The sequence below is a fragment of the Musca autumnalis genome, unplaced genomic scaffold, assembly GCF_047663935.1.
Source record: "Musca autumnalis isolate F117 unplaced genomic scaffold, ASM4766393v1 scaffold_2, whole genome shotgun sequence".
Taxonomy (NCBI): Eukaryota; Metazoa; Arthropoda; class Insecta; order Diptera; family Muscidae; genus Musca; species Musca autumnalis.
Genome location: NW_027411755.1, coordinates 165,547,942 through 165,620,030, shown reverse-complemented (window position 1 = coordinate 165,620,030; position 72,089 = coordinate 165,547,942). Strand labels below are relative to the sequence as shown.

The window sequence follows — 72,089 nt, the reverse complement described above, 5'->3', positions numbered from 1 at the left end:
CAATCCAGAGCACTGCATCAAAACAAGTGCTTTGGATGCAAATTGGAGTGCATCCTATTCTACCCTTAAGGGTTAGTTAAAATGCGATTCCAAAGGGATAGTTAAAATACAGTGCCGAAGGGCTAGTTAAATAATTTGATGTACTTCCAGATCACTTGTACATATGATTAACCTGCATCTTTGGAGGCAAACATTTTGCTGGGTATGTTTGGACAAAATATGACGAATGCCAAATTTTGGAAAGTGTATATACCCTCGTTAGCATAAATGCTGAGGGTATAAAAATCTAGCACATATCCGACTTGAAACAAGCCTTTCATTCTGTTTTAAACTCCGACCAGTTACAAATCAGCAGCTCACCTCAGTGATTATGTTATGACAGCTATATTCCAGTGCGTCACCTTTGGGTGTTGTTGTGACGCCTTTCCCAATAATATCGGCCTTGTACTTTTCAAGTACATCTACCAATTCGTAAACTGCCCCTTCTCTTTAAAGAGTGCGAACATTCCAGGTGCAGATTCGCAGATCATGGCCCTTAAAAGGTTACGGAGGCCGTCAACTTTAGAGGATTTTATTTTTCTTTTTTATATTACGATGTTTTTTGGAGGGAGGGGTTGGCATGCACACCCGCCTTGCACGCTGAAGTTCGTGGATTCGATTTCCTGGCCAGGCAACATCAAACTTTCACCGATGGCAAAATACCCCTCGGACCCGGCGACAAATTGTAGGTCCCATATCATTAAGCCAATATGAATCGGGGTGCACTCAATGATATGAGAGAACTCTCCCTTGTCCCTTCTTGGGATGTTTGTGGAACAATTATTATGGATGAAAGCGCAGCACATGTTAGGTCACTACCTTTTAGGGTAGCCGGTGACACCACCGGAGCTCAGTGTCCACTTGAGGTGAAAAAGGGACCAAAATAAGTTCTGGGCTTTGCCATGTTAAAGCCGGTCCAGGCCGTTGCTTGGTATCTTTCATTCCCTACGTCACATCCTCTTTTCGTTTACTCATACTTAATATGATGGACTACAATACGTATAAGTGCTGCCGTTATGTATACGCTACTAAAAGTGAGACCTCGTCAAGACATAGAATGACTAAAAAAGTGTTTAGAGTAAAGGACATGAATATTCTCAACTTCATCGCAATTCAATTCTGAATATTTTACATAAACTAAATATATCGACAAACAAATCGCGTGGACATTCCATTCATTCATTAATGAAAATATTTGTGAGTTAATTCTCTTTGTTATTGATTAATAATTTGCATTGTCATATTTTTGAAGGGATATCTCGAACAACAGTATGATGAAATCACTGTTGGTCTAGTCATCAGTCTACATCTGCAGGTCTTACGTTTTGAGAATGTTCAGAAATCTAATTACAATAAAAATCATTTTGAATGAAATACAATCGGTAGAGATAGATGCAGAAATCAAAAACATACACCATTCAAAACTGGAAAATAAGATATTTTTCAACACTTTTCAGCACGTCAGGAGTGCCTTGCACACTCACACACCCAAATACACTCACAAACAGAAAACGCCTATACTCACCAACCTGTTAATACGATGTAATATTGTGATGGAATTACATCAGATATTTGCAGCGAAACAAAAATATCTCAATAAAATAATGCAAGAGAGAGAGAGAGAGAGAGAGAAAAAAAAGAAAACGTAGTTTTTTATTGCTAACAAAAGCAAAATTTTAATAATTTTGCATAAATTAAATAAATAAATATTAAATATGCATACGTATAAAAATTGACACAACAATGGATTGCCAGTACGTACATACATGCACGCTGCTGCTGCTGTCCTCAGAGTTCCAGTTGTTGAGACAATTCAAATATTGATTGTCAATATGGTCCGAATGCAAACAGGTGTTAAGATTAACTTCCATTTTTAGATATACTTGCGCTTTTTGTAGCGTGTTTGTTTTCTTTTTGCACAATTGGAGCGATTAACAAATGGTAGACCAAATAAAGTGACAAGGCAAGTACTACCAGCCAGGGACGTAGCCAGGATTTCATTTCGGGGGGGGCCCACCCGACCAAAATTTTAAAAGTTCATGTTAGCCGAAAACTATTTATTTACCTACTATGTAAACCTTGTTTTAGACTTATATTACTGATAACATAATTTTCATTGAAATGTCATAAGACTTCTTGATCAACTTTCCCGTTATTCAACAATAAATAGAAGTTAATATACATATGTTCAAAACAATTGGTCTATTAATAATTGCATTTATTTTTGGTGTCATGTTTCAAATTGGAGATCCTCGTCAATATACTTCACATCTAGAGTAAATGGTAAATTTCAAATATCCTTTTTCAATACCATTGAAAAAAATTAATTTTTTTTGGGAGCACATCCGCCGTTTTTGGTACTTAGGTTAAGAAAAAAATTGTGGTTTCAAATATTTTCGCGTTCACAAAATTGGAAAAAAAAAATTTAAAAAGTTATGGGGGGTTATGTTCACTTATGAAGAAAAAATATTTAAAAATTCCCTTTGGGTATTAATAAGAAAATATATGTACAAATCATTAACAGAATGTTATATCAATCCGCTGATGTGAAAATATTTCTAAATTTGTTTTTATTTTCGCGGAAAATCAACAAATAATGAAAAAATCTTAGAGTAAATTTAATTCATTCTAACTCAGAGTCCATATAAATCTCAAAAAAATAAATTTAAAATCTCTACAGAATCTTGACAATGCCCAGAAAAATGTGAGACCAACATTTTAAAAATTGGTTTTTTAACTTGCATATTGCAGCAACAACAAAAGACAAAAACTTATTGTTGGAATATTATTTCAAAAATATATTTTTTGGTTTAATACGAAAAATTGGAGAAACAGTTTTAGGAGTTATTCTACTATTTCGCTAAATTTCCATACAAAGCCTGACGTATTTTTCTAAATCTTCTTCAAGGAAAATAGTTTGTCATCGTGAAAGTATATTTGCTTAGTGTGATTAGCAATAGAATTAAGTAGTAGAGAGTAATATTGAAATTACAATCAAAGAAAAAACATAGAAGTTAAAACCCGTAAAATTCGCGAATCCGTTTAAATCAGTTGAGGTGCATGTGCTTTTCGGATACAGGGAGTCCATGTCTATCAATATGCATGGATTTTCCACATGTTTCATTCAGTGGCCAAAGTGTGCCATCAGTTGCATCTTACTATTCAAGTGGGCATATGATTATAAGGAGCATCCGATTTCAATGGCCCCCTATTAAAAATACGTCAATATAAATTGTTTTAGACAGATTCGGCAAGAACTGCGGATGTGTCACCACATTCTATTTTGGGATAAATAGGGATAATACTCACGAATCTTTGTAATTTGTGACACACATTTTTGGCAAATATTATAATCACGTATAAAGGATTACATTTATGTAAAAATAATCAAAGAAAATCGCGGTTCAATTCGCGGAATTGTCAAAATATATTTTTGCAGATTTTCCTACTTTCAAGGTATCTATATCCTTAGATCTGGCACATAAAAAAAAAAAAACTAAAATCACGCCTGTATCTGTACGAACGACAGTTGTAAATTTTAAAGCCAAAAAACAGGTTTTTTTTTCAGAAAATTTACGCACCAAATTTTACTCGGAAGCTGTACGGAGCACACTCATGAGATATACATCGAACGACGTGGAATCTACAATCCTATAACTAGTTTGGATTATTATCTAGTTGCACCCTCTAATTATAAGAAAAATTCCAAAAACACTGAAATCAAAACTTCAAAATGTCAGCATCGATTTTAGGGGGATGCAGTGTATATATCGAAAAATCATGCACTAGAACCATGTTACCCAAGGGGTATTCTTTAGTTCTTTCTTTGAGCACAGATTTGAATTTTGCGTGGTTTGGCCAGAAATCAAGAAAGAACACAAATAAACTTGTTTACTTCAACACATTTTCCCATTTTTTATATTACCACCAACGCAGCTTCCACGAAAATTTTTTGTTATGGTTCATATTATGAGATCGTGGCTAAAACACTTCAATTAATATAAATATATTCATATTTTATAAAGTATATTAGCAGTTCGCGACTTATTAAATGGTGAACCTCAACTTCAACGATTGTAAAACTTTTTTGAATATTACCATATACATACATACGATAAGTATCATTCAATTCATTGACATCACTTCGGTAAGACCAACGTAGTTAAATGACAAAAGAAAGCGAATACAATCGGAAAACCTTAGAAAATATAAGAAAATATCTTAAAAATATTGTTTTCTTTGTTTACAAATACATATTTAATTCAGAACAGAGAATATAGCCAAAGCGGTTGTAGCGCTGCGGATAAAACAACTAAAAAATTTCTTAGGAAATCCAATCTTCTCGAAATAATGTTTAAGCCCTAGTCGCCTGACTTCCTTGCCTTGCTTTATTTCTGACATAATAAAAATAAAAGAGGTCTTTAGATCCTTTCCTTTGAACAAAAATTCAAAATTACAGATTCATTTCTTCACTCTAATTTTTTGAGTAATTTATTAGAAGATGTGATTAGATGAGAATTGATCCATGCAGAGGGAACGTTGGGACATCATGGCGTCATCCACTTGTATTTTTTTTTTGTATGGACAGATGGAATTCAGGAGTTGTGAAAGTGATGGGAAAAACGCCGAGACGCATGTCCTCGTTGTTGGTCTTTAATCACGCTGCGGTGTCAATATGATCAATTTTCCATGACCCAAAAATTACGCACAGTGTTCTGTTTGTATTAATATTCCAATAGTTGTTGTTTTAAACCAAGATATTTCTAGAACGGAGCAACAGATTTGGTCCAAGGTTTGGATTTAGTAATATTTTGTGAAAGATCATTTTTAGCTCGCCATATCGGGGCGCTCCTTAGGGTAACTCCCCCACTAAAGTTCATCATCTTTGTTTAAGTGCAGTCTGTTCGAGGATCCTTTGGAAATGTTTACAGAAGGTACTCCCTGTTTAGAGCGATACAGCCTTACCCGGCTCGGTCGGGATACTTTTTTACTTGTTAAGATTTTGGGGAACAAGAATCGGCATCCGATCACTTTTTTCTTTGGTCTTCCCAAAGTCGAAGAAGAAACAGGAAAATTCTTAGAAATATTATGCTTCCATTGAAAGTACTTATTTATTCCATAGCGTCCTATTTTACCCAAAATACAATTATTTTGGTTTTCTATGCTAGATGCAGTCGGTTTAAATCAACTCTTCTGCCTTTATTAACAAATTAAATAGACATTTAAGAAGAGTGCAAAATAGGGCTTATTTTCTAACGTATGCTGTATCTCTGAAACTTATTCGAAGTAAAACAAATAGACCAGTTTAACATAGTCTTAACGGACTTCACTGCGGTGGAACATAAATTGTATCATGATAAATGGTTGATATATATATTTTTCGCATATTTTAAGCACAATAAAGAGTTTGTAATTCTTATAATAACCAGAATAGCTCATTACAAAAACCAGTTCATTTATTGTTGAATTAATGTTGTCAAAAATTTGTTCATAAGCTAAAGTATTGGACGTTTTATGCCACAAGCGTTCAATAAATATTACATTGTTCTGAAGTCAGTAACACTATAGCCGGTCCAAATTACGATTAGACCCTTCAAAACGAGTATAAACTGGACATCAACTGCGCAGAAAATTAATCATATATTTTGGACAATAAGTATACAGATGTAGTTAAATAATACTCTGTAATACTTCCACCAATACTTTTCATATTTCTCGACAAATTTAAAACAGTATAAAATTTTAGGAAGAAATGAAAAAAGTGTGTAGCATAAGCTTATATCATATGCGAACCAAAATCATTTCGGGGGGGGCCCGGGCCCCCCGGGCCCCCCCCCTGGCTACGTCGGTGCTACCAGCTAGCCAGCCAACTATCCAGACAGACAGGTATCAATGGGTGCGTTCTAATCGTTTGCGATCGAATATGGCTAAACCTCTGTTACGAAAATATGTTGTCTTTGAGTAAACAAACAACTGGGTGATTCGGTGGTACACCATTAATGCGGTACAGACAGATGTAATTAAATATACTTTACGTATCGGAATGAAGTGTCATAATCTTGTGATTTTAATAGATATTGTTGAAGGACTATCAGAGGTACAACTGTAGACTTTTCACAAAAAAAAATGTTTTTTGTTTCGAAATGAATGAATGACTCCTGACTTGCTGAAAAGTGTTGGTGTATGTTTTTGATTTCTGCATCTATCTCTACCGATTGCATTTCATTCAAAATAATTTTTATTATAATTATATCTCTGAACATTCTCAAAACGTAAGACCTGCAGATGTAGACTGATGACTAGACCAACAGTGATTTCATCATACTATTGTTCGAGATATCCCTTCGAAAATATGACAATGCAAATTATTAATCGATAACAAAGAGATTTAATTCACAAATGTTTTCATTTAATGAATGAGTGGAATGTCCACGCGATTTGTTTACCAATAGATTTAGTTTATATACAATATTCAGAATTGAATTGCGATGAAGTTGAGAATATGCATGTCCTTTACTTTATACACATTATAGTTTCTCGTCATTCTATGTCTTGACGTCCATCATTTAGTTTGATTAAACGAAAAGAGGTTGTGATTAGGGGATGAAAGATACCAAGCAACGGCCCGAACCGTCTTTAACATGGGGAAGCCCAAGACTTATGTTGGTCACTTTTTCATCTCAAGTGTACACTGACCTCCCGTGGCGTCACCGGGTACCGTTAAAGGTCGTGATCTGCATTGTACTGCGCTATCACGCATAATAATTTTTCCACAAACATCCCAAGAAGGGACAAGGGAGGCTTCTCTCATATCATTGAGTGCACCCCGATTCATATTAGCTTAATGATATGGGACCTACAGTTTGTCGCCGAGTCCGAACGGCGTGTCCTAAGACATCACTTGTATAGATGTTTTACATGGCTTTTCTATAGGAAAACTTTCATTCAACCTGGCTTTCCTATAGAAAACATTCACTCAGTCTGGCTGAATAAACTTTTCTATTAGAAACCTTTCATTCAGAATGGCTGAATAAAGTTTTCTATTGGAAAACTTTCATTCAGCCTGGCTGAATAAAGTTTTCTATTGGAAAACTTTCATTCAGCCTTGCTGAATAATGTTTTCTATTGGAAAACTTTCATTCAGCCTGGCTGAGTAAAGTTTTCTATTGGAAAACTTTCATTCAGCCTTGCTGAATAATGTTTTATTTAGGGAAAATTTCATTCAGCCTGGCTAAATAATGTTTTTCTGGCTGAATAATATTTTTTGTAGGAAAACCTATATTCAGCCTGGCTGAATAATGTTTTCTTTTGGAAAACTTTCATTCAGCCAGGCTGAATTAAGTTTTCTGTATGAAAACTTTTATTCAGCCTGGTTGAATAACGTTTTCTTTAGGAAAACTTTCATTCAGCGTAATTTTCTTTAGGAATGCACACACGCCTTGCACGCAGAAGGTCGTGGTCTCGATTTCCCGGCTGAGCAACATTTAATTTTCAACGGTAAAATACTCCTCAGTAATGTTGGCGACATTTCCTGAGTATTTCAGCCATGTAAAACTTCTCTACAAGAGGTGTCTAAGAACACGCCGTTCGGACTCGGCGATAAACTGAAGGTCCCATATCATTGGGCTAATGTGAATCGGGGTGTATGAAAAAAAACACAAATTTTTACCCATGTAATTTCAAAAAATTTAAAAAAGTGTTAAACGGACTGCCTTGCTAAACAAAGTTTCGTTTAGGAAAACCCTTATTCAGCCTGGCTGAAGTTTTCTTTAGGAAAACTTTTATTTAGCCTTTCAACCTTGCTGAGAAAAGTTTTCCGCAGAAAAACTTTCATTCGGCCTGGCTGAATAAAGTTTTCTTTAGGAGAACTTTCATTCAGCCTGTCTGAACAAAGTTTTCTTAGGAGAACTTTCATTCAGCCTGGCTGAATTTAGTTGAAACTTTCAACTTTAGGAAAACTTTCATTCAGCCCGTCCGAATAATGTTTTTTATAGGAAAACGCGATTATAATAAATGTAATATAATAAATAATATCCTATTAAGACATTTTTTAATATTTTAAGAAAAATGAACCACACCATTTAAGATATGACCATGTATGGTCACACCTTTTCTATCTAGACCAGATGCATAGGCAAAGCGATAAGAACAATATTTAAATAGTGATCACGCAAAACAATTTGAATGCTTACAATAAAGAACATTTAATTTTTATTTATTTATTTTATTTATTTACAATTATACTTATAGTAAACATAAGGATAATTACAGGAAGTGGTAAAAGCATTAGCTACAAAGGCCATCAGCTATATTTAATTTTAACTTTTTAAATAAAAACACAATATTTAATTTCCTAACAAGTTATAGCTTCTGCTGTATTGTTGTTGTTGTTTGACTACAAAAAATTGAAGAGAATTTGAACGTGTGTACTAATCGCAATTGAAATGTAGTGAATGAAAGTATTGGGTGGTCAGAGGGAGGTTTAGTTTTCGCTGTGGCTTTCCAACAGGTGTCTGTTGTTGGTAGTAAACCGAGAATGTCGATAATTGACCAAATGATATCTGATTGCACACTTTTTCGTTTCGGTAGGTGGACAAGTGCTAATGCACTCCAATTGTTTATCAGCAATTGAAAAGTCTGATAAGCGAATATTCCATCACTGTTGGTATTTTGAATGTTACGATAACAATATTTTAGTTTCTGTTTGTTTGACATTGGCTAAATTTATATTTTATGATTCAAACTTAAACAACAACAAAAGCGCAGTTATATGAACAGATCTTGATAAAAACAATAAATGGTGTAAATAGTTGAAATAATTAAAGGGCGTGGGAATTACAATAAGTTTGAACATATGTATGGAGTTTTTGTAGGTTAAATGTAATTAAGAACAATTGATAATGGACTTAAGCATATGTCTGAGTCACTTGGTCCGTGAAAACAATTTTAATAGCCCTTAAAAAAGAAATCATCGATGTAAAGTCTATGTGTTTTATCAAATATTTATATATCCCGAAATTTTATAACACTGAACGAATAGATTTATTAAAAATTACTTTACTTGTTTTACAGAAGATATCTAAAACTTGCTGTAGAATTTAGGGCCAAGAACTAACTTATGTTTATTTTTCAATTTTGCATTATAGTTGATTGTTGTTTTAATTTTTAATATAAACAGTTAGTAATTATTGAAGAATTTTTATTTAAATATGAATTATTATTTGTAACGTAATAATGGGGAATCTATTTTAAAACTAGTAAAAAATCCCCACGATATGAATTACTGGAACTTTACAATGACCGGAATGGTGTACATACATACATTTCAAAAATAAATAGCATTTTCGTAGGTGACAAAAGAAGTCTTGGAATTTCCGGGGTAAAGTTTTAGACGTAGAAAAAATCCTTCTTATATTGCAATAATACTTTAAGAGAATAAATACATACTCTGGAAAAATTTCAAACTTCTACTTTAAAAAATAGCCATCTTATTCAAGAAATGGCATTTCGAAAATGGGATAACATTGCAGATTTTGCTGTAATGACGGATCCCAAAACCAAGCGTTTTAACGGTTTTAGTTTCATTACATACTCGCATTCGTGCATTACTGATAATACTCCAAATACTCGCCTTCATAAAATTGATATTCGATAAAACAGTTTTAATTTTATAGCGTTTTTTGCTTCTCCTGTAAAGTTTTGGGTTTGTGGTTTACGTCTTAGGGCATTTATGGTGACGATATATACCTTATAGGGTTGTTAATGATTGTTACAATGTTTTACAACAGGAAAAACAATCTTAATATATCCTCCATACAATGGTGGAAGGTATAAAAAAGGTGAATGAGGAAGGTACCACCTGCATTTTTTAGAGAATGGGCCCAGTAGTGCAGACTTGTCCCTCCGTCTGATAAATTGCTTTGCTTGATAATTCGTGATTTGTCTTGAACTAGATCATCTCCCTATAATCATCTTGATCAGCAGAACGCCCAAAGTGATTAGTGTTCTCAGTTCGTGGGCGTCATCATTGTTGGTGGATAAAGTCCCATATAAGGCGTATCAAGAAGGATATTTAGGTCAAAAGCGAGAAAGAGAAGTTCAAATCTGTACTCGGATACCTTACTCCCCCATACATCATAGCAGATATATGCCATAAATGCTTTTTATCCACGGAATCTTATTAAACAAGTAAGAAAAGCGTTAAGTTCGGCCGGGCCGAACTCGTTATACCCTCCACCATGTGTTGTATTAAAGGAAAATGGAACCATTAGCTTCCTTTTGTTTACGAAGAAGACTAAATACCAAATTTAAGCAATTTCAAAATACCCAAATTCGGGAGGTACCGTTCTATGGGGGCTATATCAACACTTCGATCTTTACCGACAAATTTCTGACGGAAAGTTTTTAGACTCAAAAAGACTAAATATCAAAGTTCCGATATTTCGGTAAGATAATGTGTCTAAAACCTAAAAAGTACCGCTTCTATCGGGAAGTGTGGGAAGACGTGGACCTATACTGATAATTCTCTTCTGGAATATTTTATAACCCCATGGGAGACTAAGTAGCAAATTTCAGTCATTTCGGTAGGATATTGACGTCACAGCCATCAGAATTACGAAAATCGGAAGGTACCGTTCTATGGGGGCTATATCGAAACGTGGACCTATACCGACGAATTTTAGTCAGAAATGGGGCAATATGAATGCGTGGACCTGTACAGACATATTTCTGGCGAACAGTTTTATATCACATTGAAGACTAAATACCAAATTTCAACCATTTTGGTGGAATATTTAAGACACAACCTTCAAAATACGAACAATCGGGAGGTACTTTTCCATGGGGGCTATATGAAGGCGTGGACCTATACCGACTCATTTAAAGGGGAAGTTTGAGTACCCGAGCCATTTCGGTGGAATATTGATGCCACAACGTTCAAAATACCGAAAATCGGGAGGTACCATTCTATGGGGGCTATATGAAGTCATGGACCGATACCGACAAAGTTTTGGGGGAAAGTTTTATACCACCAACGTAGACTAAGTACCAAATTTCAGCCATTTCGGTGTGATAATGAAGCTAAAACCTTAAAAATACCGAAAATCGGGAGGTACCGTTCTATGGGGGCTATATCAAAACGTGGACCCATTTTCAATACCAACCATCCTGCAAGTAATAAAAACTTCTGTACCAAATTTTGACTCTCTATCTTTAAAATTGCTAGCTGTATCTTGATTTCAACAGACAAACAGACAGACGGACGGACGGACAGACGGATATGGTCAAGTCGACATAGAATTTTATTCTGATCAATAATATATATACTTTATAGGGTCTCCGACGAATATTTCGATGTGTTACAAACGGAATGACAAATTTAATTATACCCTCCATATGGTGGAGGGTATAAAAAGTGGGAGGTACCGTTCTATGGGGGCTATATCGAAACGTGGACCTATACCGACGTATTTTAGTCGGAAAAGGTTTTACATCCAACGAAGACTAAATAACAAATTTCAGTTATTTCGGTGGGATATTGACGTCACACCCTTCAGAATTACGAAAATTGGGAGGTACCGTTCTATATGGGCTACACCGAATTGTGGACCTATGCCGACGAAATTCAGTCGGAAAGTTTTTACCTCCAACGTAGACTAAACACCAAATTTCAGCCATTTTGGCGGGTTGTTGTGGCCACAACCGTCAAAATACCGAAAATCGGAAAGTACCGTTCTATGGGGGCTATATTAAGGCGTGGACCTGTACCGACAAATTTCTGGGGGAAAGTTTTGTACCCCCAACGAAGACTAAATAACAAATTTCAGCCATTTTGGTGGAATAATGAGGCCACAACCTTCAAAATATCGAAAATTGGGATGTGCCGTTCTATAGGGCTATATGAAGTCGTGGATCTGTACCGACAAATTTAGAGGGGAATGTTAAATACCCCAACGAATACCAAATTTCAGCCATTTCGATGAATAATTGTGGTCACAACCTTCAATATATCGAAAATCGGTAGGTACCGTTCTATGGGGGCTATATTAAGGCGGGGACCTATATCGACAAAATTCTGGAAGAAAGTTTTATGTCCCCAATGAAGACTGAATACCAAAATTACAGCCATTTCAGTGGATTATTGTGACCACAACCTTCCAAATACCGAAAATAGGGTACCGTTCTATTGGGGCTATATGAATGCGGTGACCTATACCGACAAAATTCTGGAAGAAAGTTTTATATCCCCAATGAAGACTGAATACCAAATTACAGCCGTTTCAATGGATTATTGTGACCACAACCTTCAAAATACCGAAAATAAGGAGGTACCGTTCAATGTGGGCTATATGAATGCGTGGACATATCGTCGGTATCATGCTTAAGTGTTCCATACGCCATTTTTGACATTTTGAGATAAAGGTACGTTACAAGGTTTTGCACCATGCTCTTTCAAATTTTTTGGTCGGTTTTCCTCTATCTCTTATAGTTTCTGAGATATTCAGATGCCAATATGTTCGATATCCGCCTTGGGGCACCGAAAAATTTGTCGTTTTGTTCCATATCCATATAACCTGGCGTATGGAACAAAACAACATTGAACTTTTTAGTTCCATATCCATGTCGTTTGGCATATGGAACAAAAAGAGACAAAAACGAATTGTTCCGCACCAAAAATGATGGCGTTTGGAACAAAAAATTGACCAATTTTGTCACGTTACGAAAAATGTTTTAAAGGACTTGGTTAAAAAAAACTGAAAAATAATAGTTTTTAAATCTAAATATTTTGGAATATTGTACTGCTATATGAAACTAAATTTATTTTCGCTTAATTTTAACGCCTTCTTCTAACACATAACATATAACATAAATTAAACAAAAAAAATCTCGATTCTTCAAAGTGACAAGTGCCAACCCCTTTAATAAATGTAAAGGAAAAATTAAAAAATTGTATCTAATGTATTTCTTTCTCATACAAATGTTACATTTAACCCTTCGAATTTCTGGTTCACAGTAGCACTTCACGTAAAGGAGGTGGAACATAATTGACAAAAAGTTGGCTTGGTAAAATGTGACATAACGTGACATAAAAAGAACCCATGGAACAACCATTTCGGTGTGATAATGAAGGTAAAACCTTCAAAATACCGAAAATGGGGTGGTAACGTTCTATTCGGACTATATCGTGGATCCGTTATAGCCCATTTGCCCGTTATAGCCCATTTGCAATACCAAACATCCTAGGAGTAATAGAATCTTCTATACCAAATTACAAAGCTCTGTCTTAAAAATTGCGAGCTGTATCTTAATTGAATATTTCGATGTATTACAAACAGAATGACAAATTTAATTATACCCCCCAAATTATGGTGGAGGGTATAAAAATTTAAGTCATAAATGTTGTACAACATTCACTTTCAGTGGTTTACTGACATTTTTTCTCCCCGTGTAAACAACATCTGATGAGTTCATTCACGTTTAACAACATCTTGTGGCTAATTATTTGTCATACTCTTTCTTGCTGCCTGACTTGCTTACTTGCTTTCTTACTCAATAAGCAGATGAGTCTGCTTCTGTATTTTGCGAACGCGGTTTCCATTTTGTTCTCCGCATCAGTATATGGGTTGTGATAAAGTCTCGTTTTTTTGGCAATTCGACTTATTCGTTCGTTGTTATCAACAGGGGTAGTCAGTCATTTGACTGTTTGCATATATGTATTAACATACATATGAATATATTTACTTATGCGTATTTCCCTGCCGTCTCAGTGTATGGAAGACACCATTGCCACACTTAACACAACGTCGTAGTCCCACCACAATCAGCAAAACAGCTGTACAAATTCCAACCCAGTCGGTTATTCAGCCATTCAGACAGTCAGTCCGCCAGTCATTCATTCATTCGTTAGTTCGTTCAAACACAGAATGCAAAAAGGCATTAATTTGTGTCAAGACACCAACCGTGCCATATGACTGACTGATTCTGCCTGCAATTGCTGCTACAGTGGCTGGCTGTGACTGAGGTGGCGTTCAAAAAATGCCATCGAAACAGGTGTTAATTAAGGTCTTAAACTGATAAATATGTGCATAGCAGAGCAAAACATCAGTATTAGAATTAGAAACAAGAAAATATTGTAGCTCAATAAATAAAACGGAAATTTGAATGACGAATTATGAAATAATATCAAAGAAAACAAGTAAAAAAGTGAACAAAGGCTATAGTCGGAACGGGGCCGAATATGTGATACCCTAACCCACTACCCCTGTGCATGAGCTTTTCACTCATAAACAATTATTTTAGGGAGATACTAAAGTCATATAGGTAAAGACTTTTAACCAAATTACTTAAGGCGAACTGAACTAAACCTTTAACTAACTGCTAACTGCATTTCGTTTTCGTAATTTGTGTGAATATGCCCCTAGAATTTACAATACAGACCAAAAATTAAATTTGTATATTTTTCCCACAAACGTTATGGCCAATTTCGCACGCTAAATACTATCCAATCATTATCAAAAATTATTGGCAATGTTCTTGAGCAAAAGTGTTATCTCCTGCAATTTTTTTTTTCAGTATTGAACTATAACTGCGACCTCTAGCGTGATTATGGTTACACTACACACTGGGCTGTAACTCTGTTGTCTGACCACGTACATCAACATAATTGGCAACAAGAGAGAGTTCCTCTTCTAAACAAAATTTACCTTGTTTTAACATATTTTCCAGATATAGTCGTTACACTAAAAATTTTACCAATTTTCATACAAAAGTTCCCAGCAAAATTTGAAGGAAGGGGTTCCATGCGATGACGTTGCGTTGGTTCAAACGAAGTCCTGAAAGATCCGATCTTTTCATTAGCATTTGAACCAATGCAAAGGAAGTCGTGAAAGATCCGATCTTTTCATCAGCCTTTGAACCCATGCTAAGGAAGTCGTGAAAGATCCGATCTTTTCATTAGCATTTGAACCGATTCCATCGATCCAATTGAGATGAATTTTGTGTTTTTATTTATACACATTTTTCTAAATATATGAGATTAATTATTTACAATAGGCTTGATGCTGTCGCAGACTCGAAATCACAAGCAACGTTGTTAAAACTCTTGCCGTAATGATAATGTCATTGCAAGGGGTTGGTGAAAATTACATGCCAAAGCATTGGTGTAAATGACATGCTTTAGATCCAAAAATGAATATAATTTTTTGGGGTCCACGCTCATATAAAATTCATCGATGAAGATGCTAAAAGGGTGACATGCTAGATCACTTTCACCCATGATTGAATGGCGTCTTTGGCATCGAACATTTTGCTGGGTTTTGGTCCATTTTACCGTTGGATATACCGTTGTACGGGGGCTATATCAAAACGTCAATCTATACAGACTAATTTCCGGCGGAAAGTTTTTAGACTCAAAGAAGACTAAATACCAAATTTCCGATATTCCGGTAAGTAATGTTGCTAAAATCTAAAAAATACCGAAAATCAAGAGGTACGCTTCTATGGGGATATAGGGGACCTATACTGATATCTGACATATTTTATAACCCCATGAAAGACTACACAACAAAATTCAGTCATTTCGGTGGGATATTGACGTCACACCATTCAGAATTACGAAAATCGAATCGTGGACCTATACCGACGAATTTTAGTCGGACACTAAATACATAATTTCAGCCAGTTCGGTGGCTGAAAAAATACCGAAAATGGGGACGTACCTTTCTATGGTGGCTATATGAAGGTGTGGACCTGTACGGACAAAGTTGTGGGGGAAAATTTCTTGCGGAAAGTTTTTAGACTCAAAGAAGACTAAATACCGAATTTCGATATTTCGGTAAGATAATGTGGCCAAATACCTATATATATATATATATATATATATATATATATATATATATATATATATATACTAGCTGACCCGGTCCGCGTTGCTGGCCCGTTTTTTGGGTTCTCCGTGTAAACTTTAGTTATCTATCCAGTATTGATAGACCCATAATTAGGCATCCCTCTAGAAACTTCATAATATAAATCAATGTTTTGATATAAATTCCAAATTTAAGATATAAAATCTCTTTTATTATACCCTTCACCATAAATCGACAGTTTAAAGCACTTTGTGACCCACATATAATGGTCGGTGCACGTCAATGCTATATATTGGATTGTTGGTCTCGGTTGGGGTCGTAATTATTACTGCAAAGAATTGTTGGTATAGGTCCACGTTTTGATATAGCTCCCATAGAACGGTACCGGCTGATTTTCGCTATTTTTGAGGATTTAACATCATTATCACACCGAAATGGCTGAAATCTGGTTTTAATATATTTTAAAGAGGAGAGCATAAATATTCGTATCGACCGAAAGACACGCCTTTTTATTTGTGCTCGGAATGTAACAGTAATAGGTTCACGTTTTGATATAGCTCCCATAAAACAGTACCTTCCGATTTTCGATAGTTCAGAGATATAGCCACTGTTCAGTATACGTCCTCGTTTTGATATAGCTCCCATAGAACGGTGGAGCCTGATTTTCGCTATTTTTGGTGGATTTAACCGATCGAACATAACGCTTTATTTCTTCGCGCTCTATATGCAATAGTGGTAAAATACCCCTCAGCGAAATGTATGTTCCTTCGGGATATGTATGGCAACATTTATATAATTCATAAAAAAAATTACTTCTATAAATTGTAGTTGTTATTATCGAGATTTTGCTGTATTTAAAAAATGTATCTTTACCTAGCTATTCCAAGGACTGAAATCAATGCTCATGAAGTTTCACTTCCCACATTTTGAGATTTTATCCGTAATTATAATATTTTCAAAAATCGAACACGATCGCGGTATTCTGATTCCAATGATGATATTGTATTGTATATCAATAACTTTGTCTGATTTCCAATGGATCTTTCTAGAATTTCGATCTTGTGACATCTCAAGTTATCCGGATTTTACTGTATTCCAAAATGTGGAGTTGATCGCGCTGTCCCACTTATTGTTTAGTGTTCAGCGTTTATAGCGTTTTTTATGCACGCTTACAAAATTATGTATATTATCTGAAATAATAAATGTTTGCAAATTTTGTGATGACCGCGATATTTCACTTTTCGCGATATTTCACTTCCGCGAAGACCTATCAGGGTCAAGACAGTAATTACAGTAGTATTGCAAACAATCTGTAAACAATACGTTCAAAAATATCATGGACTTCAGATTAAAAAAAAAAAAATTTTGAAGGAGAACCTCCGGTCACTACACTTAGCCGTATTAAAATAGCTCACGACCGCGCTATCCCACTTGTTCAAGCTAGTGTTTATAACATTTTTGTGTCACGCTTACTAAAATTATGCATATTAATAGAAATAATACATTTTTGAAAAATTTGTGATGACCGCAATCATTCAGGGAAAACAATATGTAAACAATACGTTCAAAAATATCACAGTTCTAATTAATTGAAATAATACATTTTTGAAATTTTTGGGATGACCGCGATTTTCACTTCCGCGACGACCATTCAGGGTCAAGACTATAATTACCATAGCATTGCAAACAATTTGTAAACAATATATTAAAACGTATCTTGAATTTCGGGGTTTTCTTAAAAAAATTGTGGGAGGACCACCGGTCACTACACTTAGCGGGATAAAAAATAGATTACGACCTATTCTCAGACCTAAAAACTCCACATACAAAATTTCATAAGATTTCCCAATCGATTTTTCGGAATTTCTATATAGTGACATCTCAAGTCATCGGGATTTTACTGTATTCCAAAATATGGCGTTGACCGCGTTATCCCACATATTGAAGCCAGTGTTTTAGCGGTTTTGTAGTCACGCTTACTAAAATTAGGTATATTATCTGAAATAATACATTTTTGAATAATTTGGGATGACCGCGATATTTCACTTCCGCGACGACCATTCAAAAAAATATATAGCCTATTTTCACCACCGGTGTTTCCAGTACATTATCTGAAATTTTCAAGAAAATCTATTCAGCCGTTTTTGAGTCTATTCGGAACATACAAACATACAAACAAACAAACATACAAACAAACAAACATACTAACATACACACATTGCCTTTTATATATTAGATTTGTTCCACAAACATCCCAGAAGGGACAACGGAGACTTCTCTCATATCAATGAGTGCACCCCGATTCATATTAGCTCAATGATATGGGACCAGGGACGTAGCCAGGATTTCATTTCGGGGGGGGGGCCCACCTGACCAAAATTTTGAAATTTCATGTTAGCGAAAATTTCTTATTAAGCAAAGACGTAAACCTTATTTTAGATTTATATTACTATGAAATAATGTTCATTTCTATATGTTAATTAAAATGACGTAAGACTTCTAGGCCAATGTCCCTCGTTTTTTTTTTGTTTGACAATATATTAGAGTTAATATATGTTCAAAACAATGGATATATTAATACTCGCATATATTTTAGGGTGTATCATTTATCAACATTTCATTTATTACATGGAATGTTGAGGACCTTTCCTTTGTTTCCTACTTCACAAAAGTTCAAAATCACGGCTTAATTTTCCACTCCAATTATATTGAGCAATTTATGGATTATTATGAAAATGGGATTAGTAGAGAATTGATTTATGCAGAGGGAACGTTCGGATATCATGGCGTTATCCAGCAGTATTTGTTATATATACAGGTATATTTAGGAGTTATATAAATAAAGGAAAAAACGCCGAGACACGTGTCTTCTTTTTTGTCTTTTATTGCGCTGCCGTGTCAGAATATGGTCAATTTCGGAAATCCAATCGTTGTTATTGTCATAAAGAAACCAATTGTAGTTATTTCCCTAAGTATATTTTGTTGTCTAATCGTAGATCTTATCGCAAAGAATTTCTGAAAGCTGATAGTGGTTTTCTTGATACAGAACTAATGCTGAGCAATATTGAGTCTATCCATGATGAAATTCTAGCACCCAATCGCGGAACAATCGTCGGACTTCTCTTATAGACATTCTGGTTTCCTATCTTGGATCTCCTTATAAGTTGATCAGAAACAAGGAAAACTCTGGCAACCAGTCTTGAATTCTTTCAAAATGAAATTCTAGCGCCAATCCAAGGTCTATACATGTATACATTCTTTTAGAAAAATCCATAAACACAATTTTTCCCAATCTACATTTTGGCCTCATCGAAATAATGGTTTTAAGGGCAAAGAGTGTTTGGAAGAAATGTGTTTCAGAAAATTTGGAGTCCACTTAGCTATAATCGTCCATCTGGGTGGCTGCCGATTCGGTCCAAAATTTGGCCTTCGTGATATTTTGTCCAAATTTTGATCAACTTCAAATATGGATAATATCGATCCCCTCTTTCGATATCGTTCCACAGAGTATTTCTAAAATTTTCAGAGAAGTGCAGTTTAAGACCTCTCTGGATAATTAGTAAATATGGCTTCCCTTCCTTTATGCTAATAATTTAGTTATAAGTAAAAATATTAAATTAATAAATTAAAAAACAAAAAGATCTCTCGGGAAACGCTTTGCTTTTTTGCAACAAGCGTTCTCGGGTTCCCTATTACTACAGTACAAGTTTTTTTAGGGGCAATTCCATACTTCCAGAGAAAATGGCCCGAATGCTGTAAAGAACACCTACGGCAATCATGTATAGTGGTTGGTGCGCACGACAACTTTCGAACCGGATACTGCGTTGGTCCAAACATTGTTTATCGCGATATTTCTGCGAGCCTTATCTACTCCTTCTGATATTTTCCCTCAAATTTCAAGAATTTCGATTTCAAGCTAAAACGGTATGTGTGATTTTTCTTTTATGGAGCAACTGATTTGGACCAAACATTGGATTTAGTAATATTTTGTCCAAACTTAGTTTAAGCTCGAAAATGAACCACATTGGTGAAGAACTGAAATGACTGGTGGGCGCAATATCTTTTAAAAGGAATGACCCCCAAAATAATATCTACTTCCAAAATAATCTATGTTGGTCAGGCCCATTTCTTCAGGTACCTTTTCCGCAACACTTGTGATCAATGATAAAATCCATATTTTGTTGGCAAGTTCATACGTCAGCAAATGGCTACACAGGGATTTTGGTTGTGTAGCCGTTGTTCGGTCTGTCCATAGATAAAAGTTTCAGTTCACAAAGGCTCAGAGTATATACCTGTCCGCAAAGCTGGCTGATACTTGTTGAGATTTTGAGCAAGAAGAATCTGTTTCCAAACAGTTTTTGTTTTTAATTTCGATTGTCGTCACAAATTCCTTTGTCGAAGAAGGAAAAAGGAACATTTCTAGAAATGTGTATCCATTGAAAGTACTTCCCAAAATACAATTCAATGTGTAATCGAAAAATCCCTGAAGATGAAATTCAATGTAATTTCGAAATATTGGAAATAATATGCAATAAATAAAATATAAACTTTAACCTCAATAATCTTGATTTTACTATCATTCGAAAGGTCGAACAAAACATAAAAATTCGACAGAAAAATCCTTTTTTTTTGCACAATAGGCATTTACTAATTTGTAGCAAAAGACCAGTTTCAACTAATCTCAACGGGCGACACTGCGGTGGAACAGAATTATATCATAAAAAACATAATCAAGAATTTGTAATTGTTATGATGTTCAAAATAGTTCATTACAAAAATTTAAAACCACAAACATTAATTTTTATTTATTTTTGTTGAATTGCTCTTATCAAAATTTTCAAAAACAAAAGATCGCAAGAATGTTTTTTCTAGATGTTGTTTATAAGCCAAAGTATTGGAGGTAATATGCAACAAACGTTCAATAAATACAAATAAACATCTTGTTCTGAACTAAGTAACACTTGCAGTCAGCCTAAAATTACGAATAAACGCTTAAACAACACCTTAAAACTTAGCAACAACTATGCGGAAAATTGCTCAAAAAGCCTAACGTGTTCATTAGTCTTTATACTTTCAAATATGTTGGACAATAAGTATACCAATGTAGTTAAATAATTCTCTGTAATACTTCCTCCAAATACTATACACCTTTCTTGAAACATTTAAAACATTTTAAAATTTTATTCAAAAATTAAAAAAAAAAGTGTAGCATAAGCTAATATCCTATGGGATCGAAAATCATTTCGCCGAGTCCGAACGGCGTGTCCTAACACACCACTTGTAGAGAAGTTTTACATGGCTGAAATACTCGGGAAATGTCGCCAACATTACTGAGGGGTATTTTGTAACCGTTGAAAATTGTTGATTTGCCTGGCCGGGGAATCGGACCCACGACCTTCAGCGCGCAAGGCGGGTGTGCATACCATTGCACCACGGCGGCACCTGGCTAAATACCTAACAACACCGGAAATTAAGAGGGGGATATGGGAAGACGTAGACCTATACTGATAATTCCCTTCTGGGACATTTTATAACCATATCGAAGACTAAATAACAAATGTCTGTCATTTCGGTGATATATTAACGGAACAACCTTCAGAATTCCGAAAATTGGGAGGTACCGTTCTATGTGGGCTACCCCGAACCGTGGGCCTATACCGACGAAATACAGTCAGAAAGGTTTTTACCTCCAACGTAGACTTAATACCACATTTCAGCAACAACCGCCAAAATGCCGAAAATCGGGAGGTACCTTTCTATAGGGGCTATATTAAGGCGTGGACCTGTGCCGACAAATTTCTGGGGGAAAGTTTTGTACCCCCAACGAAGACTAAATACCAAATTTCAGCCATTTAGGTGGAATATTGAGGTCACAACCTTCAAAATACAGAAAATTGGGAGGTACCATTCTATGGGGGCTATATGAAGGCGTAGACCTATACCGACAGAGCGGAAAGTTGAATATCCCAACCGAAGACAAAATACAAAATTTTGGTCATTTCTATGGATTATTCTGGTCATAACCTTCAAAATACCGAAAATCGGGAGGTACCGTTCTATGGGGCTATATGAAGGTGTGGACCTGTACGGAAAAAATTATGGGGAAAGTTTTATACCATCAACGAAGACTATATTATACTATATATTGAGGGCACAACCTTCAAAATACCGAAAATTGGGAGGTACCGTTCTATGGGGACTTTATTAAGGCGTGGACATGTACCGACAACTTTCTGGGAGAAAGTTTTTTACCCCTAACGAAGACTAAATAATAAAGTTCAGCCATTTCGGAGGAATACCGAAAATCGGGATGTACCGTTCTAGGGGGGCTATGTGAAGGCGTGAAGACTAAATAACAAATTTCGGCCATTTCGGTGGAATATTGAGACCACAATCTTCAAAATCTATGGGAGCTATATCAAAATGTGGACCGATATAGCCCATTTGCAATACCAGACATTCTAGGATTAATAGAAATTTGTATACCAAATTGCAAAGCTCTATCTAAAAAATTGTGAGCTGTATCTTTATTTCAACAGTCGGACGGACATGGTTATATCAAAATAGAATTTTATCCTGATCAAAAATATATATGATGAAAAGTCGAAAAAACTTAACATTGATGAAGGCAAGGTTGTTATAATTCGCGAAATATTGCTGTGTACCACGAAATATGACCATAGTTGAATGAATCAAAGCTCAAAAATGTGGGTAAAAAAGTTAATTTGCGCGGAAGCTATGACCGCGCAAAAGAATAAATATAGGTAAAACACGATGAAGCAAACATTTAAATTACGGGTATGTGTCCAAGGTAAAAGTCGAAGAATACAAAATGAAGATTACACTTCTAATGTATCACATTTCAAAATCTCCACTACATCAACCTTTTATTGATGCTGACATTTTGAAGCCAGATTTTAGGTGTTTTTTGTATTTTTTATTTAACAGGGACGCGCATTAGGCTTTTTTTAAGAACCATTAATATGATTAAAGTACTCGCGACTACGCATAATTTGATATATATATATATATATATATATTCTTCAATAGTTTGTTTGGCTCGAGGTCAGTAATAAAACAATGATAATTTTGCTTTATTATTTTATTTAACTTCCGATATTTCGATCGTCTTTGACGATCATCATCAGGGAATTCTGATTTTAAATAGAACATAAATTACATCAATGTCAACAAAAATACATTAAATAATAATTACATTTTATAACAACTTCACTTTCTTTCTATTGCACAGGTGATTTGCTACTGAAACTTATGTTCTTACTCTCTTAATTGTTTGGTCTTTTGGACAATGTTCCTATATATTTGTGCACAGTGTTCTGTGTCAGTTTTGTAATTCATGCGACTTTCATTTGGTACGTTAATAATATGAAGCATTTCCAACATATATCTGCGCTTATAATTAGTTTCTTGTGCCATAATTTTTACGTCCTTTAGGTTTGGAGTATGGCCTGTTTGATAGCAGTGATAAGTCTGATTTAAAGCTCAAAAACAAACCATTGGAACAAAAGACAGCTCTTGCTGCGCACTGCTATCAAACAGGCCATACTCCAAACCTAAAGGACGTAAAAATTATGGCACAAGAAACTAATTATAAGCGCAGATATATGTTGGAAATGCTTCATATTATTAACGTACCAAATGAAAGTCGCATGAATTACAAAACTGACACAGAACACTGTGCACAAATATATAGGAACATTGTCCAAAAGACCAAACAATTAAGAGAGTAAGAACATAAGTTTCAGTAGCAAATCACCTGTGCAATAGAAAGAAAGTGAAGTTGTTATAAAATGTAATTATTATTTAATGTATTTTTGTTGACATTGATGTAATTTATGTTTTTATGTTCTATTTAAAATCAGAATTCCCTGATGATGATCGTCAAAGACGATCGAAATATCGGAAGTTAAATAAAATAATAAAGCAAAATTATCATTGTTTTATTACTGACCTCGAGCCAAACAAACTATTGAAGAATTACCAGATCAAAGGTCAACTATCAACATTAAAGTATTATATATATATATATATATATATATATATATATATATATATATATATATATATATATATATATATATATATATATATATATATATATATATATATATATATATATATATATATATATATATATATATATATATATATATCACCAATATTTTTGAAAATTTAACATAGCTGAAGCCAAGGTTTACCCTTTTAGAATACGCGACTTGTGATTTTATATGATACAAATTAAATATTTTTGGTTAAAATGAAATGTTTTTGGACGTGGCAAAAAATATTGGCCTTAAAAGATAATTTGGGTGGAAGCTGTGGCTATATTTATGGTAAAAAATGGGTAAAAATGGGTTGAAGCCACCATGTCTTTTTTTGTTTTCACTCGATTTGTGAGTAAACCAGACTCCTCTCGATTTTCCTGTCAAAGCAAAAATAGAAGCTAACTAAATAAGGATCATCTCACTAATGTATTACTTTTCAAAATTTGAACTGCTTCTACCACTAAATGATGCTGACATTTTGAAGCCAGATTTACAGTATTTTTTGAAATTTCCATCTAATATCATTCCGCAAACAGGGTTTTCAAAAAATTATATATAGGATTGTAGTACTTGAGATTCTGAGTTATTTGATATGACTAATGTGAATGTAGTCTGCACAGCTTCATAGAAATCTACATCCAAATGCGGAAATTTTGTGCGAACATTTTTATAAAAAACATATTTTTCGGGCCTAATTTTTACAATTGTCATTCGTTTTCCTCGTACTTGATTGCACATTTTAGTTTTTTACGTTCCGGATCTAATAAATCATTCCCCGTAAAAATCCATCTACTAAAACGCGAGTTACAAGAAAGTCCAAAGTAGAAAAAACACCTAAAATTGTTTTTGAAAATATCGCGTATTTTATCGCGTTTTCTGCGGATCGTTTCCACTGCAATGAAAAAACTAGCGCAGCATCTTCGTTTTAACGGAAACAGAGATTTGAAAACTTCACTGATAAGGGAGCTATATTCATTTTATCCCAAAAAGTAGTGGGTGATGCTACATCCACGGTTCTTAATTCATCGCCTTGAAATAGATATATATCGATGTAGATTTTCATGGTGGACATTGAAATCGGATGCGGACAAAAATTATATGCACTTTGCGCAAATTAGCGATATTTTATAGGTATTTTAATGCTAATATGCAGCTGATGCTACATCTTAGCCACCAAATTAAATTTCGAAAACTATATTCAAACCACGAACCACGAGCTATATAAGCTATACAAAGACATGCATATAGTTAAACGTATCGAGCTGCAACGATTGCGTTGGCTAGGCCATATCATGAGAATGAGCGATGATGAACCCGCTAAAAAGGCGTATGAATACATGCCACATGGCGGTGCACGCAGAATCAGCAGGCCTAAGCTTCGATGGAGCACACAAGTGGATGAAGAAATGGAAAGGCGCGGTATTCCAAAAAGTCAAGCGAAAAACAGAGAGGAATAGAGATCTTTTCTTAGTTCGGTCTATGGAACAAATGTTCTGTAATGGGCCAACTAAGTAAGTAAGTAAGTAATATTCAAATTAAAAGATACGGTATTGCTGTACATGAAAATCACATGCGGACAAATTGATTTTGATAATTACGCGATTTACACTTATTTTAAAATGCATATAAATAAAAATGGGTTATTTGACCTCTATTTCCATTTCAGAAGCTTTGACATATACCCCATCAACCCAATTAGCTTCCCTAATGGGAAAGATTTAATATGAATGTCAATAAAGCAAAATCCGTCTATTTTGTTGGGAGATTTAAGCAAAATGAAGGAAGTATTCCTATAAATTTTTACAATATTTTCTACTACATAATCCATGTGAAAAAATATTTTTTTAAACAAAAAATTATATTTTTGACCAAAATATGTGCTTATTTTGGCTGTAACATCCAAACTATAACACCAATCTGTATGATTGTAGTCTCATTTGATTAGCCGTGAAGTTTGAATCCACAAAAATTTTTTATGTAATTTTATGACCACTAAATGGGCCTTAATTTTGAAAAAAGTTGACTTATATTCAATAATTTATCAATTTTATGTACATTCCGCGAATTCTGTGTAACATTTTGCAGGTATTATGCAATCTAATCGCTGAAGTCACTTCGAGAGAACTTTTTTGTAACAATTGTGCTCATTAAAATAATTAGCGTTTTTATAATACTTTCTTTCTTAAAAAGCGAAATAAAAGCGCCATAACTTTTGTCCGCAACAACCAAAAATTGGCTCGCGACCAGATTCCTACTGGAATTTTTTTTTCTTAACCTACATATCAAAAATCGTTGATGTAGCGCGAAAAAAATTTATCCTTTATATATATATATATATATATATATATATATATATATATATATATATATATATATATATATACTAGCTGACCCGGTCCGCGTTGCTGGCCCGTTGTTTGGGTTCTCCGTGTAAACTTTAGTTATCTATCCAGTATTGATACACCCATAATCCCTCTAGAAACTTCATAATATAAATCAATGTTTTGACATAAATTCCATATAATGGTATCCCACAAATTTAAGATATAAAATCTCTTTTATTATACCCTTCACCATAAATCGACAGTTTAAAGCACTTTGTGACCCACATATAATGGTCGGTGCACGTCAATTGACATTGCTATGTATTGGATTGTTGGTCTCGGTTGGGGTCGTAATTATTACTGCAAAAAATTTTTGGTATAGGTCCACGTTTTGATATAGCTCACATAGAACGGTACCGGCTGATTTTCGCTATTTTTGAGGATTTATCATCATTATCACACCGAAATGGCTGAAATCTGGTTTTAATATATTTTAAAGAGGAGAGCATAAATATTCGTATCGACCGAAAGACACGCCTTTTTATTTGCGGTAGGTATGTAACAGTAATAGGTTCACGTTTTGATATAGCTCCCATAAAACAGTACCTCCCGATTTTCGATAGTTCAGAGATATAGCCACTATTCAGTATACGTCCTGGTTTTGATATAGCTCCCATAGAACGGTGGCGCCTGATTTTCGCTATTTTTGGTGGATTTAACCTCATTCAGCCCGATCGAACGTAACGCCTTTTTTCTTCGCGCTCTATATGCAATAGTGGTAAAATACCCCTCAGCGAAATGTATGTTCCTTCGGGATATGTATGGCAACATTTATATAATTCATAAAAAAATTACTTCTATAAATTGTAGTTGTTATTATCGAGATTTTGCTGTATTTAAAAGATGTATCTTTACCTAGCTATTCCAAGGACTGAAATCAATGCTCATAAAGTTTCACTTCCCACATTTTGAGATTTTATCCGTAATTATAATATTTGCAAAAATCGAACACGATCGCCGTATTCTGATTCCAATGATGATATTGTATTGTATATCAATAACTTTGTCTGATTTCCAATGGATCTTTCTGGAATTTCGATCTTGTGACATCTCAAGTTATCCGGATTTTACTGTATTCCAAAATGTGGAGTTGATCGCGCTGTCCCACTTATTGTTTAGTGTTCAGCGTTTATAGCGTTTTTTAGGCACGCTTACAAAATTATGTATATTATCTGATATAATAAATGTTTGCAAATTTTGTGATGACCGCGATATTTCACTTTTCGCGATATTTCACTTCCGCGAAGACCATTCAGGGTCAAGACAGTAATTACAGTAGTATTGCAAACAATCTGTAAACAATACGTTCAAAATATCATGGACTTCAGATTTTTTAAAAAAAAAAAAAAATTTTTTGAAGGAGAACCTCCGGTCACTACAATTAGCCGTATTAAAATAGCTCACGACCGCGCTATCCCACTTGTTCAGTGTTCATATCATTTTTGTGTCAAGCTTACTAAAATTATGTATATTAATTGAAATAATACATTTTTGAAAACTTTGTGATGACCGCGATCATTCAGGGAAAACAATCTGTAAACAATACGTTCAAAAATATCAAAGATTTCAGATTTTCTTAAAAAAATTGTGGGGGAGGACCACCGGTCACTACTCCTAGCCGTATAAGAACAGCTTACGACATTTCTAATTAATTGAAATAATACATTTTTGAAAATTTTGGGATGGCCGCGATTTTCACTTCCGCGACGACCATTCAGGGTCAAGACTTTAATACCATAGCATTGCAAACAATTTGTAAACAATATATTAAAACGTATCTTGAATTTCGCGGTTTTCTTAAAAAAATTGTGGGGAGGACCACCGGTCACTACACTTAGCGGGATAAAAAAATAGATTACGACCTATTCTCAGACCTAAAAACTCCACATACAAAATTTCATAAGATTTCCCAATCGATTTTTCGGAATTTCTATATAGTGACATCTCAAGTCATCGGGCTTTTACTGTATTCCAAAATATGGCGTTGACCGCGTTATCCCACATATTGAAGCCAGTGCTATAGCGGTTTTTTAGTCACGCTTACTAAAATTAGGTATATTATCTGAAATAATACATTTTTGAGTAATTTGGGATGACCGCGATATTTCACTTCCGCGATGACCATTCAAAAAAATATATAGCCTATTTTCACCACCGGTGTTCCAAGTACATTATCTGAAATTTTCAAGAAAATCTATTCAGCCGCTTTTGAGTCTATTCGGAACATACAAACATACAAACATACAAACAAACAAACATACTAACATACACACATTGCCTTTTATATATTAGATATATATATATATATATATATATATATATATATATATATATATATATATATATATATATATATATATTGACTATGTAGCCCAGACAGCATCACAGTAATCCACTGCCAAAGGCAAAAATTTAGTGCAATATTTTTTCGCAAAACCCTATTTTTGGGTACAGTATTTACAATATCCTTTTGATTGTGCTGGGACCCCAAGATATTATAGTTTTTTGATTTTAGATCGTGAAAATCCATCCACTAGAATGACGAAAACAGCAACTGCAAAAACCGAAAAATGTGCGCAAAATATTTTTGAAAATATCGCGGATTAAATCGCGTTTTCCGTGGGCAGTTTCCTTTTTAATGAAGAAACTAACACATCAAAATTTAAAAAATGTAGTGGCATGGGAGCTTTATCTGATTTATCCCAAAAATAGTGTGTGATGCTACATCCACGGTTTTTGATGGAATTTATCGAAATAGGTTTAGATCGATGTATTTTTTCATGGATGATAGTGAAATCGGATGCCCATAAAAAGTGTTTGTACTTTGTGCAAATTATAAGCGTTATACAGTTTGTTGCACACTAAACTGCAGACGATGCTACATCTTAGCGGCCAAAGTAAATCCTGGTAAATGTGTACAAAGTAAAAGAGAAGAATTCGCTGTGTTGGTAAACCGCATGAGCATCAAGTGATTTTGAGGATTTCGCGATTTACACGCATTTCAAAATGAACATTACCCGATACAGTTTTATTTTAAGAGTATACCCATTTAAAGGAACCCAACATTTATTTGAACGATGCCCACATCATCCGCTAAATGTAAGCGTGTATTTGAGAAGTGATTAGAATAAAAAATTTAATTTTTTGCGTGAAATTTAACTAAAATAGAAGAATAACTCCGACCTATTTTTCCTAAAATTTTTCAACTAACTCACAAAATAAATTTTAATAAATATTTCCTCTTACAATTTTATAATTTTAATTTAATTTAAAATTTAAATTTTATAAATTTCCTCGACATATTTTTTTGTTTTTGCTATAATATGCAAACCACTATACGGATATGTATAGTTGTGGTTTCATTTGAATCTTGAATCGCGATAAACAGGTTGAATTTTATTAAAATAAGTTGCAAACTACCATTTTTTTGGATTCTTTCCTAATTTTTGCGAAAATGTACAAACTTTCCACAAAAGTTATGGGACCAAAATAAACATGTAGTATGTAGGAAGCCATAAATTAACAATGTTTCTCGATCTAATGAATAGCGTTTTTATACGATTTTTTCTTATAATCAGAATTGAAACCGCCATAACTTTTGCGCGCAATATCCAAAATTGGTATCTTGAACAGATTTGAAAATGGGATTTTTTCTCAATCTATGTACCAAAAATCGTTCATGTAGCGTCAAACTGAAATTTTAATTTTTTTCGAATGGAATATTAAAAAATTCTAACTTTTCCTCATATACTTTTTAGGGTCTCCGATGAATATTTCGATTTGTTACAGACTCCATATTACGTTGGAGGGTATAAAAATACGAATCTTAGGGTATTGAAAACACATACTTTTGTTTTGGATGGTGTCTTTTTAGAATTTAAGAATGAATGGTAATTTGATACACCGTTAAATGGAGAAGAATTGTAACAAGTAATAAAATACTATAGTTGGAAGGGTCTTAAATGTCGGTGGATAAAAATAATTTCAAGTTCTACCTTTCCGCATTATGTTGTAGGGTATAATTATAAATAAATCAAATAGGATGGAGTTGACTTCAATTAGATCCGGTTACTTTGCAGGTTGATGAGTTTGTCTAAGTTACACCAGAACTACATACTCGTATATGAAGTTATGCTATAACCACATGATACAATTATAGAAAAGACATGAACCGAACCTCCCATAATAATATGCACTTTTAGTATTCATAATATTCATATTATTATTTTTGACCATACCTGATGCCACTAACAGTTTTAATTTTGTCCCAAAAAATGCCCGAAAATTGATTAAAATCTCTTTTTTATGATAAATTACCCCATCAACCCGAAAAAATAAGTCATGGTTGCTGTGTCTTACTCGAATTTCATTAATTGCTTTAATTAAAAATTGAATTTATCTTTGACATATAATCTATTCGTTGGTGATGGTGGTTGTGGTGAACAGACCTTGTTTATGGCGATTTTTAGATTTTTATCAGAACTTCCTTTTTTCATCATATAGGCGATAACATATTTTTGTGCACAAAATATGCAACAACTGCGACGACAGTGATAATTTAATCATAAGACCCCAAACAGACGGCTGACGATGTATGCCAGCCACATACATAAGGAGTGAAGAAAAATGAAACAGCAAAATTGTTTTTTTATCGCCTAAAAATGTTTGTCTGGGTTACCAAAAAAAAATTAAATTGCAACAAGTACAAGTGTACTCATACGCACGGGTTAGTTTTTTTGCCAAGCAGTCGGAGAGTGATATGATTAAAGTTTTCTTTTTAGTTTATGTTTATATTTAATTATAACTTTTGAACAGGATAAGTTTACACTACTACTCACCATTGGAAAAAGTTTTATATTAGTATGTCTTTAATATTTTTTTGAAATTATGACTTCTATGGATAATGTTAACAAATGTTCAGTGTCCGTGAAAGTGCAAGAGCACTCTATACTTTTCAAACTTATCAGCGTAATAGATATCACTATCGTATTAATTCTTCACCTACAGGTTTGGCTGGTTATGTCAAAAACGATAGCTCTATGCAGAATGAACCTAATGCCGAGCGTATATGGGCAATATAATTGAAAATTTAACATCGTTGAAGCCATGGTTTGCCCGTTTATAACTCGCGAATAGTGGTTATATATTGTACAATTTACATGCTTTTGGATAAAATGAAATGTTTTTAGACTTGGCAGAAAATATTGCCCTTAAAAGTTGATTTGCGTGGAAGCTGTGGCTATATTTATGTTAAACAAGTAAAAAAGTATCAGTCGGCTTTGCCGACTGAGGTATATCCTCAGCCTGTGCAAATTGAAACACTTTTTTCACAAAATGTATTTAGGGGGTTTCAAAATGTTGGTCGTATGAACCCACAAAAATGTTAATTAGGATTAAAGTTCAAAAATTTTGCGGAAAAGGTAGTTAAAGGAATGGACCGAAATAGACAATGGTGGTGCAATAGGGGGTTTTTACACCCTTCGGGCTATTTTTTCAGGAAGTATGGACTTGCCCCAGAGGAAACTTGTACCTTCGTATAGGGGACAGTGAATACATGATGTTACAACAAAAACCAAGGCTATTCGAGAGAAGGTCCTAAACTGAACTTTTCCGAAATTTTGTGTGGAAGGTACTCGAAGGAGTTTACCGATTCACTCCATATTGTAAACAGGTTGAATTTTATTCAGTCGACCAGAAAAAAAAACTTTTCATATTGACAAAAAATTCAAAAGCCAGACTTGATTTCGCCAAGACTCATCTGAACTGGGGTATCCATCTGAATCTAAGTTGATTTTAAAGGATTCGGATGGCATAAGGCTTAGATCTAATGGGCAACGATGCTCTGTGATTTTTTCGGGAACTATTCACAAAATTAATGGTATTTTGAATCGTTTCAAGTATCGTAATGTATTAAAACTCGTAATGTTGCCTTATGCTGAAGAAGAGATGCTTCCTGGGTGTCCATCTAACCCAGGAAGATAACGAGCCAAAACATTTATCAAAAGTGATTAATAGGGTTATGACTTTTTAACAACCTCATATCCCTGTATCATAGCGTGATGAGTTTCTTCATAAGATTACATAAAATCTTAATTATAAGGTGATTCGGTGAAAAACCTCATGGACTAAATGATTTTAAAATTTGAATATATCAGACAATTTTGTGAAACACGGTAAGCAGATTATCCGTGAATCGATTATCCGGGAACCTCCATTATTCGGGATAGAAAAGAAATGTTGGTCTTGCCTTATTATCCATTATAAACTCCATTATCCGGGAGTAAAAGCACACCTTTCAATTAATTTGATTAACAAATTATCCTCTTTCACACAATTTGTGTATTTATGGGAACACAAAAACAAGCAAGCAAGACAGACATAAATTGCTATATGTTCCCGAAATATTTTTATGCAGATGTAAATTCTTGAATTCTTAATTTTATTTCATTTCTTTACATAAACAATATAATAAAAATAGCACAGTTAAATTTTATTGTAAAAACTTATACGATATTGTGCCATTTTTACTCAAAAATATGTTCAAAAGCCGCATAAACAGCGTTGACTCCATTATCCGTGAAAATCGATTATCCGAAATGTCTCCGGTCCCGACCATCACGGATAATCGAGGTCTGACTGTAATTGAAAATAAACCGTAGAGCCACATGAGATAACCAAACTGACATAACATTTGTTTCTCACTAATTTTCTTTAATTCTGAGAATCATAAAAATGTCGTAAACGATTTTTTCAAAGATATAATTTTTTAACAAAAAACAAAAAAATCAAAATTTTTTCAAAGTGGATGCATGACCTTTTCCAGTATAAGTTATTAGTAGGCTTAAATTTATCCATTCGTTCAACAGGAAATAATTTTTGAAAATTTTTCAAAAAAATATTTTTTTTAAAATCGATTTGTGCTGAACTTTTTTATATTTCAATGGATTAAACGTTAGTTTAGTGATTAATAGGCAAAAGTTCATTCATTCTCGGTACAGGAAATCGTTTTTGAGAAAAAAAAGGTCAAAAAGTCATAACCCTTGTATATACACTTTGCTAAGACCAAAAATGTGCCTCATCGAAATAACGGTTTTAGACACCAAGTATGTTTGGGCAAAATTTGTTTCAGACCAATTGGAGTCGATTTAGCCATGTCCGTCCGTCTGTATGTCTGTCGGTCTGGCTGGCTGGTGAGCGCGATAACTCTCCAACGGATCAACCGATTCGAACCAAATTTTGCACATCGTAATATTTTGCCCAAACTTAGTTTAAGATCGAAGAAAATGTTCAACATTTTTCTGTAAAATTTTGTGAACGATAACTCACGAAGGGAGCATTCGATTTGGTCCAAACTTTACACATCGTATTATACCTTCCAGATGTAGATCAGGTTCGAATATGGACTACATCAGTCCACTTCTTCGCCTACCTCCCACACAAAATTCGGAATAAGTGAAGTTTAAGTGCTCCTCTCGGATCGTCTTGAAATTTTTTCAACAATTTTTTTCAGAGACAAGTCCATACTTCCTGAGATAATGATCCAAAAGCTCCAAAAACCTTGACGGCACCAATTAAACTAGCAAATTCGCAAGATAAATCACCCAGAGAATTTCTGAGTGGCCCAAATTGTGCACGTAGTATTATTTCATCCAGTCATTTATCAGGTTGGAATATGGACTATATCTGTCCCGTCCTTTGGTTACTTCTCACACAAAATTTGGTAAAAGTACAGTTTGAAAACTCTTCTCGGATCTATTTGAAATTATTTGTAGAAGGTTGTTTTCACAGTCCCTATTACAGAGGTAGATTTTTTCCGGAGTTAGTCCATACTTCCTGAGATAATGGCCCAAAAGCTCCCAAAAATCCTGGCGGCACATACTAATTAATGGCTAGTGTACAAGATAACTCTCAAACTTGTTCAAACATTTCTACTGAACTTAGTTTAAGGTAATTTAATATCTCGAGTTCTCTTTGATTATGAAACTAGATTACTAAAAATGTTTGGTATATGTCAATGATTTGGTACAGCCCCACATTACGGCACCTACAGGTTCCATCTATATTGAAGCACACTAGTGATACAAAATCAATATAATTTATATACGGCATAATTATTGTGTTTGCTTCTTTTTTGTTCAAAGGCTGTGGGTATATCTCCGTCAGTACAGCTGACTGATACTCTCTTAGAGGTTGTTTACACTAGCTATCAATGTCATATGACTCAAAACAAAAACATTCTATATCTACCCACGTAGGCAATGTGGAGACGTAATTTCAGTGCATTTTTGCTGGTGTGGGCGCAAAAAGTAAATGGCGTAAGAAAAATCCCCAATATTGCTCACCTTAGCGACTGTATAACGATGGAAAATTTTAGCACATATGTCATTTATAGATAGTGTAAACAACCCCTTACTTATTATTTGATATGTTATTCCAAACATATCAAAAATTGATCATATCGCTACATAACCATGGGTACCTCCGCAACAAAATTTCAACAATTTTCGCTAAAATGGTGCTCACGATAACTCCCGAAGGGAGTAACCGAATTGGGCCATACTTTTCACATTGTATTTTTTTACCAGGCATACATCAGGTTCGAATATGGTCTATACCGGTCCAATCCTTCGGCTAACTGCCACACAACATTTCAAAAATTTTCAGAGTGCAGTTTAAGACCTAGAGATTTGAAATTGAATTTTTTCCAACAGATTGTCCACGCAGTCCCAATTAGGATGGTATAAACTTTTTGTAAAAATGAATTCAAAAAGCTCTCTTTTTTATACTCTCAACCTTTGGGCCGACTATACGATAAAAATGTGCCTTATCAAAATATCGGTTTTAGACTCCAAATAAGTTGGAACGGTGTTTAGGTTTAGGTTTTAGGACGCGCGACTGCCATTAATGCAGTCGCTCCACTCAGAGACCGAAGGTCCATTCTGTTCATCCTGTAAGTAGAAAAGAAAAGATAGAAATAAAAGGTCTGTTAAAAGTACAAAAAACGATTTTTTAAGTTAAAAGATGCTCGCAGTTCCTTCCCCATAGCCATTTAAGACTTCCTGAGAAAAGAACAATCACTGATGGGTCCATGCTAGATAGGTCTGAGGCAGAAGAGAACTCATAGTAGCCGAAGAGTCTGCATCTAGTATTGTTTAACATTGGGCAATTAAGAAGAAGAAGTTCTACGACTCGATATAACCGGCCGATAAGTCTCGAGATCCTACATCCGGGCTGGTTCTGCCATTTGCGAGGACATAGATCTCTGTAGAAGTTGTCCAGTTTATTGGTGAAGTGACACAGTGGGGGATGCACAGTTTCCTCAATTTTAATATTTGGAGACTGCGATCCTGCACATGCCAGCTCATCGGCAATTTCTTTTCCAATTATGTCACAGTGTCCCGGTACCCAGCAGAAAGTGATTTCATTCTTCAGCCTTCCTAACAACCCTCTACACGTGTTAACCATCTTGGACTTGATAGAGCAGGATTTGACCAACCACTATCGGTCTATCAGAACCACGCAAGTTGACCTGAATCAGTTCTAGGGCCTTTACAATGGCTAATACCTCCGCTTGGAAGACGCTAGAGAACTGATTCAAATTATATGAGAGGCTTACATCGAGCTCCTCCATTTTGGACCCATCTGTATAGATGACCAAGCTTTGTGGAAGTGGTCTTCCATGAGTCCAGTCAGTCCTAATTGGAATCAAGATCCTTACCGTTTTGAAATGCATTATTGGTGAGAGGTAATCACTCTATGGAGAGTCTAGGCAGCTTCCTTTGTGATGTATAGAATAGAGCTGGCAAAATATTGATAGCACTATCGACAATATCGATATTTTAGTTTTTGGACCAATATCGATAGTTATTTTTTCTATCGATATTATCGAGAGAATTCCGCCATTATTAAAAGAATAAGTAAAAGAATGACGTCAAAATCAACATAAATGAAAATTGTTTGCATCAGTTATAATTGAAAAGTCCTCGATCGTTTTTATTTTTACAGTTTTCATACACGAAGCAATTTTTTATTTATTTATTTATTTTTGTTTTTTTTTTTTTTTTTGTTCATTTTCAAGGAATAAATTTTAACACTTTTCACTTTAAATTTTGAAAGTTTTACATGTTTTTGTTTACGGAAAAACACACTTTTAGTATGTTTACATATTACTGCATTAAACAAACCCACTGGATTTCAAATGTAAATTCCATTGCGTATACATCAAATTATAGTACGTTTAGATTTATAAATCCACTCGATTTCAAATGTCAATTTCATAGTGTATACGTCAAATAATCCTAGTTCTAAGTCCACTGGATTTTATTTTACGTATACGCTATGGAATTGGCATTTGAAATCAAGTTGATTTGGTAAATCTAAACTTAGTTTAATCCTCATAAAAAAGGTTATACCCCGTTTGCACTCCAGTGGATTTAATTTGACGTAACTCTATTTAATTGACATTTAAAATTTTAATTTCAAATACAGGCGGTTTAACACAAACTATAGTATCGATACTATCGATATTTTTATAAGAAATATGGAAACTATCGAATGGTGCTACTTTCGATAGTTTTCCAGCTCTAGTATAGAAGCGTGTCTAGAACGCGACTCACTCCAACACTCCATCTCCCTGAGCCTAAAAGCGCTTCTGGCTGCGATGTTTTCAGCTAGAATATTTAGTGGCTTAATATCCAGCATTGCATTTAGCGCAGCTTGCGGTGTGCTTTTGACGGCGCCGGTGATGAGGATTGATGCTGCGCGTTGTACTTTATCTATTTTTGACTGGTTTGACTTCATACAAAGCGCATGCCACAATGCAAGACATCTATATGTTAAGACGGGACAGATCACATTTTTATATATCAAATTTATAACCTGAGGTCTTAAACCCCAACTCATACCTATTGAATTCTTACAGGAATAAAGTGCGATTAAACCTCTCTTTGCGCGCTCGTCAATGTTCCTATTCCATCGTAATTGATGGTCAAGGACTACACCAAGATATTTTGCTTCCGTTGAGAGACATAATTCTGTAGAATCCAAAGTAGTACTGGGAAGCTTCGATTTTCCTCCTTCTTGTAAAAAGTACGAGGTCAGTTTTTGCCTGATTTATACCAAGTCCGTTGAGCTTGGCCCATCTGTATAGTCTACAGAGAGCGCCCTGCATAAGCTCTGACAGTAAAGGAACGGTGTTGCTCCCTGGAGTGTACGATAAGTCTCGATTAACTAATTTGGTCCAAATTTAGATGAAATTCGAAAATGGATCATAACAGTTCACTCCTGCCGATACTCCCCCACAAAGTTCAAAAAATGTCGCTTAAATTGCGCACATGATAACTCTCAAACGGATCAACCGATTTGGTCGTAATATTTCATCCAGCTGTATTCTTTTTATTTGTATACATACATATATTTTTCAGTTTAATATACGTTCATATCTTCCAAATTGAAGTTCATTGGAACGACAGGCACCTTTACCCAATAAATCGTATAAATCGCATCATCCACCGCTCCCATCCCATCACCAACAAACACAAACAAATGAAACACCAGAAAAAATTTAAATTTTTGACAAGACAAAAAAATTGTCAACACTTTCGCTTGCTAAAGTGCTGATTGCATTTTTTGTTAATTTTATTGAGGTTTGTTTTGTGTTTTCTTCTTCTTTTGTTTTTAGCATTTTGTTTTTTTTCTTCAATCTTATGGCACTTTATGTCAATAACTTATAAAACAAATAATTACAAAATTAAAAAAATAATAATATTTATAATATAAGACAAGAGACTATGAGAAAACAATGAGATTACAAAAAAAGAGAATAAGGGGCGGGGCGATTCACTTACAGAACTAAACTTTTTACAATTAAATTAAGTAGAGTGGGGCGAGAGGGGAGACTTATGTGAGTTATACAACTCATTATTATAGCTAGCTATTATATAAGTTTTACATTTATATGCTACAAGGAATTTCTTTGTACATTATTACATTTTGTAGTTTTGTTGTTGTTGTAATTTTAAAAATTATTGTCATAATAGTTGGTGTTGTTTGTTTATTTTTTAAATTTCTTTTTTATTTGTTGTTTGTTTTTTTCGAGAGCATTTAGTTATTGTCTTTTGTAGAAGCCATGAAAAAATTTTAACAAAGCCTTAGATAACATTTTGTTGTTGTAGTTGTATTTTGTTTTTAATATAAATTAAGCTTAAATTGTTTGTTTGTTTTTGTTTTATTTGTTTTTTTCTAAAAAAAGCAAAATCACATTTAAATAAGTTTTTAATATCATTTTTTATCATCATCATCAGATTGATTTTGTGTAAGTGTTTGAGCTTATAAATATTATAAATCTTTAGAGCTTTAGGCATTTATTGAAAGCTTTCAAAGCGGGAAGTTAGAGAAAAGTCCATATGAGTAAACTGGACTTGTTGTGAGATTTTAGAAAATATTTGTAAAAATTTCTAAGAAATGTTAAGCTTTCCAAAAGCTTTATTTATCATTTTTGAGATTTTACTTTTGAAAAGTTTGTGTGATTGTTTTAAATAATGTTATGATAAGCTTTTCAAAAGCATTCAATAAACCCATTTGAGTTTGTTTTCAGTCCAAAGAAAATAACGTAATTATTTTCTATTTCGTTAAGGAAACCTTAAAAATTTCAGACTCTTTTTTTACGGATTTCTTTAATGTTGAGGGAGAATTTATTTCTCTCCTTCCTCCTTCTTTTTGCGTATTTTACCCTCTGTCTGTATTGTGGCGGTGACAGCATCAAAACAATCCGCAATTGAGGGTTCCGATTGATCCTGACTATAATCATAACCAGCCATGCGTGATAGGGTTAAAATATAGGAACAGGCCACCCGTAGTACCGAAAGCTTTGAAAGCTTTTGATTATTGGAGTAGGAGGGTACAGCTTGCCGCAGAGTTTCATAGGCTGCAGAGATGGTATGGACTCGTGATCTTTCCCGGGCATTGGCCTCTATTCTTCGCTCACGGGTCATATTTTTGTAGTTACGCTGTTGGGGTTTTCCCGATGAGGAGCATGAAGAAGAGGAGGTGTTTTTTGTGGTATTCGCTGAGGTATTTAGCAAGGAGCCATCTTCATGCGAGGAAGTTAATGACAAGGCTGGTGTTGGTACCAATGTTATGCCATTTGCTTGAGTGCAGGGTATTTTGGGTGATTTCTCCAGGCTATCACGATTGGCGGCAAAACGTTTTTTGGGTGTTAAATTTTTAAGGGAATTTTTCATGGGAACATCTTCTTCATTTGCTGGTGTTGTTGGTGTCGTGGTGGTGCTGACTTGGGGTTTCTTTAACACCAAAGCCAAGGGTTCTTCTTGCTCCTGAGGTAATTCATCACTTAACTCTTCCTTGGGCAAACGATGTAGTGTGGTAACTCCGGGATGTCTTACAAAAACCTGGGCTGGATTTGGCATTAATTCATGAGGTAAGATTTGACTAGGGTCCCATAAAGCTGTTGGTGGTGGTGATGGCAACGGGGCAGCAGGTGGCGTTAGCACCACTCCCGAATCTGTAGTGGATGAGTAACGTATACGCTTCTTCAAGGGTCCATTGGATTGGGAGGCCGCCGATGGTGATCTTTCGGGTTCAATGGTGCCAGCAGCATCACTCACAACCTTTGAGGGTTCGGAACTTTTGCGTTTGTTGCGCACCAGGGAAATGGGCGAACATTTTACCTCAACCGAATCATCGGAAGCAATGTCTGTGACCATCGGTGGACTATTGGGCGCCAGGCGCAAATTATCCATGGAAAAATCATCACCACCCTCTGAGCTGCCTGAACAAAAGCCAGCATCACGATCATTTGAATGGGGAGAACCTAAAATGAAACAACAAAAAATAGAGAAAAAATTGATTAGTAAATTATCACCGATTTTATGTTATAAAAAAATGCCAAAAAAGAAGATTCAAATAAAAATTAACATAATCTCGCATTTATTAAAAATTTTGTGACATTTCGCCCACGCTTTATCAATGAATGAATTGATGATGATTGCCAGCAGGTTTGATAGCGTATAAGTCTCGGCGTAACACTTGTCTAGCTAGCGTTCAAACCTTTGTATAATTTTATGGCCATTAATTTAAATTTATGAAGCGTTTTGTTGTGATTTTGGAGTTTTGAACCTGTCTTAATTAAAACAAAAAAAGACAACAACAAAACCTTGGCAGGTTGTTGTTGTTGTTGGGTTTGCAGGATTTCACATTGGTGAATCTGAAAAAAATGAGGTTTCATTTGCTTTAATCATCATGGGAAACCGCAAGAAAGATCACCACCAAAAAAATAAGTGACAAACAAAAACAACAACGACAACACCCTGAAAGTCATCATCATCATAAAAATCGATTTTTATCAACTGGTTTTATGACCCCTTTCTTGTTGTTGTTTCGTTGCTTTTTTTGTTTTTTTTTCAGAGGTTTTAAATTTCATGTGTGGAATATTTGTTGACGCACATTTAACAAAAAACAAACTGTGATGGTTCTGAATTGCAGAATTTATTTTGGTGAATTGTTTTTTTTTTTGGAAATTTTTGTAAAATACCAAAAAATATCAGCAACAACAACAATGATGTGAAACTCAGCTTTTTTCCTTTCTTATGCATATTTTTCAAGTTCAACGAAGCCATTAAACTTGTTAACCTTAAAAAATGCAACAGCCAACTCAGCAGCAGCAACCAGAAAGGGGAGAATTTGTATGTAATAATGTTTCCAGCTGAACACACACATATAAATATTCTTAAAATGTTAATATTATGGCATTACTGCCACGTTTTTTGTAGAAAAAAAAAAACTGCAAGCCTTTAAAAAGTTTGCTTTACTTGTTTTCTTCACTCCTGATATTGTTATTGTTTAATTTTAACCTGGCGACATACTTTTTCCAATCGTTTGAACTGATTTACATATACGGAGGTGTTTTTGTTTTCGTTTTTTTGACTTTTTTGGTTAATCCTGTATTTATGGATAAAAAAATTGCCCAAAAGGTTTTTAATTTCTTTCAATTTTTTAACATATTTTTTAAATTATCTTTTTATATTATTTACTTTAATTATTTATTTTTATAAAATCATTTTTTTTTCTTATTTTTATTTAACAAATTAAAACAAAAAACTCAAATATCCAAATAATCAATTTCTTGTGCCCATGTCATGTACACAAGCATGTCATGTCAATTAAACACCATCATCAAAGTACCCCCAGCATTTAACTTGTTTTGTTTTTTGGCCTAAAAGACACATAAAATTTGAATGTTGTACTGGTAGTTGTTGGTGTTGTTGTTGTTGCTGCTGCTGTTGTTAACGTTGACCATAAATAAACATGTTCATTAGTTGTTAACGTTAACCAGTAATTACGGCCATTTGAAAGAGTTGCCAAAAAAAAAATTGTCGTTGTCCACGGAACACAAGTGGAAGCAATGACAAAAAGCCAGAAAACGCACACACAAACAAAAAACAAAACTAACAGTCAATACAACATGTCATGGTTGTCTATCAATTTCCATTATTATTGTTGCATTGCAAAATATCGATAATCATTAGCATATGGTGACGCCAAATCAATGTGAAAAACTTGGTAAAAAAAACGAGAGACGAACAACAATAATAACAAATTAAATGAACAACAACAACAGCAGCAGCAGTACAACAATTTAATGCCAAATGAATAATTAATTAATCATGACATGGCGTTACAAATAGTTTTATTGCCACAAAAAAAGTAATATGGTAAATTAATGTTTTTATGAGGAGGTGGGGGTGTGGGGTGGCTGATCGGTGGTAATAAAACAAATTGATTTGTAAAAGGTTTTAATTAGCAAATAAAATAAAATTATTAAAAATGCATAAAAATTATTGACAGGGTTCTTTCATACGCAAAAGTGGTAAGAGATTTTATTTTTAGCATCCCTCAAATTGCATTTTTTGGATTTGGAAAATTTTTAACTTATAAAAAATTTCAAATTTTTGAAATATTTTGATATTTAAAAAAAAAATATTGAAATTTAAAAAATAATAATTTTTGAAAAATATTGAAATTTTTCATAATTTCACACTGAAATTTTAATATATTGAAAAATTTAATTATTTTAAGAAATATTACTTCCATTATTATTATTTCCAGAGTGACGGGGTCCTTTCATAGGCAAAAGTGGTAAGAAATTTCATTTTTAGCATCCCTCAAATTGCATTTGAAAATTTTTTGGATTTGGAAAATTTGGAACTTATAAAAAATTGCAAATTTTTGAAATATTTTTATATTTTGAAAAATATTGAAATTTAGAAAAATTGATATTTTGAAAAATATTGAAATTTTTCATAATTTCACATTGAAATATTAATATATTGAAAAATTTAGTTATTTTAAAAAATATTATTTCCAGAGTGACGGTTTTCTTTCATAGGCGAAAGTGGTAAGAGAATTTATTTTTAGCATCCCTCAAATTGCATTTAAAAAATTATTTTTTGGATTAGGAAAATTTTGAACTTAAAAAAACTTAATCTTATAAAAAAAATTGATAGTTTGAAAAATATTGAAATTTGATAATTCCTTATTGAAATTTTAATATATTGAAAAATGTAGTTATTTAAAAAAATATAACTTCCATTATTATAATATTTGAAAATTTTTTGGACTTTGAAAATTTTGAACTTATAATAAATTTTAAAATTTTGAAAATTATTGAAATTTAAAAAAATTATATTTTGAAAAATATTAAAATTTTAATATATTGAAAAATTTATTTATTTTAAAAAATATCCCTTAAATTGCATTTAAAAATTTATTTTTTGGATTAGGAAAATTTTGAACTTAAAAAAACTTAAACTTATAAAAAAAATTGATATTTTGAAAAATATTTAAATTTGATAATTCCTTATTGAAATTTTAATATATGGAAAAATGTAGTTATTTAAAAAAAATAACTTCCATTATTATTAAATTTGAAAATTTTTTGGACTTTGAAAATTTTGAACTTATAATAAATTTTAAATTTTTGAAAAATATTGAAATTTAAAAAAAATATATATATTTTGAAAAATATTGAAATTTTAATATATTGAAAAATTTATTTATTTTAAAAAATATTATTTCCAGAGTGACGGGGTTCTTTCATAGGCAAAAGTGGTAAGAGATTTTATTTTTAGCATCCCTAAAATTGCATTTGAAAAATTTTTGGACTTTGAATATTTTAGACTTATAAGAAATTTTAAGTTTTTGAAAAATATTGAAATTTAAAAATGTTATATTTTGAAAAATACTGAAATTTTGATAATTTCATATTGAAATTTTAATATATTGAAAAATTAAGTTATTAAAAAATATTATTTCCATAATTATTATATCCAGAGTGACAGGGTTCTTTCACAGGCAAAAGTGGTAAGAGATATTATTTTTAGCATCCCTAAAATTGCATTTGAATTTTTTTTTTTGGATTTGGATAATTTTGATCTTATACAAAATTTTAAATTATTGATATTTTGAAAAATAAGAGATTTTATTTTTAGCATCCCTTAAATTGCATTTTTGGTTTTGGAAAATTTTGGACATATAAAAATTTTTAAATTTTTGATATTTTGAAAAATATTGAAATTTAAAAAAATTGATATTTTGAAAAAATATTGAAATTTTTATATATTGACAAGTTTAGTTGTTTTAAAATATATTATTTCCAGATTGATGGGGTTCTTGCATAGGCAAAAGTGGTAAGAGATTATATTTTTAATACCCATCAAATTTTAAAAGTTTAAACATAATTTTAATTTTGGAAAAAAAGTTTAATATTTCTAATAATAATTGAAATTTAAAAATGATATCTTGGAAAATATTGAAATATACATCATATAATATTTAAAAATACATATATTGAAAGTTTTATAATTTAATACTAAAAATATTTTGAAAATTTGTAATATATTGAAAAATATTTAAATGTTGAAAAATGTTAAAAAATATTAAAATTTGGGAAGAAAAAAAAAAACAATAAAATTTTAAAAATGCGATTTTAAAAAAAGAATTATATCCACTTTTAAATTTTTTTTTAAAATTTTCAACACTTGAAAAATTTTGATATTTTGAAAAATTTTAAATTTGTTGTTATTTACTTCTACCTTTATTTTAAATATTCTAAAGATATGAAATAAATCGAACTCGAGGTTTTTGACGCTGTTTTTTATTTATTTATTATTTTATTCAATAAATTTTGAACTCATGAATAATTTGGAAATTTTTTAAAAATTTCAAATTTGTTGTTATTTACTTCCACCTTTATTTTAAATATTCTAAATATATGTAATGAATCGAGCTCGAGGTTTTTGATGCTGTTTTTTATTTATTTCAAAATTTTTATAATTTTTTTTTAAATTGTCATATTTATTCCAAAGACATAAAGTTATTACAATAAGAACAATAGTTTTGGTAAGCATAAATGTCGATCTGGAGTCGCTGCCATCTACTTCGTCACAGGACTGAAAATGTTGAGTTAAAATAAATTCAATTTGTTTTTATTTTCTTTCTTCAGGCATCCCCCGTTCAGTGGCACTACTTGATACCAATAAATTATTATGAAACCAAACTACTATAACTTTTCAAAATGTAAGCCTCTTTTTAATCCTTGAAACTGTGTTTTTTCTCTCCTTTTACATATAAAAATATTACAAGAAGTCAAAAGAATTGAGAAATAAAAACCATTTTACAAATAATTCCTGATGGCTATCAAATTCCAAGAGGCTTATCAAACAATCCCACCAACCAAACGTTAAGGAAAAATCATTCATTTCTTGTTGACCTTTTTTCCATGCTCACATGGCAACAACAACAACACAACCATACAATTTTGTTAACACCTGTAAGGGATCAAGTCACGTAATACAAATGCAATCAGTCTTACATAACAAACACAAAAAAAACAACAACATCAAGAACAATGAAATCAATGATGTGAAAGTAATCACTTGTTGCCACTTGATTTGGTAGCATTGCATCTCTCCATAGATCTTTACAATGATGTAATCAACCCCTAACCACCACCACCTTTCTTCATTTCCTGTCTCTCTAAGAAGGGAGGAGGCTGGTAGTAAGACGTAGATTGTTATAGAAATTAATAAACGGGTTTCCAATAGGCAGGTGTTTTTTTCTAGGATTTCGTTTTTTAATTATTGAGTGTCAAAAAAGAAACTGAAACATTGATTAAAAGTCCTTTTGAGGTCACACAACAATGGGTGATTATATAAAAAAGGCTACCTGGAGATTTCTTGCTTTTGTCTCTCTCCTAGGTTTACAATAGTTCTAAAACTAACAACCATGGGAGAAACAATCTAGCTAACCTCTTGACTTTATGTTCCCACACATCTCTCCTAGAAACGTTGTGGACTTTGTACATACTACGACCATGTATTTTTTCTTCGCCTTTTCATCTTAATTATATGCGTATTAAAATAGCATTTGAAATCATATTTAGATTTCTTGGCAAGATTTATTCACTATCTCCTCCCCCTTCCTCCTCCATCAAAATAAACTCCCAAAAGGTTATCACTAAAACGCATGCCATCATTCCATCCAAACAACATCATGCTATTCTATTTTTTGAATATTTAGTATTTTTATTATTTTTAATTTGAAAACATTTTTTTCCTGGGTTTAATTTTAGGAAATACTTCAAATACTAAATCTTCTTATCACCACCTTATGTTATTAAAACCACATGTGTTCTATTTTATGAATGAATGAACGAAAGTAGAAATAGGAATTGCCACTTAGAAATAACAAATAATTTTCCATTGATTTGAATGAAATGGCAACAAACAACAAAACAAAAGCACAAATGTTCTTTGGTTCCCTCCATTTAATTTGCCATAAATATTTAACGAAAGAAAGATTTCTTTCATAATAGCCATGCCATGCATCTACAGATACTATGTATATTAGAGGGGTTAGGCAGTGTGTGTGCAAATATTCTTCTTCTTCTTCTTCTTTTCAAATCCAAGAAATAAATTCAAATAAATGACTTGTGGCGCCAGCTATTATTGACATATTGCTTTTAATTGATTGCATATGAACGAGCGAGCGCATATATAAATTGCATATCAAAACAACAACAACAAGATGAGCAATAAAATGAATAAAAACTAAATCAATGGCCATTTAATAAATGCACTGAATTATGAGCATGTTTAAGGTTTGGGGGAGAAAAACAAAGGCATGGGAATTTTTCGATATCGAATGCAAGACTTAATATCTTTATAACTTCATAATTTTTAAGGCCCGCGACATTTCAGTTTTTTACAAAATTCAATATAAAAGTTTAAAATTTAAGGCTTATTTTAATTATTTTAACAAATGCATGTGGCGCGTAATAAGTAGTTATCATTTCGAGCGACATGCCCTTGTTAAAATAATAGGTTAGTTGGGAAAGTTCTGATTTTTTTTAATGAGCTTAGCTTTATTCTAAGTACACGACTGTAACAAAAATTTCTATCCAACTCTTCATTTTAAAACCCAATTTCCTGGCATTTTTAAGCCTGGGACTTTTCTGTTTTCCACCAAATTCCAGATTTTTTCCAAATACCCAATGGCTAATTTTATTATTTTGAATTAAATCAAGGTATTTTTCGAACATCACTTGTCTAAAATCTGTAATGGTATGCCTGCCGGGTAAGGAGAAAATGCCATTCAAAATACCCACAAATGGTAAATTGAAATTATCAAGTACTTCGCAAAGAAAACAAAATCATTGAATTGCCATAGTATTGGCATCATTACTGGCATGTTAGCCCAGCTGAATCACTGAACATCATTAAAACCCATTTAAGGTAGGGAATTTTGCATTGTTCTCCAAAGAACAAGAACTTTTTATATAAATAAAAAATAAATAAATGTAATAGTTACAATTTTCATCTACAGATGTCAACTAGCATCATGATGATGATGATGACAAGCATAGCATAGCAAACTGTCTCCATAAATGTCAACCATTTATGGTTGGTTGGGTTTGCTAAGGTAGAGCAAAAATTCTTAACATTTTTCATGGCTTAAAGGCACAAGTGATTAAATGCTACTCTTAGAGGTCTTTTAGAAGATAATTAATATTATTGGTTAAGTAACAAAATTGTGATTTTTGAGGAAGTATAGCTTGCTAAACTGTGTCACATTCTTGGCCATCTTGACCATATGGTTTCGGCCAAGACCTGGTTTTCCAAAAAAAAAAAAAAAACAAATTTATTTTTTTTTTCTTTTTTGTTTATTTTAAGTTTGTGTTTTTGTTATTTGTTTATTTCCAAATTTCTTTATATGTATCTAATGGCGTGTGTGTATGTGTTTGAAAAAAGCTCTTGTTATCCATAAATTAAGATGAGAAATAAAATCTGCCATTAACCGTTTGTTTGCTTTAGCCAGCAATGAATAATATTTAGTAATGTATCAGGCAAAAGGGAGAAGGCAAAGGGGGTGCTTATGATTTAACGCTTTCTTCAACAACAATATCAGCAATGTTAACCACAATTGATAGCTTTGTGGCGCTGTAACAGTTGGTTATGACCGCCACCGTCATCATATACCAACATTGGATGATACATTCATCATCTGGTGGTGATGACGATGGTGACGTTAACCAGTTGCTAACATGAAAGTGTCAAGTATCAACATGTGACTACTGGTTAAGGCACTAACTTTTCGAACTTTCTTTTCTCCAAAACAAATTTTCTACTTTAACAAAAAATGTTTTCATACTCCTAAATTTTAAGGACCTTAGCTTTTCAGTTTTAATTAAATTTAATTAAAATAAAATTGAAATTTTGAAAAAAACAATGAAGGTGAAAAATGACTCGTCTTTGGAAATAAAAAAATTAAAATTCACAAATGCAAATTTGCAATGTTGTACGTATAAATAGGGACTCCAAATGCCGAAAATTCTCTAGCAACAATGACATCTAATAAGTCTGATGATGTTAATCTACCAGTTAACGAAACAATCGTCGCAATCAGTCAATTTTTCAATAAAATCTCCTTATTTAGTTTTTAAATAGTCTGGCTTAATCCCATTGTTGTTGTTTTAATATTTTAAAACAACTTATTTATTAGTGGAGAAAGTTTGGCACTGTTCGCCAAGGGGTAGGGCAGGAAAGACCAGTTTCGATCCTCGCCACAGGATCTCATCGGTTCCCTTGTTTCTTCTTTGTGGATATCCTCCAAAAAAAACTAAATCGTCAGCTCGAAGTATAAAGGCGAACAAAGAAAAAACTTCAATGAGCAGTTTTTCTTTGGCAACCTCAGCCTTCTTCACTTAATAATTTAATTCATTCATTTTAATTTTTTAATGAATTAAATTAAAAACAAATTTATTGATTTTAATTTAAAAAATAATAACATTTCAAAAAGCTGAAAAGCCAATTGATTATTCCCTTCGCCGGGATGAAATCATGATATTGGTAGCGATCAGTAAAAAAATTTTGCAACACTGTCAGTTCGTTTTGAAAAACATTACTCTCTGTAACAGAAAGTAGTGGTGAAGTTTAAGCCATTGGGGTAATACTTCAGACTTAAAAACAATCAAATGAGATTGAAACTTCAACTAAAACAAAACAAACAAAAAATAGTAATAATTCCTAAATTTGTAGATTTAGTTAATTTTAAAAGAAATTTACATAATTTAATTAAAGTCGTTCGTAATAATTTTAATAATTAAAAATTCTTCAAAAGGTCCGGGACTTTTCAGCCTACTTCATACAATAATTTAATATTTAAAAATTTTTAAAGGTCTTAAGTCAATAAACTATTTTTTTATTTAATTAAGAAATAAAAGTAATTTCTAAATTTAAAAAAAAACATATAAAATTTTTTAATTTTATTAAAAATTCAAATGTTTTCATACAAATATTAGGACGGCCGGTACTTTTCACACAATAATTTAATAATTCAAAATTCTTCAAGGTGTTAAGTCAAAAACAATTTTTTATTTAATTAAAAAATAATAGAAATTCCTAAATTTAATGAAAAAAATATATAAAATTTTTTTAATTTTATTAAAAATCAAAATTTTTCATACAAATATTAGTAAGGCCGGTACTTTTCAGCCTTTTACAGATTGCATTATAAAAAAAAAATATTTTTAAATTATGAAGAATACAGCAAACGCAATCGGTTTAATGTGGACTCAAACTTCAAATGTTTTTTTTTTATAAATTTAACATTATTCTTTAAGCCCGAAACTTTTCAGCCTTTCCTTATTATGAATTAAAATTTTCCAGATTGTTTTGTAACGATTTAGGATCCAAGCAATTTCCACTAGTTTAATAAAAAAATTATATCAATATTATATCAATTTTAGTTTAGTTGTTTTTCTTTCGTTTTCATTTTCGTTCGACATAGTGAAACAGGATGTAAGATTAGCAAGTTTTCCTTTTGGGCCCGGGATTTTTCAGTTTTCCCCAATTATAATCCAAGAAACTTCGGATTTTTTTGTATTAAGTTCATATGAAATCAAAGTTTACAAATTGAAATAAATAATTTAAGTTTTATAATACCCATATATTTAGGACCGAGACTTTTCAGCTTCCTCAAATGTCATCGAATTTTTTGGTTGTTTTTTTTTTTTAATTATGACTAGGGCATCACAAAAACTGTTTATGTTTAATTTATTACATATTAAAATTATAAAACTATATAATTCGTGTCTATTTTAACAAATTTCGATTTTTCCTTAGGCCTGGGAATTTTCAGTCTTCCCCAATTTTGATTCAAAAAAACTCCAGATTTGTTGTAAAAAGTTCAGATCAAATCAGAGTTTACAAATTTAAATAAATAATGTAATTTTTATCATACCCACATTTTTAGGACCGAGACTTTTCAGACTTCCTCAAATGTCATTAAATTTGTTTGTATGTATTTTGTTTAATAATGAATAGGACAGCGCAATAACTGTTTATGTTTAAATTATTACATATTAAAATTATAAAACTATTTAGTTTGTGTCTATTTTAACAAATTTTCAATTTTTTCCTTAGGCCCGGGACTTTTCAGTCTTCTCCAATTTTGATCCAAAAAACTCCAAATTTTTTTGTAAAAATCAAGTTTCACAAATTAAACTCAATAATATTATTTTTATCAAATCCACATTTAGGACCAAAATTTTTTAGCTTTCCTCAAATTTCATAACAAAATTTTCAGATTTTTTAAATACTGAATAGAACAGCAAAGATAATCAATTTGTGTTTGAAATTATTTACTTCATATACATTTTATTTGTGAGTTCTTTTTCTTAAATATAATAAAATATTTCTTTAGGTCCGGTACATTTCAGCCTTGCTTAAATTTTAGGCTAAAAACATCGGACTCAAATGTCATCAAATTTTTTTTATTTTTAAATAGGACAGCACAATAACTGTTTATGTTTAAATTATTACATATTAAAATTACAAAACTATTTAATTCGTGTCTATTTCAATTTTTTCCTTAGGCCCGGGACTTTTCAGTCTTTCTTAATTTTAATCCAAACAACTCGAGATTTTTTGTTAAAAGTTCAGATCAAATCAAAGTTTACAAATTTAAAGAAATAATGTAATTTTTATCATACCCACATTTTTAGGACCGAGACTTTTCAGCTTTCCTCAAATTTCATAACAAAATATTCAGATTTTTTAAATACTGAATAGAACAGCAAAAATAATCAATTTATATTTGAAATTATTTACTTCATACACATTTTATTTGTGAGTTTTTTTTTTTCTATATAATAAAATATTTCTTTAGGCCCGATACATTTCAGCCTTGCTTAAATTTTAGGCTAAAAACATCGGACTTCTTATTAATTAGATCTTCTGAAAGTCACTACAAATAAATTAAATAAAACTTATAATTTTTCACAAAAAATATTTTAAGGGACATTTCAGATTTGCTCAAATTTCATTTCAAAAAAAAAAAATTCCTTGCTTTCAAAATTATGATACGCCCCAGAAAAGCCATATGTTTAAGTGTAACAGTTTTACAGTTCAGTATTTTTTTATTCAAAAAATAATTCTTTTATGGATTTTTACCAAAAACATATCTTTTCAGCTTTCCTCAAATTTCATTTAAAAAATTCCCGATTTTCAAAATTACGATAAGACCCGCAAAGGCAATTTTTTAAGCATAAACAATTTTAAATTTCAATATTTTTATAAAAATTAAAAAAAAATATTTTTTTGTTTTAGTCTACTTGTGGTTTTTAGTCCACAAGGCAATTTTTTTAAGCACAAAAAATTTTAATTTTCAATTTTTTTATAAAAATTAAAAAAAAGTAAACTTGTTTTGGTTTTAGTCCACTTGTGGTTTTTAGTTATAAAGCCTATATAGGTCTGACTAATTGTTAGTAGAATGATGAGTGGTTTCTTTTATGTGTACACATGATTCTAAGATGACCAAGAACTACGACATCACTCAACCAGACGAGACCAGAACAGACCACTAGCCACGACCACCCCCTCAAAAATATTGTTTTATTTAGAAAAGAAACAACAACAATGCTGCATATAGAGGAATGTAATATTAATCATTTCTTTATGGTTTTACAATGCCATCACGCTCATAATCGTCATCGTATACTTAAGCATATTTCCCAGATGATTTATTCTTTGAAAAAATAAAGACAAATATTTTAATCATCATAACAACAAATGTAGTGAATAGTGCCAAAGACTAAAGAACTGATGACAGGGGAATTAGGAATGGCATAAAAGTGAGGAAATTTATTGAAAAACAATCAGATACATATAGCCATATGCAAATTGTGGTGATTTTGGTGACAAGAAAAACTGTCATTTTTAGCCTATAGATCAGGGTCAGGCACCATACTTTTTTATTGCATACTTTACGGGGTGTCATTGTGTGAGTGCATGCTTTTTCAATGGGTTGAATTGTGTGTGTGGAGAGAGCAACGGTAAATGAGCGCACACGGGCGCCTAATCGCCTGACGCTGCTATAGATCAAGCAATTTTTTTCAAACCCTATTTTCCTAGGCCCAAGACATTTCATATCAATTTTCTGAAACATAAAAATTCGTCCAATTACTGTTTCTTTTTTTTTGTGACATTCATTTGAAATCTACAAAAAATATCCATTGTTTTATGCATTACAACCCCTCTCTCTCTCCATCCCATTTGAATGGGAGATGTGAAAATTATCCATAATTTCCCTGCACTTTCCTATTTTTTCCATTTTTCTTTTGTTTGCGATTGTAACTTGTGACAGATGGCGCCAAAATTTACAGGGAAAATTGCAGACCAAAAAAGTTCGGCATATTTACACTCCAAAGGTTATTGCCGCCCAGCCATCCCCCTCACACAAAAATAAAGCTCCCAAGGGAAGGCCAATAAAAACAACCGGCAACACAAAAGGAAGGAAACTCATCGACAGAAAAAAAGACCTTCACTACATTTCTTATGGCCAAAAAACTCAAAGCCAGGCATCGAACTACAAATGGTTGCAGCTGAACACCAACAAAAAACACAAGTTTACAATTGAAAAGCAAACAAAAAAAAAACTGTTACAGACAAACTGACGTTATGGGGAAAAATAAAATTCCTTAAAGCAGCGGCAGCAGCAGGAGAAGGATATAAAGTTGTCTTCCGTCTGTTATTGCTGCTACTGGCAGGTTGTATGGCACATAGTGGAAAAAACAAAGGGAGAGAGAGTAGGGCAAACTTATGGCTAGGAAATGGTAACGGCTGTTGATGATGATGAGGCTGGTGCTGCTGATGATGACGATGATTGTGGCTGTGGTGATGCTGCTGGTTAAGTAAATGTAGGAGGAAGTAAACAAATGTTGAAGCTATTTGTAGAATAAAAATATCTTTTGTTGGTTTCTGTTGTTATTGTTGTTGCCATAGCAAAAGCTGCTGCTGCTGCTGTCGAATAAAAATTGTGTTTATAAAACACATAAAAACCGACACACTGCTGCGAATTTTCTGAGTAAGAAGTGGTGGATAGATGACACAGCTGTGTGTCATAAATGTGGGTTTTTCTTTGTAATGGGCGGTTTTGGGGTGGTGGTACTGATAATTATGATGTTCACATTGAACAAGTTGCAAAAAAAAACGGAATTTTTTCCATCAACACCAAACATTGGCCAGCCATCATTTTCTTTCTTGTTACCATTTTCCCAGCTGTTACATGAATGCGTATAACTTTTGCTATGTTTTTTTTATAGATCATTGTACAAATTGTGATGATATATAACAAATAAACCAACAACTTGAAAAAAAAAAACAGTGGAAAAGATAAATAGAATTTGTTTTTCCAAAAAAAATGCTACCAAGGCCCCAGATGAGTTCTGTGGTCCGTACTGGAAAAAGAGAATAATAACTAATGTGACTAACATGTGGCGCCATAAAAATTGTCATATTTTTTACTCTGGCTGGGTTTCTGAGCTATTTGTGTGAACTTTTTTTGTTGCTTTGCTTCACTTTTTGTGGGTTAAGCAGCAGTAGTTTTGTTGTTGGTTGGTCGGTCTATTTGTTATTGCTTTGGGCAACTTTATGCGTATGCCATCAAAAAGAATTAAAGGATGTTGGTGATAAAGAGAAGCAAGTGGGTATTGGTTCTAAGGATAAAGAAAAGTGGGGTAGGGAAAATATATGAATTTGAACCTAAGAAGAAAATTTAATTGGCAAGTGAATGGAAATTTTTTATGAGTCTTAATTCTGGTAAAGAAGGGTTTCTATTTTTTATAGGAGAACCAAAGACTATTTTCTACCCATGGAAGACCCGTTACAAGACGAGTTGAAGGCATTAAGGAAGACCTATAGAAGGGGTCTTACGTCTAAAGAAGGCCTAGAAGGTTCAGAGAAAAACAAGCAGAAATTTTTTTCTAAGGCTTTGAAAAGCATACGAATTTAAAAAAATTCTCAAAATTAAAATTATTTTTTTTCAAATTTAACAAATTTAAAGCACAAATAATTTCCATTGAAAATAAAAAATTTTAAAAATGTAAATTCCAATTAAAAAATGTCTTTAAAATATTCCATAAATTTAGACTAAAAATATCCAAAAAGGAAATTTTGATTTTTCAACTTTTCTAAAGGTAGAGTTACATTAGGCAAATATTTGCTCCAGCGACCGGCATTGTGCGCTTACTGAGAGCAAGTTAGCATAAATTCAATGTATTATTAACACCACTTGATCTCAGTAAGCGCACAATGCCGGTCGCTGGAGCAAATATTTGCCTAATGTGACCTTACCTTAAGGCTTTGAAAAACAAAAGAAATTAAAAAATCTCAAAAATATTTGTTATTGTAAATTTATAAGAAAACTTTATTTATTAAAAAAATATTAATAAAAAAATAAAAAGTACAAAAATTATATATTTAGAAATTTCCCAAAATATGAATAAAGAAAAATTCTTAAAAAATGGAAATTTTAAAATAACAATTTTCTTTTATATTAAAATAACTAAGAGCTTTCCTGAAATGTTTAAAAATGGACATTTTTATTTTCCAACTTTCGATTCCCTTGGCATAGATGTCACAATTTCCAGACATTTCGCCCAACAAGGGATGATTGTATTGTAACCTTTATTCCATTCTCCACTCTTACATTATTTATTACCTCGTGGTTATTGGCCGACGACACCTGTTGACACTTTTTTTGGTTTGCCGTAAGCAAATAAAGAGCGTCACACGTTGTAACCATAAATTATGGTCTATATATGCATTGCGAGAATGTATTTAATTTTGTAATGAATTTTTAACACAATTTGCAGTGTTGTTGTTGTTGTTTTAGGTATTTGCCTTTTTTAAAGACTCCAGAAAAAAAAAACAAATTTTGGTAAGCTGGCAAAAAATGAAAGGCATACGTTTGTTTATGTATTTTTCTTCTGTTGTAATCAACGAAATAAATAAATAAATATTCGGCAAGAAATTGGCACATTGACTTCTCGAATTTCAACAGAGTGGCATATATAATACACCGAAGAAAATAATAAGCATTTTTTGTGTAATGGAAACTTTTTTGGTTTTGGTGCTGCTGTGGTTTTACGTTGTGGCTTATAAATACTTGTACTTTCTTTTTCAAAATAAAACAAACAAAAAATAAAGTGGTTCACAAACACACATGCACACACTAAGAACTTATGGGACGATTTTTTTAAGCTAAAGGGTGTTTAAACTTTTAAAGGTCGCCACAAATACAAACAAAAAAAAAAGAATACAAAATGTTATTAAATTGTGTGCGTGTGTGTGTTATATTTTGGAAATTGTCATAAAAAACGTGCAAAATTTTCTTGACGGTATCAGGTTGTCTGTCATGTGTGTGTGGCGGTGCGCTCCCTCTACGTTATGGGTTCATTAAACGTTAAATAAGTGTATATTTATTTGTTTTAAGCTGTTCCACAGTTCAACACCATTAGCATGGGTATTGGGGCGACGGCAATATGGTTTTTAAAATGCAAAAAATTAACAGCAAAAACAATTGTAATTTCATTCAATTCAATTCGTAAAAATGCAAATTATAACCAGACGCTGGCTGACTGGCTGGCCTTTTGGAAAAATTAAAATTCAATTACTTATGGTAAACAAATTCCAAAACGAAATTCTATTGTTGTTCAAATGCCTACGCAAAAATACACGGAAACAATTGCACATCTGGTCATATGAATGAAAAATGTTTCTGCATTTATTTTAGAAACAATTAATTTAGAAAAATAATAAAAAATTAAAATTTATTTTAGGGCATTTTTCAATAAAAACTAAAACTGGATATTTGTTTAATATTTAATAAAAAAATTAATATTTTTTTATAATTAAACATTTATATATATATTTTTGCAAACCTTAGGAAATTGTTTTCTTTTTACTTCTTTCATTATATTTTGTCTAAATATTCACAAAACGTTTCAATTATTTCAATAATGTTACCTATACACTACAACTTATGGGGACTAATCGAAGTGTTGGTAACTCGTAGAAATCCATATTAGGCTTCTGGACAAACTGAAGATCTCTATAAATTTATTTTTGCTTTAAGCTAATTTCAATCCATAGTATACTAAAATATTTCATTAGGCTATTTCCCAAATACCGCAAGTCCGCAGATATTTTCTCTCTTTAAGTGCGTAGAATATATCATAGTGGCGACCATGCCACGGATTTAGCTTATTTTAATAGTGGGTGTTTTTTGGTTCATTTTACTTTTGCAAATATTGTTTATGTGTTTTGTGTGTGCGGTAATATTTTTGAGTACTCAAAATTCATGGGGGTAAACGCCACCACCACACCAAGTAAAAACAGGTGTTACCTTCACTTGTTCAATACAAATACTTTGCACCATAAATAGTCGAAACATATGGAGCTTTTGTTTGGTATATAATTTTTGTTGACGAAAGATATGCGCTCGGTGATTTCAAAATATCATAGATGATTTAAAGAAAAAGAAATGAAATCTATGTTCCTTAAAATAATTAGAAGATGAATGATGTGGACTGATCCCTTATATCACAGCTCCCACGAATATACACATGAATTTGGGTCTATGAGTTTGTTTGCATAAGCGACGGTTTTATAGACTGACTAATTCTCAACTAACACTACTTTAATATCAACATCTTTCCCCCTATTAATATCCCATTTGAAATCACATATTTTATCAAGATGGAAACAGATGTCGTATCTGCAACAGTTATCCACGGACATGGCAATTATTTATTTATGAATTCATTACCTGGAATACATACTACTTTACACAATAAAGAAGATAAAAAAATACGGAAATAGAGTCTACCCGGGATTAAGATAAAAATAATTCCGTAGCAATATTTTGTAAGCTAGTGCCGCAATGGTACTATGGTCTTGTTAACGAAGCACGAAATAAAGACTCACAAAGAAGATATTCGAATATTTGTACAAGTAGACATTTCTCAAAAGAAAGACCGTCCATATTGAACGAAACTCATGGTTAGATTTGGGTATGGAAATCATTTAGAAATTTTCTAAATTGTCCAATATGAAGTTTTGCGCGTGTCACGATCGTGACACTAAACAACAACAACAACAACTAAAGTGTTTACTCAGTCGTCACTAAAGTGCATAGTTGTTATGTGCTTATTGTTGATGTTTATCGTGACACGAGCCCATCTCTTGTCCGATACACAGAGAAGGAAATAAAAACTCTTTGGAGATAAAGTATATTAGCTAAGATATTGTTAAGTTCATTTATGTCTGCTGAGGCCTAGGAGTTTCCATACCCTATATTTCGTATAAGCTCTGATTTGTTTTTTTTTTTTGTATTGAGCTTTAGACTCTTGGGACAAATACTCAAATTCTTCAAAATTGTCCAATTTGCGCGTGTCACGATCGTGACACTAAACAACAACAACAACTAAAGTGTTTACTCAGTCGTCACTAAAGTGCATAGTTGTTATGTGCTTATTGTTGATGTTTAGTGTCACTATCGTGACACGAGCCCATCTCTTGTCCGATACACAGGGAAGGAAATGAAAACTCTTTGGAGAGAAAGTATATTAGCTAAGATAAAGTTTCATTAGTAAAAAGAGCGTCTTGAAATCTATTCTAGTTTCTCATTATATGACAAATGAAAAGTTGGGTGCAGATTATGTAAGTTTTAGAAATTTCGTAAATTTTGTAAAGAATATTTTTAAATATTTTTGTCAGAGACTGTCGAATGAAAATTTGTGCTAGTTTAAGAAAAAATTTAAAAAAAATGCATTAAGAAACTATAAGGGTCAAAATATGGAAGTTCTTAAAAAGATTTTATGCGTCTATGAGGATCATAATCAAGTTATACAAAAGAAGATCCATAGTCGTGGACTAAACGTCAATTTTTAAGGTCTTAATCGTCGATTTTTAAAGAAAATGTCTTTGGAATATCCTAACATTTATTAAGAAACTGTCAGGAGCATAATATTGTATTTCTAAAGAAGATTTAGAAGCGTCTTTAAGGGTCATAATCATGTATTTTAATATGTAGAAGATCCATAATCGTTGTCTATGAAGGTCTTAGGAGTTGTTTTGTTTTTTCTTTTTTTTTAAGGAAATGTTCAAGAAACAATCAGAACTTCCATTAATGTGATTTTTGTAAACCATAATCTAATAATTTAATAATATTATAATAAAAAAATTTTCAATTAACTCTCAGAACTACCTCCCAGCAAAAATATGGGAGCCACATGAGCCGAATAACCCATTACAAAGTAATGTAAATAATCTACTTTTGCATTTCCCCTAGGCTGAAAAGTAATGGCTTGTTGCTTTAAATGTTTGCAAGGAAAACTACTTATTTTACTCATGACTAAGTAATGAGTATTAGAAAATTTTTTTTTTTTTTTTTAATTAAATTTGAATTTTTTTTAGTTCTTGATCTTTATAAATTTATAATCCCAAAATAGATCATATTAGAAAAATAAATAAATTATTTGTTAAATATTTATAAAATATTTTTTTTTAGTTCTTGATCTTTCTAATTTAAAATCCAAAAATAGAATTTCTAAAATGCCGTCGGAATAAGTGATCTCCTTTCTAAAGATATTGCTGGCGTAATTATACAAAATAAGTCTTGAGTTTTTCTTTTTATCAGAATCTAAATGAACCGATAATACATTAAATATTACTTTAAAAATTATTTCATGTATTCTCGGTGCCAAAATATTTTTTTTTTTTAAATTTGACAAGTAAGACATTAAAGCCTTGGAATTGACATACGGCGGCAATTCTTAGACATCGGATTTTGATTTTTTTTTTTTTTGTTAAATCAAATAGGAATTTGATATTCTTACTTGATTTTGAATATAGTCTGCCACATTTTAATATATTATATTACATTATAAGCAAATATGACAAAAATATATGTATAATATAATCCAAAAATATCAGAATTTTTCTATATGAAATTTTGAAAGATATGCAAAATCCAATGTCTAAAATGAAGCCGCTCCACATCCGATATGTCTGAAGAGCCTTTACCGAAGGCGAAACATGCATGTCACATACTGGTGGGTGTGTGGGTTCGCATAGTCGGCTTTCCTTTTTGACTTGCATTAAGCTTAATTCCAACGAGAAATTAATTTAAAAAAGACTTTATTTGGTATTTTATTATTAATATATAAATACTATTCTATATGTATTGGAATGCGTTTCAAAGATGTTTGTGGTTTTTCGGTTTAAGACGTAAAGCCTATAAATGTCGGATAAATTAGTAATACTAGAATCTGATGATGAGTGGAACTTGCTTATAGACATGACTCTTAGGTATGCGGTCGATATTAATTATTATAAATAGGTACAATTATATATTGAAATGCGTTGTAAAGATGTTTGTGGTTTTCCGGTTTCTGACGTAAAGCCTATAAATGCCGGAGAAATTAGTAATACTAGTATCAGATGATGAGTCTTTCTTGTAGATATACATGATCCTAACTGCAGATGTGGCGGACTTACTAATACAAATACGTTTAGATATGTTTATCAAAGTCTGAGTGATAAATAACTCGAGACCAATATTGATCTCAAAGACTCCACATTGATCTACAATGACGATTCATAGATGATTTGGAAATTTCTTCATTATTTTATAAATAACACAAAAAAACAATTCTATATTACAATGCATTTCAAAGATGTTTGTGGTTTTCCGGTTTAAGAGGTAAGGCCTATAAATGTCGGAAAAATTAGTAATACTGGTGTTCCATGATGAGTGTTTCTTCTAAATAGATACGACTCTTAGGTAAGTTTGTACAAATTTTTACAAAATTCTGTTCGATAACAAACTTGTTCAGTAAAAGAGAAATGAGAAGTACTTGCAAATACTTTTGACTTGCGAAGTTATCGAACAGGCCTAATAATTTACATAATAGATTTCAAGTTTGATTAACCTTTAAATATTTTGATCTTATTTTGTAAATTAAATGCTCTTATTATTCTAAGCAAATCTAATCTCTAACAATACGGAAGTTTTTTTTTTGTTAGATAATAACTTACCTTTCATTATGATTGCCGATAGTTCGGATGCATTTAAATGCATATAAAGATTTTCCGCTGATGAAGTTGTTGTTAGTGGGGCTATTATTGGTTTGCCGTTTGTTGTGGTTGATAAATCCGCAGCCATGGTTACAATTTTTGTTGTTGTATTGCGAGGTATTATTGTGTAGTAGTTCCGATTATAATAAAAAAAATAATCCCAAAGTTTTGATGAGTGTGCGTTGTGGTAGGTAGGTATTTTAAATCCCAAATAGATTGTACGCGTAATCCAGTAAGCAAGTCAAGTTGTAAACGGCACACAAAAATTGTTTATTTTTTTATAAAAATTGTTTTAAGATTTTTTTATTACTTATTTCTTTTTTTTAATATTCATAAATAAGCACTTTTTTGTTTTTAACAAAAATTGTTTTCCACTACATTGTTATGGAGTTTTGTTTATTTTTCCAATAATTTTTTTTTTTGTTTATATTTCAAAATTATTAAATAAATTTTGTTTTTCTTGTAAATAGTTTGGCGCACTGTTAACAAAATATTGTTATCTTTTTTTTGCACAATATTTCACATGGGTGTTTGTTTCCCCTTTTTTTCTTTCAGAACATAATATTCTTTTGAATATTTTTGCTAATTTTCACTTTTATTATTTGTTATTGCAAAAAAATATTATATATAATTTATCTTCTCATTTTGTGATGGAACATGTGTTCTCAATATGAATTGTTTTGATTGGTTGCTTGTCTTAAAATTTATTATGTTCTGTTTTGGTTGTTGTGGTACTACAAGTGAACACGGCTATTAACATCCGTCGTCGCGTGCGCTCGCGTCAAGTAATATTTTGATATTAAATTTTCAATTTCATTGAAATCGTTCACATGCGGCAAATGCTGTAAAACACCACAGCCAACCAACAAAATACACAACCAACTACCTAAAACGTTCGAACCTGCAACCAAACAAAACAACCTTTCGAACCACCAAACAAGAATTCTTCTACCTCTCGGCACTAATCGTTTAAATTTACGAAGCTGCAAACTATACAACATGTTGCTTCTCGGTTCCCGACAGACAGGCAGATGACTCAAGCAACACACATCATTGGGTGCTAAATGCAGGTGGCTGTGTGTGTGTGTCTGTTTGCTTGTACTTGGGTTAGGTATCTTAACAATTTGTTTTGCATTTGATGGGCATCAAGGTATGAATGTGCATTGTTGTTGTTTGCAGTGTTTTAATTGGCGCCTCAATTGCCAAGGTATTTACACTCACGTGTTGTTGTTATTGTTCTAGTTGTTACAACTAATGCCGGCATTTGTTCATACATATCGTAAGCTAACATGTTCTTTTCAACATGTTGGACAGCAAATGTTTCATTCTATCTTTGGTCGGTCGTATCTGACTCACATAGATGAGTATCTCAACCGCGCTCGTGTTTTGTGGCTGGTTAGCCGCCAACCGACACGGCTATGTTAAATATTTTTATGAATGAAAATTGTTTTATAGTTATGTTTGTTGTTGTAGCGTTTATTCTCATTTAGATTATCATAAGGCGGGAATTACACATCATCGTGTGAATTTTTTTTCTTCCCTTCATCTATTGCTTGTTTGACTATTTTCTAGCATGCTAGATATTTTTTGGTTTGATTTATTGAGTGTATGTGCCCTAATGCCCCGTGTGAAATGGAAAATACTCGCCTGCAGATAAGATAATAAAAATGAGGAATGACTTGACATTTAAATAAAACCATTTTAGCTTGTTTGGTGTCACGAACGTTTGGAAATATGTAAATTTTATAATAAGTAAATGCTATTATATACAAAATAGGCCAAATATGCATATTGAAGCAATATCAAAATCCGATCCGATTTTAACAAATTTTTGCAGGATTAATTTTGTAGTCAAAACAATGAGCTGGGTAAAGTTTTTAATGGATAGGACCATAATTGCGGAATTTTGAGAATTTTCGTAAAAATGCACCTTTGGACCCATAAAAATTACAATGGAGACAAAGATCACTCGTGTGGCACGGGTTAACGTTAACCGATCGCCATACAATTTTATATCAAGAGTTTTTGGATCAAATGGAAAAAAATTAGGGGGTAGGCGTTAAAAAAAACTTTGTCGTTTTTTGGGCCGTCTTAATGAATATCCCTAAACGACACTATGTGTCCTTTTGCATATTACATACAAATGCATCACAATGTTATGTAGGGTATAAAAAAGTAGGGTTAAGTTCGGCCGGACCGAACTTTATATTCTCTCCACCTTAAAATATTTTGAACTAAGATGAAGTTGTAAGTTTCCTTTTCTGTTCACAATTTTATTTGGAGAAGTGTTTCTACCGCCGCACAGAGGGGAAATTTATGTTAAAAGTTGATCAAAAGCCCTAGAAAGCTCATTTATAGTCCGATTGATATAAAATTTTGCACAAAGGATATCTTCTGTACAAAGGATTAATCCTATAGAAAATAATGAAAATCGGAAATAATGAAAAATACCAAATCGGCAGAGATGTATATATAGTCCCATATACATATATTTCATTCCAAATTTTATTTTTTTAAACTTCTTAAATTAAATTTTTCTCAATTCACATGAGAAAAGCCGTGATTGTTTTTGAATAATGCAAACATATTTGATAGGCGGAGCAAAATCTAGTGTGAGTAAACCTTGCAATTCCATATAAAAATATTTCATATTTTAGTTGAGAAAAATTAGATTTTTTCGGAATGCCGCAAATATGCGCAATTTTTTATGAGTGAATCTGATATTTGAGACTCAAGCGCATAAAACATTAGAAGAAACTATGGTCGGGAAACGACGGGGAAATAGACTTTTTCACTACTGAAATTGTAGTAATCTTAAAAATTATCATACAAAATTTTCGTAAAGAGGATATGTATCACCATTATTAAAGAGCAAAGATGTAAAATCAATCTGAAAATTTTAAATGCTAATCTTGTTCGGAGACTGTACAAAAACAATAAATGTTGAAAAATATAAATTTTCGCGAAAATAATGTCATTTTAATGTTCACCTAATTTCTTAGTTTTCGAAAATTTACTTTTTGTTTTCAGTATGACTGAGTTTAATCGACTGCTGCATTGGATTGGTTAATCTTACAAAGTCGAGGATGGTTATAGCAAATGTAGAAAAGAGTCTGGTTGCCGTTTATCAACATTTTTTCATAAAAAACGATTTTCATATTTTGAGTTTTGAGCAACTTTAGGCCTATGTTTCCCCTCTGTGCGCCGATACCCCAAATTCATAAATTAATTCAGAAAATATCAATCGGCACGGTACCTTTATATGTGGGCTATATCAAATTGGGGACCTACATATGTTTACAATTTTTGACGTAGAAGTTATGTAATTACTGGGATCCTCTAATGTCAAACCTCTACCGAAGAGAAGGAACGAGGGTACTCTGCAAATCAAATCAGCAAATCGGGAGAAACGGAAAGATGAGAACCGAATTTTTCGCAGGAAAAAGAGTGAAGGAAAAGTTTGATTATGAAAAATTTAAATGTACGGGAGCCAGAATGAAGTCCGAATATTCCATCAAGGAGTGCAACATATTTTCAAACTGATGGTATTCAATACTAACAAAGACCACGAAGCTTCCCGATCATCTGCAGCCGAACACCAAATACATCATCTTCCCGATCATCTGCAGCCGAACACCGAATTCATCGTCTCCCGGTCATCTGTAGCCGAACACCAAATACATCGTCTTTCTGATCATCTGCAGCCGAACACCGAATTCATCGTCTTCCCGATCATCTGCAGCCGAAAACCGAATACATCGTCTTCCCGATCATCTGCAGCCGAACACCAAATACATCGTCTTTCTGATCATCTGCAGCCGAACACCGAATTCATCGTCTTCCCGATCATCTGCAACCGAACACTAAATTCATCGTCTTCCCGATCATCTGCAGCCTAACACCGAATTCATCGTCTTCCCGATCATCTACAGCTGAACACAGAATACATCATTCACACTCGAACACAAACAACACCGTTTTCCCCGAAGAATAACCCGCCAATTCAACACGAGCTCCTCAGCTGCCAAACCCTAGCGAGTCTTCATAATAATTACGCAAACTATTAATCCAAATATATACCCATTGAATTCATTCTTATCGCATTTAAACACAAGTAGATTGTAAATTAGTATTTAATCAATAAATCCCCGATTTAGCCCCCAGGAAAGGGAGAATGCTAGTCTTTTCGTAAGGTTTAGTAGGTCCTTATGGATACCCTGGACGCGACTGAAGTTACCCCAGCCGACGAGAAAACCACGTTACACTTGCTGTTTTTGAAGAAACTTTCGGCGGTAGCGTTGAGTCGTTCTGGAACGAATGGGAGCAAAGGAACGATTCCGTGAAAAGAACGAACCGAACTATTATTCAACTCAATACACCCTCCACCATAATATGGACGGCATAATTAACATTGACAATCCGTTTGTAGCACATCGAAATATTCGTCAGATACCCTATAAGAATATATTGTTGATCAGAATAAACTTCTAAGTCGATCTAGTTATATCCATCTTTACGTTCGTCCGTCTGTTGACCCAAATATGCCCAATGTCCTATATATAGGACACACAAAATTTTTGTTTTCATGATATGTCAGCTTTATCGAAGTACCGTTTTTATTGTTGGCATCAAGGATATAGCTAGAAATGAATCTCGACACCACTTCGGAGGGGCCCAGTAAAAAATTTTTAAGTTTTGTGAGAAAAATATACAAAAAATGTCTAAAAAGTAATTATGATCATTATCAAGCCTTGGGCAATATCTGGGTTAAAATCAAGATACAGCTCGCAATATTTCAGATAGAGCGTTTTAATTTAATTTGGTATTGAAACTGGGCTATATCAGTGCGCGTTTTGGTATAGCCCCCATAGAACGGTACCTCTGTTCTTTCGGTATTTTTAAGGTTTTAGCTTCATTTTCCTACCGAAATGGCTGAATTTTGGTATTTAGCCTTCTTTGGGACTGCAAAACAGAAAATTTTCCTAGAAATGTACTTCCCATTTTCGGTTATTTGAGGGCATTAGCCACATTATCCTACCGAAGTGACTGAAGTTTGGTATTTAGTATTCAATATGGATATAACACATTCCCACAGAGAATTGTGCGTAAAGGTGAACTTTTTAATATAGCCGCCACAAAAGTTTTCCGCATTTTGAAGCTTTTAGCCACGTTATTCATTTTTATACCCTCCAGTATCAGATGTATCATTTAACATTTATCAGAGAATCCATATAGTATATATTCTTCAGCGGGATTCAATTCTAAGTCGATATTACCACATACATATGTATGTATGTCCGTTGTTGTTGCAGCAGCATAGGTTTGATTCTGGGTTGGTAACTGCTGGCCGAAACGGGTTCGATTTCAGGTCAATCAGAACCCCTACCATGGTATTGAACTATGCCCGTCCATCTGTCTGTTGAAATTAAGATAGAAATCACAACGAATTTGGTGGTCAGAAAATTTCCCGAGAAAAGTTTGACATACGTTCACGTTTTGATATGGCACCCACTTTCTTACTTTCCGATTCTTGCTATTTTTAGGATAATCTCCATTTTAGTATAATCTCCATATGACGGTACCTCACGATTTTAATAGCTACTTTGAGGGCGTTAGCTGTATTTTTCGACCAGCATACCTATGATTTGTCATTTAGGGTTTCTATTGGTTAAAAAAACCACAAATTTTGTACACATATGTAGGTGCACTTTTTGATATAATCCCAAACGAATTGTAGGTTCTTTCCTACTAAATTGACTGTAACTTGGTGTTTCGGACTTTCAATGGGTTTAAAACTGCAACGCAGAAAATATCATAGGTTCATATTTATGTATATACCCCACCTTCCTTCCACCAGAATTTACTTGCAAAATCATCTCCCGATGGAATGACTGTAACATGGTATTTGGGATTCTGAATGGTAGAAAATATCGATGTCTCTTTGGTATTAGACCTTGCTTAAAATATAGCGATATTCTTCAATTGGCATATTTCACTTATTCTAGGAACAAGCCTTGACATGGCGGAAGAGCATAGTATTTTCATAAACGAAAAATAAAATTTTTTGAAATTTTGCCTGTTAGGGCGAAGATCATTTTTTTTATGATTTTATTAATTTTCTCGTTTAGAGTTAAGCTTAATGATCTGAAATTATTTGCAAGTGAAAAAGGAAAGCCATGGACTCGAACCCACATAGTCACCAAATTACGTTACCTGGTTTCATTGGTGGTAAAGCAAATCTTCGGACGTATCGACTATGTAATGGCTTCTCTGTCCTAGAACTTATCGTTTTTCAAATGCAAATGTGTTTTTATACATTAACGGATATTTGGCCGTTTGAAATGTATTTTCTTCACAACAACCGCTTTTTGCGATGCCTTTGAAGTTATGAGTTTTGGCTTTGAACGCTAACACGCCGTGACAACATTTTTTTGATATGTTTTCAAGGACGTGGGTTCAAATCCCAGCCGGGCTCAGCCTATTTTTTATTTTTTGAAATTTTGCCTGTTAGGGCGAAGATCATTTTTTTTATGATTTTATTAATTTTCTCGTTTAGAGTTAAGCTTAATGATCTGAAATTATTTGCAAGTGAAAAAGGAAAGCCATGGACTCGAACCCACATAAAATAATTGTTCCGTTTTACTTCAATACAACTCATGGTGCAGGATATAAAAAATTCGGCCCGGTCGAACTTAACGCCGTACTTACTTGTTTAATAATAACTCTTGGGCATTTTCGCGGGTATTATTTTCTTTAAAGAAAACGTTGTAGATAAGTGTTCTCAAAACAAACACGTCACCAATTCTAAAGTGTCTAGTGTCGATGATCTCTTGCAAAATTGAATTTATGTATTTATTTTATTTCATGTAAGAGTTCATATATTGTATTTTTAATCCTCCTGTTTTGAATACAATAAATAGTCAATGCACTGTAAGGCCGCAGAGTTACCAAAATTTACATATTATTAAATACATCATCACATAACAAATTATTTGAACTGTCGATAAAATATTGGCATTATTTTCTTCCATAAGCGATTCATTTGAGTTCATAACAAAAAGCTGAACGTCAGAGTAGGGCATTCATCTAATCACAAATACAGAGGATCACAGAGTGAACAAGTCCAGAAATAAAAGAACACAACAAATGTTAATTTAATTCTATTCTAATCAACAACGTGCACTTACAGACGGCAACTGTTATCCACACTGCACTCTACCGCACATGGAATAGGTTAGAATAACTTTGAGAATAGAGAAAAAGAAAACCGAAATTGAATTCCAATCTAATGCTCATAAATTTTCATTTCATTTGCTTTGTGATGGCGGCGGTATGGGTGGCGGCAATGGTACTTTTGCATCACCCACTTTAGAAGCTATTTGTCTATCGTGTCGTTGTCCTACTCAAGGAAGTAATGAACGGAACAAATATTCTAATAAATTCAAGAAAGAAATCTTACGTCGTTGCTTCTTGCAAAGAACAAAAAAGAGAATATATTCCACTACGACGACAGCGGCCAATGATTTGTAATTGCATAAAGTGCACACATCTCGATTTTCCATCATGAATATTGTATGGGATCTGTGTAGCGTTATCTCATCACACTATTTCAATAGAATTTTACGAGGATGGTGTACCCCAGGAATCAAATGTGTTGGAGAATTTTAAAGACAAACAAGAAGGGACCCGTAGAAGCAACCCTTCTTTCAGAAAGGGTGCATAGAAGCAACCCTTCTTTCAGAAAGGGTGCATAGAAGCAACCCTTCTTTCAGAAAGGGTCTATAGAAGCACCCTTTCTTTGAGAAAGTGCCTATAGAAGCACCCTTTCTTTGAGAAAGTGCCTATAGAAGCACCCTTTCTTTCATATAGGGTATATAGAAGCAGCTTTTCTTTCAGAAAGTGTTCATAGAAGCACCCTTACTTTCAGAAAGGGTCTAAAGAAGCAACCTTTCTTTCAGAAAGGGTCTATAGAAGCACCCTTACTTTCAGAAAGGGTCTAAAGAAGCAACCTTTCTTTCAGAAAGGGTCTATAGAAGCACCCTTTCGTTCCGAAAGAGTCTATAGAAGAAAGGGTGCTTCTTTCAGAGAGCGTCTATAGATGCACCATTTCTTTTACAAAGGGTTTATAGAAGCACCTTTTCTTTCAGAAAGGGTCTATAAAACACTCTTTCTTTCTTTCAGAAACGGTCTATAGGAGCAACCTTTCTTTCAGAAAGGGTCTACAGAAACACCCCTACTTTCAGAAAGGGTCTACAGAAACACCCCTACTTTCAGAAAGGGTCTATGGAAGCACCTTTTTTCAGAAAGGGTCTATAGAAGCACCATTTCTTTCAAATAGGGTCTGTAGAAGCACCATTTCTTTCAGATAGGGTCTGTAGAAGCACCCTTTCTTTCAGATAGGGTCTGTAGAAGCACCCTTATTTTCAGAAGGGGTCTATAGAAGCAGCCTTTCTTTCAGAAAGGGTCTATAGAAGCATCCTTTCTTTCAAAAAGGGTCTATAGAAGCACCCATACTTTCAGAAGGGGTCTATAGAATCAGCCTTTCTTTCAGAAAGAGTCTATAGAAGCATCCTTTCTTTCAAAAATGATCTATAGAAGCACCCTTACTGTCAGAAGGGGTCTATAGAAACACCCTTTCTTTTAGAAAGGGTCTAAAGAAGCACCCTTTCTTTCAGAATTGGTCTGTAGAAGCACCCTTTCTTTCAGAAATGGTCTGTTGAAGCACCCTGTCTTTCAAAAATGGTCTGTAGAAGCACCCTTTCTTCCAGAAATGGTCTGTAGAAAAACCCTTTCTTTCTGAAAGGTCTATAGAAGCATCCTTTCTTTCAAAAAGGGTCTATAAAAGCACCCTTACTTTTAGTAGGGCTCTATAGAAGCAGCCTTTCTTTCAGAAAGGGTCTACAGAAGCAGCCTTTCTTTCAGAAATGGTCTATAGGAGCACCCTTTCTGTCAGAAAGAGTCTATAAAAGCATCCTTTCTTTCAAAAAGGGGTCTATAGAAGCACCCTTTCTTTCAGAAATGGTCTGTAGAAGCACCATTTCTTTCAAAAATAGTCTATAGAAGCATCCTTTCTTTCACAAAAAGGGTCTATAGAAGCACCCTCACTTTCAGAAGGGGTTTATAGAAACACCATTTCTTTCACAAAGGGTCTGCAGAAGCACCCTTTCTTTCAGAAATGGTCTATAGGAGCACCCTTACTTTCAGAAGGGGTCTATAGAAGCAGCCTTTCTTTCAGAAAGGGTCTATAGAAGCACCCCTACATTCAGAAGGGGTCTGTATAAGCAGCCTTTCTTTCAGAAAGAGTCTATAGAAGCATCCTTTCTTTCAAAAAGGGTCTATAGAAGCACCCTTTCTGTCAGAAAGAGTCTATAAAAGCATCCTTTCTTTCAAAAAGGGTCTATAGAAGCATCCTCTCTTTCAGAAGGGGTTTATAGAAACACCATTTCTTTCACAAAGGGTCCACAGAAGCACCCTTTCTTTCAGAAATGGTCTATAGGAGCACGCTTTCTTTTAAAAAGGGTCTATAGAAGCACACTTTCTTTCAGAAATGGCTCTATAGAAGCACCCCTACATTCAGAAGGGGTCTGTAGAAGCAGCCTTTCTTTCAGAAAGAGTCTATAGAAGCATCCTTTCTTTCAAAAAGGGTCTATAGAAGCACCCTTTCTGTCAGAAAGGGTCTATAAAAGCATCCTTTCTTTCAAAAAGGGTCTATAGAAGCACCCTTCTTTCAGAAATGGTCTGTAGAAGCACCCTTTCTTTCAGAAATAGTCTATAGAAGCATCCTTTCTTTCAAAAAGGGTCTATAGAAGCACCCTTACTTTCAGTAGGGGTCTATAGAAGCAGCCTTTCTTTCAGTAGGGGTCTATAGAAGCAGCCTTTCTTTCAGAGAGGGCCTATAAAAGCACCATTACTTTCAGTAGGGGTCTATAGAAGCACCCTTTGTTTCAAAAAGGGTTTATAAAAGCACACTTTCTTTCGGAAAGGGTTTATAGAAGAACATTTTCTTTCAGAAAGGGTCTACAGAAGCATCCTTTCATTCAAAAAGGGTCTATAGAAGCACCCTTTCTTTCAGAAACGGTCTATAGAAGCACCCTTTCTTTTATATAGGGTCTATAGAAGCACCATTTCTTTAAGAAAGGTCTATAGAAGCACCCTTTCTTTCATATAGGTCCTATAGAAGCACCCTTTCTTTCTGAAAGGGTCTACAGAAACACCCTTTCTTTCCGAAAGGTCTATAGAAGCACCTTTTCTTTCTGAAAGGGTCTACAGAAACACCCTTTCTTTCAGAAAGGGTCTATAGAAGCATCCTTTCATTCAAAAAGGGTCTATAGAAGCACCCTTTCTTTCCGAAAGGTCTACAGAAGCACCTTTTCTTTCTGAAAGGGTCTACAGAAACACCCTTTCTTTCCGAAAGGTCTATAGAAGCACCTTTTCTTTCTGAAAGGGTCTACAGAAACACCCTTTCTTTCAGAAAGGGTCTATAGAAGCATCCTTTCATTCAAAAAGGGTCTTTAGAAGCACTCTGTCTTTCGAAAACGGTCTATAGAAACACTCTTTCTTTCAGAAAGGGTCTACAGAAGCATCCTTTCATTCAAAAAGGGTCTATAGAAGCACTTTTTCTTTCAGAAACGGTCTATAGAAGCACCCTTTCTTTCAGAAAGGGTCTATAGAAGCAACCATTTTTTTCAGAAATGGTCTGTAGTAGCACCCTTTCTTTCCGAAAGGTCTATAGAAGCACCCTTTTTTCAGAAACGGTCTATAGAAGCACCCTTTCTTTCAGAAACGGTCTATAGAAGCACAATTTCTTTCAGAAAGGGTCTATAGAAGCAACCTTTCTTTCAAAAAAGGGGCTATAGAAGCACTCTTTCTTTCGAAAACGGTCTATAGAAGCACCCTTCCTTTCAGAAAGTGTCCATAGAAGCACCGACGTAGCCAGGGGGGGGGGCCCGGGGGGCCCGGGCCCCCCCCGAAATGATTTTGGTTCCCATAGGAATTAGCTTATGTTACACATTTTTTAATTTTTGAGTAAAATTTTAAACTGTTTTAAATTGTTCAAGAAATATGTAAAGTAGTTGGAAGCATTACAGAGAATTATTTAACTGCATTGGTATACTTATTGTCCAACATATTTGAAAATATAAAAATAATGAACAAGTCAGGCTTTTTGAGCAATTTTATGCATAGTTCTTGTTAAGTGTTAAGGTGTTGTTTAAGCATTCAATCGGAATTTTAGGCTGACTGTAAGTGTTACTGAGGTCAGAACAATACGTTTATTTGTATTTGTTGAACGTTTGTAACATATTAGGTCCAACACTTTGGCTTATAAACAACATCCAGAAAAGACATTTTTGCGATATTTTGTTTTTGCAATTTTTTATAAGAGCTATTCAACAATAAATTGTAAAACCGTTGCTTTATCTTTGTGGTTTTAAATGTTTGTATATTTCCTCTAACACGTTTTTTTCGATTGATAATAAAATCAAGATTATTGAGCTTGAGGTCAATGTTTATATTTTACTAGCTGAACCCGGTGCGCTTCACTACCCCGAAGAAGGTAAAATATATTTTGACAGATTTATTGGTAGACCAATTTTCGTTACTCATTGCTACTTTAATTAAAATCGGGTATATAAGCAAATCTGAACCGATTTCAATATAATTTGAAAAGTTTATTTCTAGACCCAATTCCGTCACACATTCCAAATTTCATTGAAATTGGACATACATAGCGTGTTTAATGCA

At 33.1% G+C, this 72,089-nt stretch overlaps 1 protein-coding gene and 1 long non-coding RNA gene across 2 annotated transcripts; one reads left to right on the top strand and one right to left on the bottom strand.

Moving 5' to 3' along the window:
* Positions 1 to 37,914: 37,914 nt before the first annotated feature.
* net (atonal bHLH transcription factor 8-like protein net) lies at positions 37,915 to 61,231 on the bottom strand. The gene is made up of 2 exons (XM_073969764.1): positions 60,309 to 61,231; positions 37,915 to 40,183 (listed from the first exon to the last, which is right to left on the bottom strand). Exons 1-2 carry the CDS (start codon positions 60,433 to 60,435, stop codon positions 39,045 to 39,047), a joined length of 1,266 nt encoding a protein of 421 aa, XP_073825865.1. The 5' UTR covers positions 60,436 to 61,231; the 3' UTR covers positions 37,915 to 39,044.
* On the top strand, positions 58,646 to 60,626 carry LOC141394828 (uncharacterized). The gene is made up of 2 exons (XR_012410500.1): positions 58,646 to 60,054; positions 60,164 to 60,626. It is a non-coding gene; the product is annotated as an uncharacterized lncRNA (long non-coding RNA).
* Positions 61,232 to 72,089: the final 10,858 nt, after the last annotated feature.

Coding starts and splice junctions, on each gene's coding strand:
- net (XM_073969764.1), bottom strand. CDS start 60,435: ATGGCTGCGGATTTATCAACCACAACAAACGGCAAACCAATAATAGCC. Junction 40,184..60,308: donor ATCGGCAATCATAATGAAAG/GTAAGTTATTAT, acceptor GTTTCATTTTAG/GTTCTCCCCATTCAAATGAT.